This window comes from Equus quagga, chromosome 5, assembly GCF_021613505.1.
Source record: "Equus quagga isolate Etosha38 chromosome 5, UCLA_HA_Equagga_1.0, whole genome shotgun sequence".
In the NCBI taxonomy this organism is placed as follows: Eukaryota; Metazoa; Chordata; class Mammalia; order Perissodactyla; family Equidae; genus Equus; species Equus quagga.
Genome location: NC_060271.1, coordinates 64,395,822 through 64,466,581, shown reverse-complemented (window position 1 = coordinate 64,466,581; position 70,760 = coordinate 64,395,822). Strand labels below are relative to the sequence as shown.

Sequence of the window (70,760 nt, the reverse complement as noted above, 5' to 3'; positions counted from 1 at the left end):
AAGAATCTCACATAACAGCATCCAACTGTCCCCATTTTACTAGAGGGAAAGTTGAGGAATGGAGTGGGTGAAGCCTGCCCATGTCCACTCAGCTTGTTGAGAGCACCGATCTGGAACATGACTGAATGTGGTGTCTGTGAATAAGAGGCATAATTCAGGCTTGTTTGTGGTGTATTAATTTGGGGTGAGAGTTAGAGTTTGAACACACAGTAACACGGGGGCTTACTAGGCACAGGGGGAAGGAAAGGGTCCATCTTGCCCTCTGGGCCCTGCCCCTCCCAGCTGTGGCCCTAGGACCATCATGCCTGTAGGTGGCGGCTCCCAACCTAGGCTCTCCCCTCCCACTTTCTTGAGGTTGCCCTCATATGTACCCTCCAGTGACCAGGCCTCCCCAGCTTCTAACTTGGCCCCAAAGAACCAACAGGGATGAGGATGTTGCACCTAAAGTTTCTGGGGGCAGGCCACAATGCTAGAGACTTCAGGGCAAAGTGACCCAGTGCCCACACACTGGCTTTCCTGGCCACCACTCACCTTGTAATTTAGTATTTGATTCTTGCAAGTATCCAGCAACTAGTTGGTTATTCCTCATGTAGAAGGTCTTCTGGTTAACATCCCAGATTCTGAAAAGAAGAAAGGACCCAGCTGTAATGAACAGCCGCTGTGTGCCTGGACCTGTGCTTAGCCCCTTCCTGTGTCCCCGAGAGTTTGGTAAATCTTTGTCCAACTTTCTGTCAGAAGCATGGTATTGTAACACACCCAAGACAATGTATAGGGAAACTGAGTTCTATGCTGTTTAAGAGACAGGCCCAACCCCTCACCTCACCTTGCACCTCATCTTCTGATTCCCAGGATAGGCACCTTCTACCTCAGCCAAGTATGCTCTAGAGTAGTACCATCCAATAGAACACTCTGGGGTGCAGAAATGTTCGATATCTGCACTGTTCAATATGGCGGCCAACAGCCACATATGGCCATTGAGCTCTTGGAATGTGGTGTGACTGAGGACCTGAATTTTTAATTTTATTCTATTTCTATTAATTTAAACGTAAATTTAAAGAGTTATCTGAGACAAGTGGCCACCACAGCACAGTGTTAGAAGTTTCAAGGGACAGAGCACTTTGCAGCTAACTCCCTCCAAGCCTTAGACCGTGAAGGTCCATGCCCAGAGCCATCCATCGTCACCCAGTGGGCTGCTCTGGGTCTAGCAGAGGCAGCTGTTCCTGGACACAAGTCAGCTTTCTCTCCAGCTCACCTAGGGACCTGTTTCCGGCTCCCAGTCATTTCTTCTTGGTGAAGGGACCCTGCGGCTGAGAGCAGGGCCTGCAGCTGTGAGGCATAGCAAACAGGGCCGCTGCTAGGACAGGGACCCTCCTCTCCTGCTGCCCACCAGTGTGACCTTAGACCTGTACCTCCTCTCCTCACCTGGGAAGTGTGGGGAACAACCCCCACCTCATCAGGTGGCTTTGAGGAGCCCATGAGCTCGGTGAGGGGTGGTCAGGCAAACTGTAAAGTTTTTTGCACATGTGAGCATTTGACCTTTTGTGATTATTCTTAGTTCCTGGACGAGTCTCTGTCTGAAAGGATTAAATATCCCCTTCTAGAGGCTTCCAGGGGCATCTCCTGGAGCTCCCAGCCAATAGGAGGAGGCAGACGCAAACCTCCTGAAGCAGATGGTTCCCATGTCTGGGAACGGGAGGAACTTGCCCAGGATGCACACACACACACACACACACACACACACACACACGCACACACACGGAATCCTGACCTGCAGCCTCAGGCCAGAGAAACTCAGGAGTTTGAGGGTGAGGTCACCGCAACATGACTTCAGTCCTGGAATATCCCAGGACAAGAGGGCACATGTAGACAGCCCTCCGTTTCCATCAGCATCACAGCCTGTCATTTTTACAAAGGTAATGATGACATCTCACAAAGCTCCTGACCCAATTTTTAAAAGTTTCAAAGGTTTTTGGGTACTTTGCACTTCACAAAATGCTGTCACACTGTTACCTGTGCATTTGATCTTCATGGCAGCCCTGGAAGGCAGCCAGGGAGTTATCATTAACCCCATGTTGCAGATGGGGAAACTGAGGCCCCAGGGCAGAGGGATCCTCCAACATGTCAACTCAGACAGGCATTGCCAACAACCAGTCTGGAACTTTGTGCTGTGCCTTGCCCATGGTGCCCCTCTCTGCCTCTGTGCCCAGCACAATGCCGGGCCCAGATCCCAGCATTGTTCCTTGACACATGCCTGTCACTCACTGAGTTGCCAGAGTCTCCGGGACAGTGAGGCAGGCCTCCAGCCAAGCTTTGCACATCTGGGATATTTTGAAACACAAGCCCTGAAGACCACCCATGTGGCAGCCCTTTTCTTGAATAATGGACATCCTTTTCCAGCCCAAACCCAGTTTCCAGGCCCTGAGAGGGCAGGCAGCCCTGAATGGCTGTCATGCCTCCATTTTCCCACCTTACCTGAAGGCTTGCATCTTGCAGGGTCTCTTCCCCGAAGGGTGGCAGGCTGTCTCTGAGTAGAACAAGAAAAGGAGGAGAGAGATTAGGTGTCTGACAGAACGCCTGCGGATTTCCATCCTGTGGCCACAACAAGGCAACGGGAGAGTGCCATTTCGGGCTCGGAGGAGCTGCTTATAAAGAAAATAGTTGCTCACCCAAGCCAGGCTGTTGCTGCCCTGCCCTGCTCTGAGAAACGGAAATGCCCTCACATTTCCAAAAAGAGAAACCCTTGCTGTTGTCACTTTCAACCCTGCTGAGTGTCGCAATGTGGTGTCGTAACCGATTCCCTCCCCTTTTCCCCTGTGAAATTTCCCCAAATCGAGATTTCTATTTCCCCTTCACCGAGTTCCTCGGAAGAACACAATGAAAATCAATCTCACTTATCTGCGTGACAGGTATTCTGAGCCTGTTTGCTGACTTTTAAAAAACAGACTTGAGTAGAAATATCCCCCTTTCCTAACAAGCCAAGTAGTAGGGCTCCCAGCACACGGGACAGTTTCCTGTCACTTTGTGTCCTTTGAAGGAGGGACATTCTTGTTGGACTCTGGACAGGGACTGGCAAATATTCTAGAAAGGACCAGATAGTAAATATTTTAGGATTTGTGGGCCATATGGTCTCTGTCGTAATTACTCAACTCAGCTGTCGTAGCTTAAAAGCAGTCACAGACAATCTGTAAACGAACACAATAATTGCGTTCCGATACAATTTTATTTACAAAAACAGGTGGTGACTGGATTTGGCCTGAAGTTTGCTGACTCCTGCTCTAGAATAAACTTCCTGAGAGGTGCTTTGAAACCACCTCCGTTCCTGTTATCCACGTCTTTGAAGTTATTGTCTAGAGAAAATGGGGTGAACTCAGCCCTGGGGCAGAAATGGATCCAAGTTCCACCTCTGCCACTTGCCGTTTGCCACCCATGTGACTTGAACAAGTCACTTCACTTATGTGGGCCTCAGCCTGTGACTCTTCATGCTCAGAATGAGGTTGATGATGGCTTCCTCACAGGGGCATGGAAGGAAGGAAGGAAGAAATCAAGGAAGGAAGGAAGGTAGGAAGGAAAGAGAAAGTTCTGGCCTATAGTGGGCATTAATAACCATGGACTTCCTTCCTTACTGTGTTCTAGACAGTTAAGGAAAATGTAAGCATACTCCTATTTATGGATAGAAAAAAAGGTGAAGAGGGTTTCTGCACGATCTACGTGGTAGGAGTACGTAATGTTAGCACAGAAGCATAGATTGTAGTGTTTGAGAACTGGAGCTCAACATCGTCTTATCCCACTCGATCATCATTTTGAAGAAGACCCAGAAAAATCCAGAGAGGAGAAGGGAACTGCTCAAGGTCGCACAGCTCATTAACGGCAAAGGAAGGGTCAGAAAGCCAGGTCTTCTGATTCCCACGGCAGTAGATCTTGATGAGTTTGACTTTATTTTCAACCAACGGATCAGAGTCTCTGTCCAAATGAGGGTAAAACCCTTCAGAGAGGAAGGCTACACTGCATATCTGAAAGTTGCTAATAGAGTAGATCTTAAAAGCTCTCATCACAAGAGAAACAAATTTTTTCACTACATATGGTGATGGGTGAATCCATGATATTCTAGAACTGAAACTAATATAATGTTATATGTCAATTATACCTCAATAAAACAAATTTATTTTTAAAAGAGAAAGGTGACATTGAATTTCTCAAATCTTTAAAGAGCTCCTCTTTCAGAGCAAATGGAACATTTCTGCAAAAATTGTGTCACCTCCCTGGGTGATGACTGTGAGGGAGAAAATGGCAGTTACATATACTTGCTCTCTTCTCAGAAGCTGTGTGACCTTGAGGGAGTCATTCATCTTTGAAACACATGCGAGAAATAATGTTTACCTTGGAGGGCCAGGGGGCGTTTTGTTTGTTTTTGTGAAGGCTGGCTGAAAGAGGAGATGTGTAAGAACTTGCTTGATTATTTGCCACTTGGAGTACTTGCTGAACTGGGGTTTATAATTTCTGGAACATTTATGAATCATTAGGTGCCTAACTTGGCCATCACACCTGCTGAAAGGGAAGGCAGCTAGCACCCCACTGGGATAAGTTCTCTCCTATTTGTCTTCCTTATGCTGCTCCTAAAGCCCTCCTCAACTGTTAAACCAGCATCCTTCAAAAAATCGAAGATTGAAGAACAGAAGTGACTTGCCAAGGTGAGACTGAGGGGCTCCATCCTGCCTGCTGGCCCTCCGACAGCATTCCAAGTCAAGGTCCCACCCACATTGCAGCCCCTGGGTAAATGTTCCTCTGTCCCCACCCCAAATTCAAAGAGACAGATTTCTCCTTGGGAGCAGAAGCCCTGGGTTCCCCACCTTTTCCAGGTCTGTGCCCTTTTCCCTCTGTGTCCAATAAGTGGCCCAGCAGACCTTTCCGGGTATAGGGAAGGGAGTCCCTGGGGCCGGGCTATGAAGTCAGGATGACCTCTGGCTGCATCTTCTCATATCATTTATGAGCTGGGCCACCCAGGCCATGTGCCGAAGCTCTCTTGGTCTCGGTTTCATTATCCTTTAGATGGGGCTAATAATAGAAGCCTTGTCATGGGTTGCTATAAGGATTGAGATATTGCACATGATGTACTTAGCCCTGACCCTGGCACGGAGGAAATACTCAAACAATAGATAGCTATTGCGTATGCTTCTTCACCCCAGGGAGAGCGGGAGAGGTCAGTCTCAGTGCCCCTAACCCAGTCAACCCTGCCCTGCACTCGGGCCTCCCATCCAGATCCCGTCCCAAGGCTGCTTCACTCCAGAGGTGGAGGCCTCACTCCCTCTGGGTTTGGGGAGGAAGTTACAGGGGAGGAGAAGCTTCCTTTCTCTCCTCACGCTTCTGGCCACACATTCTTGGTTTTGTCTTATCAAAACATTTGGTGTCTCTATGATTTCTGCCCACAGAAAACCTCTGACTAAGCTTATTCTCAGTTCTAGGTGCTCAGCCGCTCCCTCCACTTCCTAAATTAAGTTGAATGGCTGCACTATGTAGTGGACCCTGCCTTCCCTGTCAGCACCTTGTGCTTCCCCTCCGAGCTTCGGGCATCACAATTGTATCTTATGCCTTCTACATGCTGAGCCCTGCCCTCCTAGACACTGGTGACAACAGAAACTTAATGGGAAAGAGGAAAACCAGGCTGTCCCTGTCCCAGGAGTGATGCTAGACAGGCTCTATGGAGATAGCGTGGTGAGCGTTAGTTGTTGATGCCTGTAAAGTGTTCAGCACAGCTCTGGCCACACGGAGAGTGTTCAATAAACGTTCGCTCTTTCTCAATTTCAGTTCATTGCATTTCTCACTCCTAGGATTTCCATTTGTTTCCTTATTTGTACAGTTTCTAGTTCTCTGCCAAAACTGTCAATCTTGTCTTTTAAATCCTTGAACATATCCGCGGTTCTTGTCTAGCATAAACTGATTACTTTTTATTGACTGCTGGACACTGTATAGCAAAAACTGTAGAGATCATTTGAGGCTCTGGGTGATGATGTATTTATCCAGAGAAGATTCACTTTTGCTTCTGTTGGGCAGTGAGGCCAGGGGCACTTAGGTCCTGGGTGACCTTCACACAAACGGGGCTTGAGATGATTCAGAATTGGGCTTCCGTAACTGCAGCTGCTCCATTTCTGTTCACTCCTGATCCTCCAGGGGCCCAGCCCAAATGCGTGTTTATTGGGGCCCCTCCTCCTCAGTGAGAGATAATGTAGAAATTTCATCCTCTCCCACCCCCAAGCCCCAGGAGTCCGTCCAAAGCTCAGCTCAACCTTTGAAACCAGCAAACGCTCCCAGAGGTAAAGGGCCCCGGTGCTGGGCTCCACCTCTCTGGGCCCCTGCAGCTCCTCAAGGCCTTGGTCATTCTTTGATGCCTTCAGATTTTTTATAAATACATTTCGCATGGCTTTTCTAGTTATCAACACAGGATGGTTGGTCCTAAACAACCTAGGCCAGAGGTGGAACCTAATGTTATTTATTTTTAAGCATTATTATTCAGGATGGCTGGAGTTTGAGCAGCCTTTGGGGTAAAAGCAGGAGAAGTGACTGAAAAGTTGGGCGGGAGCCAGAGGAGGAAAGGCCTTTAATGCCACACCAAGGAAGAGGGAATTTATCATAAATAAAATTGAATCAGAGAGTGACATTGTCAGATTTGTTTTATTAAGATCATCCTGGGGACAGGGGACAGATGGATTAGACTTGGATCGTAGTTTGGGGTGAATGAACCTGAAAGCAGGGCAGTGGTGTGCTGGTAAAAGTTGACAGCTGGGTCTCCAAAAAAGGTTCTGATTTGTAGCATTTGCTGATTTCTCTCGTGTAAGTACTCCCGCCATGGATGGTTGCAAGCCACCAACATGGCATCACTGAATGCAGAGCTGGGAAGAGATGCACACAGTTGGATCTTGCTGGCTCCAGCAGCCCACGGAGGCAGGGAGAGTTGGCTGCTCTCCAGTCTTTCTGGATAGAAATCATCCCCACACTTCCCAACTCCAATCTCCCTCCTCCTCAACCCACATGGCTACCCCAACAGGTCCCATGCCCCTTGCAGAAAACAGTCCCTCTGATAAGTCCAGTTTATCGGGAAACTTCAAAGAATGATGGTGCAAACATTTTCAGCTGTGTCCTTGGAGCTGCATTTGCGTCACCCAAGCCCTACAGTCGTGCACTGCATAACGACGTTTGAGTCAATGATTGACCACATACACAGCAGTCTTCCCATAAGATCAGTACCATATAGCCTAGGTGTGTAGTAGGCTATAGCATCTGGGTTTGTGTAACTACACTCTATGATATTCGCACAACGACAAAATCGCCTAATGACGCATTTCTCAGAATATATCCCCGTCATTAAACAACACTTGACTATATTATCTTAGTGAAAATTTACAAAGTTTAGACAAGAATATTACCTATATTGTGCAGTGTGTGCTGTAACACTCAGGCATTCAAGAGTTTGCTGAAGAATCTAAATATGAGATTAAGGCATTAAAACTTAAGATACACACTTGTCTACCCAAAGCCAGCCACTTAAATTTTTACAAATACACTCATGCATTGCTTAACAATAGGACTATGTTCTAAGAAATGCATCATTAGGTGATTTTGTCATTGTGTGAACATCACTGAATGCACTTACACAAACCTAGATGGTATAGGCTAGTACTCACCTAGACTATATGGTACTAATCTTATGGGACCACCATCGTATATGTGGCCTGTCATTGACAGGAACATTGCTATGAGGCACATGATTGTAATACAAAGGCTCTGGTCACTCTTTCTAAGAGATGGGTAAATATATTAGTATAAGGAAGATGAAGAAAGACAAGGATGTCTTCTCTTTGTCAGTCTCCACCTACCCAGCCCTGCCAAGTAGCCAAGTCAATTTTAACCAAATCGTATCACTTATTAGAAGCTCCCAACAGTAGCAGGTCAGGTTTAGAGACAGGTGTTCTCCTGGGCATCTCTGCCCACCAAGCTGCAGCCATCAGTGACCACCTGGCTGGTGAAGGTCGGGAGATGGTGTATGGAGCCACTTGTCATCGATGGCTGCCTTACAAGAAGCTCGTTCTCCTCCCAGACCTAAATGGTAAACACTGTGAATTCCTTCTGAAGTTCAGAGTCTTCCAAGATGCTTTTTGCTCCAACAGTTTTTGGGTTTGATATGGATCTGCACTGAAAACCATTATTTATCTAGCTATCTTGTGTTTTCAGAGGTACAAGTTTGTTCTTGCCTTCTGGCTTTGATGATTAACTTTTCAAGGCAGCTTCTCTGCAGGCAGGAGGAGGGGGAGCGGGACAGAAGCTTGGGGGAGGGACAACTGTGTTTCTTACCTGCAGTGTTTCAGGCTCTGTGTTCTGCTCTTTCATACGGATCCTGTTTAGTCTTCATTGTGGCTATGCAAGGTGGGTCTATTTACATTCACTTTCAAGATGGGTATATATTTATATCCACTTTGTAGAATAAGAAGTTGAGGCTTAGAAAGTTATATCACTTAACCCAGATCCTGGCCGAACCAGGATTTGAACCCAGTCCTTGGATTCCTTCCCACACTGCAGTCCTGCCAGGAAGGCGGCTGACCTTTTCTCTCTCTGCTTCATCGCAAACTGAACAGAAGCAAGAATTGTATTTGTTCGGATGGCATTTCTTTTGGTTTGAGCTCACATCTCACAGAACAGCAATTTATTCCGTAATTGCTTGGAAATTTTAGGAGTTTTTTTTGGTAGGAAAAAAAGGATGATTCTCAAACCTTACATAGGTCAAAGAGAAAGCTCTGTACATGGTTACAGTCCAGGGTGGCCAATTTCCCTGGTTTTTCTAGGACTGTCCTAGTTTTAGTACTGAAAGCTCTGCATCCTGGGAAACCCCTCTGTCCCTGGAAAACAGATGTTTGGTCGCCCTATAATATGAACTCCTAAAAGGTACTGGCACCATCTGGTGGCTGGTGCTGCAAATTGTAGGCACAATTAATGATCCATCACTGTACCTTGCCAGATTAGCCTGTTTTTAGTAGCAGAGATGTGGTCCATTTTATTAGATAAATAGACAGCTAGAGAAAGCACACAAGAGTTTCCAAAAATCTTAGTAAGTCTTCCACTCAAGAAAAGGGACTGTAGCAGATACAATATTGAGCAATCATTCTCATTGTGATCAACTTAATTTTTAATTGAGCCATTCATATTTAATTTCCTCCAACTATGTAAACAAGATATGGTCAACATTTGGTAGCTTAAAATTGTTTTTAAACTTAGGTTGTAAAGAGGATTTACCCTTTGATTGTGATTGTCTTCACCTTCTCTTCCTTCTCCTCCGTCTTCTTCACATGCATACGTTAGCTGTAAGGTCAGCGGTACAGAGAGGAAGCAGAGGTCCAGTGAGGTAAATGACTTGTTCAAGGTAATGCAGAATACACACACGATGGTCCTTCTTTTTCCTTGCTCCTCTGTCCTCACTTTCCCATCTCCTCAGTCAAATCATGATTTCTCTGTTCTCTCTTCTCAGAGCCACATTATGTTCTCTGCTTGGCAACAGTGGTACCATCCATGCTCATGACCTTAGATGGGGAATGTGGTTCCTCCTCCCAGGAAACATGGTGTCTTCACCGGGCTTACATGCACTTGTCTCCTCAATTCAATCCAATTCAACGTGATATACTTTATTTAGCACCTACTATGTGCCAGTTTAAAAGATTTTGAATGAACCATTTTTATGCCTAGTGATTTCTTCACATTATATCTGGTTCTGGGAGTTGCATCCGCCTTTACACATTTGAAAGACCATAAGACCATGGGCTAACATTTTAACACATCCCACTGGAGACCACTACACCCACTGGGGGAAGGAGGAGGATTTGCTGCCCTTGGTATAATTGTTTGTGGTTTACAAAGCACTTCTCCCTCCATGAACTCATTCAGTCTCTGTGCCCCTACAGCATAATGCAATGGTTTGGAGACAGACTGCAGTCAAGCCCAGCTCTTCCCCTTATACTGGCCGTCTGGCCTTAGGCAAATTACTTAACCTCTCTATGTCCCAATTTCCTCTTCTGAAAATGTGAACAGTAATAGTCCTTCCTCACATGGTTGTTGTGAGGATTAAATGAGATAAACCATGGAAGGAGCTCAGCAGAGCATCTAGCTTGTAGTAAGCCCTATGGAAGTGTTAGCTAATACTATGTCCATGAAACCCCAAGAGTCTGCCAGCCTCCTCTTGATGTTGAGGAAAGCGAGACTCAGAAAGGAGAAATCGTTTACCCATCAGAGGTCAACTTAAATTAGAGACCAGGTCTTCAGACCACCAATCTTAAGATCTTTTCTCTGCCCCACACATATCTTAACCACAGGTTGCAAACTGGTAGAGCACAGAGTGAATCTTTATTTGCTCACTTTATTGTTTTATTTAATCAAAATACTACGCATAGCAAAATCCGAATATCTGACTCTTCTTAGAAAATGAGAAGCTCTGGCCACCTGGGCCTGCATTCTCATGTGACGACCACCTGCTGGAACTGACTAGTGACAGCCCCTAATTCTCCATAGTCCCTACCCGACCCTATTACCCCTCAGATCTTGTGGCTGAGTGCCAGATTCTATTAGTATTTCTCACTGAGCTCACCCTGTTCTCTCTCTCATTTTATGGAAGTGTTTCTCCAATTTTAATGTCTCTATCAATGGTGGAAAATGGCCAATAGACTCCAAGGGCTCCATGAGTTTTCTCACAGTAGGCTTGCTTCTTTGTTCATCTGGTGGCCCAGCAACCCTGGGCCTGCAGCCCCCGCCTCAGAGCATCTGCATGGTCTCCCATAGAGGCTGTTGGCTCCACAGTGGCCAGGTATCCCAAATAGGTCTGGAGCTCCACGCCCTTGACAGTTCCCTGGAAGCTTGCTCTTTAGAGGCTAAGAGCATTTGGCAAACATCTGTGCTAGACATTTTCCTTTCTATTTTTCAGGTGAAAAAAGTAAGAATAGAAGAAGCTTACCTAAAGCCATGGGGAGGGCCTGTAGGATCCGAGGTCTCGTGAGGTCTTCCAGCCTCTGGCTCCACACTGAGCCACTGCACGGAAATGAGGAACACCCAGGCAGTACCTGTGCCACCAGCACCTCCCAGGACAGAGCTGCTCCTTCCTTGCCGACTACGTGAGGGGAGTAAGAGGAGGAGCTGCAGCCTGCCTTCCCACATACCGATGCAGGGCTGGCCACCTGAGGAGGTGAGCAGGCCCAGCTTCCAGAAGGGTGACTCAGGCTAACAGAAGCCAACTAGTTCTTCTCTGCATAAAACTGGAGGTGACACATAGGTAACAGCTGGATTAGTGGGGCTGGACCTTTGTGCCCACTCAACCCCAACTGCCACTGGTTCTAGCATGCATGCATTCATTCATCCAAACAATATGGATCAACTTAATCCTGTGAGCCAGGCACTCTTCCAGACATTGGGGAAAAGCCAGAGAAGGCCCCTGATGTCCTAACAGAGGAAGAAAGACAAGAAACCAGTACATTAATAAACTAACTTCCTATGGTCTTAAGTGCTATAGGGGAGGTCAAAAGCATGATGTTTTTGAGGGACCCGGGAGGTGGGTGTGTGTTTTAGGGAAAGTGGTCAGGGAAGGCCTCTCTGAGAAGGTGACACTTGAACTGAGACCTGAGTGATGTCAAGGAAGGGAAAGAGTCTTCCAGGTGGAGAAATCAGCAGAGCAAAGGCCTTTGGGTGGGGGCATTCGTGGTTTGTTTGAGAATCACGTGGAGGCCAATACTGGTGGAGTATGGTTTAAGGAGCAACAGGGTGTCCATTCCCTCTTTGGGTTACCTTCAGACTCCGCACCCCAGCTGCTGGTGTGACGCTGTCCACCAGGCCAGATACCCTCTCCCCTGCTTCTCTGGAAGACCCTATGTTCTAAACCTTCTCTTTGCCATTTAGAAACTGCTCTCTAGCTTCATGCACCTGGAACCTGCCATCAGGGAGCAGACAACTCAGGAATCCTTAAAATCATCTGGGTTGATGCCTGGGAGCAGCAGCAAAGGCTCCCTCAGCAGCCTGAAATTCTTGGATTTTGTCCCCAGGTCTGCAGCTAACCAGTTGTGTGACTGGCCATGTCACTTCTGCTTTCCGGTCCCCACTCTGATGCCTGCCCCACCTTAGATTAGGGGCAGGCTGGAAGAAGGAATGACTGTAGACTAGAAAATGCTTTCCACTTGTGTGCATTGAAACAGAGCCTTGCTCTAGGCAATGCCTTAGGGCACGGGGAAGGGCCGGGGGAGGGGACAGGCCTGCCTATTGTTGCCTCTGATCCTGCCACCTTTAAGCCTGTGTCTTCTCTCCAGAAAAGACTGGCCACACTCTTTTACAGAAAGGCTCCACATTCATAAACATCTCCAGAGGGTCTTCACTGTCCCTCACTCTGTCTCTGGGTTCTGGGCTTGTTCCTAGGGTACCTTTGATCAACCTACAGAGCCTGAAGTCAGGCTCGGAGGTGCAGGGCGCCCTGTCCTGGGCACTCCTGACCACAGGGACTTCCCATGGCGCCTTCACTTCCTGCTGTCTTCAACTCTGGCTCATCAGCTAGAGTGCTAAGGCCTCTGAACCTGGGCTGGGAATTTCTGAAGCAGCTTTTGTAGAGAAACGCCTGTTTGCTAACAAATCAGGAAGTAAATTTTGTAAACCTGGAAAGTTGGGCCTTGGGGCAGCTGGGGAACCTGCCCGTGGAGCCGGTCTTGTCATCATGGTGGAGCCCATCTTGTCATCATGGTGTGTGTATCTCTTATTACATCAGGAGGACCACGCCATGAGGCAGGCTCTGGTGCCTTGAGATTCAGATCCTGGCCTCACGAAGCACATCTGTATGACCTCAGGGAACATCTGTAAAATGAGGGTAAGACCTTTGCCCACCTTGTGGGGTGGTTGTGAGGGTTGAGCTAACAAACGTGAGATGCTTAGAACACAGGAGGCATTATTGAAGTATTAGCTATTAGTCTCACAGAGTACGGATCTGATTTCTTCCCTGGAGAGCCAGAGGCCTTGCCTAGTCTGGGGTCAGTAAGGAGACGGTAAAGTAGGCTGCCAGGCAGGACCAGGGCGTGGCATGTTGATCAGTGCACAAGGCTGGGGGTTCCCTGGCTAGCCCTGACTCTGGGCACATCCAGGGTAGAGGGACCATCTGTGGGATTCTCTAACTGCCAAGGGCCTGGCCCACTCCAGAACTCTCTCTCCAGGCCTGCCACCACTCCTCCAAAGCTGCAAAGCTCTGAGGGATCAGTGGCCTGCCCTAGGGCACGCACAGCACTGAGAAGCCAGAGATGGGAAAGACTGGCAGCTGTGGGAAGAGCTGGCATTTGAGAACTTGGGAATACCTGGAGGCAGGGGACCCTTGGCAGTGAAGAGGGGGTTGCTTCTGAAGAACTCTGAGGTTCTCCACCCCAATAACAATGACTGACTGCTCAGTCCAGCACTGACCTGCCTAGTGCCAGCCCACCACACAGGGAAGAAGGGGCAGGGGGCTGGATAGAAGAGAGGTGGGGTCAGGAGGTGACAAGGGGAGAAGGCATCAGGAGCAGAGGAACAAGATATGGAGGCTCGGTGTTATTAGAACCTGGGTCGGGGATTGAGAAAGCTGCAGGCGAGGTGCCCTGGCAGGAGAGACGCCAAGATCCCAAAGGGAAGTCCTACTGTAGAAACAGAGGTCTGGGCCACTAGCTGGGGTCCATGGCAGGGCCTCTGTCCGCTGTGGGAAGTCTAAGAGCATGGGTGAGTCCCGTCACTGAGGCCAGGTGGAGAGGTGCCCAGGGCACACCCAGCTTCCCGTTGATTTAGGCATGTGAGGCCGCAGCAATGAAGCTGAGTTTTGAAAACAGATGGCATCAGTTTTACAATTCTGATGATTGTAAACCCTTGAGCTGTTTCCCACGGTCTTAGATAAACCCTAAAATGTTTTCAGGGTCCATAGGAATCTACACAACCTGGCTCCAGGCCCAGCTTGTAAAAGAAACCCCCCTCCCCCTTGTTCTCTGAACTCCAGCCACACAGGCCTTCTTTTGATTCCTCAAATTCACTTCCTCCTCCTGCCTCAGGACCTTGACATAGGCTTGTCCTGTGCATGCAGTACCCTTCCTTTCCCCGCTCCACTGACTAGTCAGCCATCCTCACCCTTAAGACCTCAGCACAGGCACTTCATCTGTGTGATCCTCTGTGTAACATCTGCCTCCCTGGCAGCTCGCAGCAAGGACTGTGTCTCTTTGCTTCGCCCCTGTATCCCTGACTCACAGCAGAGGACCTGCCACATCGAGAAATGAAGAAAGGAATGGAAGGGAAGCCACCACTCAGGGACACAGTATGTCTCTCTCTCTCTTTGACACACACAGATCACGCTCATCATCTCTATAGATGAACAAGACTCCCTAGCATGACATTTGTAAGTGGTCACACATTGAAATATATAGAGGTTCACATCACTCAAGGTCAAGATATACAGACTTTGCTCAACCCATGATCCACTCTCCTGGGAACTACCCCCGTCACCACCACCACTTCTCACAGGGCCAGTCGCTTATAAATGTACCTGACTTTGTCTCCAGGACATGGCTGGTTGGACCTGTTGTGGACCGTTGCTTCAAATGAATCTGCTACCAGGAATAAGGAACCAGAATGCAGACAGGCCAGGCCGTGTGTAAACGCCCTCCAACCGAAGACTTTAAAATCCATAAGCTTTAGAGTGGCCACTTTCTACAGACGCCCAGAGAAGCAGAGAAAGCCATTCTACAGGGAAGGAAGAATGAAGTAGACAGACAGAGGCCGAAATGAGAAGGCAATGGCCTTTGACTGACAGACAGTTATGGCTGCCTTAATTTCTCATAATCTTCCCATTCCCAGTTAGAGTCTCTCACGAGATCCAGCTGCGTTTCCTGTCACTGGGTCCTGTCTCACAAACTCCGCATTACAGCCAAAACTAGCTCCAACATGTCTGTCTCCTGCAACCAAAACCTTAAATCAAATAACCCTATAAGAGCCAACAACCAACACATAAGGGAACTGAGGAGTCAATCAAAATGAAAATACAGAAGGGAGAGACTCTGGTAAGGCACAGGTTGACACATGGAAAGAATCATCTCCCACATGTGTGTAGTGTCTTCCAGTTCACAAGGCTCTGGGATGTGATTCCATCAGTTCAGTGCTGCTCATCTGAGGTTTGTCTGCCCAGCACCCTGCCTCATGCTGGTGAGCCATGCCTCCATTTCTCACTCCAACCATCTTACCCCATCCTCAGCCACAGTGCTTTGGGCACAGGACCCAAGTCAGGACAATCCGCATCCTGCTGATATTGTTCAAGCTGATTCTGAAGAAAGAGGAAAAGTTCCCCTTGCTTTGGCAGCAGCCAAGGGGCAGAGCTGAAGGCTAGTTCAAAGTGGGACTTGGTCCCCTGCACAACATTCAATAGTCATAACAAAACCTTGCATACATCTGCTCCCTGAATATGTACTCCCCACCCACTGCTGCCAGGTGCTACGTCAGACCCTGAGGGTACAGAGGTGAGCAAGGTGGGCGCGTCCTTGTCCTCAAGGGACTCACAATCTTTATACCTCCAGAAAACTACAGCACAGGGTGATATGTGCGTGGATAAAGGAAGCACAGTTTTCGTGGGAGCGCAGAGCAGGGTCACCCCACTCAGGCTTGGAGGTATGGTCAGGGGAGGAAGACGGGACAGGTAGAAGAGAAGGAAGGGAGGCCCCAAATGAGAGAAAGCATGGCTGGGGTTCAGGCAATTATAGGTCATCAGACCTGAAGCTCAGCGTTCAAGGGGAAAAGCAATGAGAGGAGCCTACAGGGTAAGAGGAGAGCCCTGGCCTCCAGACACTTATCCGTTTACCCTATCAAGGCCTCTGGACTTGGGGCAGAATTGAGGGCTCCAAAAATTCCAATGCAGAAGACTTGGGGTGGCAGAGTGGTTGGAAATGGGGGAAAGGCTAGCAACTCTTCAATTTGCGTTTTTCCTCTTATAGTGATTGCTTCTCTGGGGGGAGGGAGTTGAGGAGCTGATGGTAATTATGGGGTCCTATCCCCCCCAAAAAAACTTGAGCTAAAGTGTATCTGTTGGTTGTTTCATGTAATAGGGTGACTGGGCCCTGGGAAGCCCTGCCTCAAATGTTAGTCACCTGAGAACACTTCCTTTTCTGAGACCAGGGGCTTTCATGCGAAAAGTAGAAGCATTCCGGCCACAGGGTCTTGCGGTGCGTCAGAATTCCTGAAGAGACTGAGCTACAAGCCTCTCTGTGCTCGGTAACAGGAACACATGAAATTGACCTGTGGTCTGTTACAATAGATTGCATCATTGGGGGAAGAAGGCTATGCCTAGGAACAGAACAGCCCTGTGTCTGGGGTTGCCCCAGACGTAGAGGCTATCCCAGCTGGCTGGATCCCAGTGCTGGGGGCCAGGGTCATGGACTTAGACCTCAAGAGGGCCTGTCTGTCTTGGTCTGTTGCAATAACACAGGGTTCACACCTAACCCAGACCAGACTCTCTGCTACTTTGGGATAAGCCTGCTTGATTCCATGCAAACTCCCTCCTCTTTGCGCCTTATGCCTGACTGACTGAGGATGGTTTTTATGCACGCACACAGAGCCCAGCATGCCATGGAGATGAGCATGCAGGGCATTGGGGAGTTATCTCAAGATCCACACCTGTATGGTGTGAAGAAAGGACTGAGCAGAAAGAGGAGTTGCTACAATGAAGTCACAACATAGGTCCCATCCACCCCCTAGGCGATCTGGAGTGGGGTGGCCCTGGACAGGAGCCAGGCCTTTCTATCCCCACATCCACTCAGGCCATTGGCTGCAGGCTTCTCTTTGGGAGGAGAGCAGACCTCTACAGCTGTGGGCCATTCTCATGGGCAGGGGAAAGAGATCTGGGCAGTATATCCCAGCATCTACTACAGCAACAATGACTAAAGACGGCTGTCATGCTATCACATTGACTATCTCACTGAATTTTCACAATGGTCTTCAGGATGTATTACTATTATCTTCATTTTACAGATGAGGAAACTGAGGGACAGAGCTGACTCAGAGCCCACTTCACTATCATAATGCCTTCTTTAGGAATAAAGCCCTAATTGTATAGTCTGGAAATCTCAGTTCAGAAAACCTTAACTTCTCACTTAGCCACTGGCTGTCTCCCAGACAGGTCTTTATTCTTCTCTGAGATTCAATTTTCCCAGCTCTGAAATGGGGATCATAATATTTGACCTGCCTTTTATTTTTCTTATAGAATTGTTGCCAAGACCAATTAAAGACAAGACCTCATATGTGGGTGTGCTTTGTGAACTGCTAAACCTCATGCAAATATAAGATGGAACTCTTATTACACATAAAGGACAGCATGTGATCTAAGAGACGGCAGCACAAAACCATCCAAATATCTCTAAGGATGGCCAGGGTCCTAAACCTTTTGGATACTCCAACTGGCAGGGGCCAAATGCAAACACCTCCGTGTGGCAAATGGAGAGACAGAAGTAATGATGGAAGCCTGTAGACCAAACTTAGGCCAAAAATTAGTTCCCAGAATCCATGTCCAACACGGCCTTGGAACGTCTCTGATGCCACAACGGAAAGAAGAGCCGGCCCATCCAAGAGGGTATGGACTTGCCTAGCAGGGTAGGAAGGAGGCAACACTTTGAAGTGCCCACCTTTGCCAGTCTCCATGCCAGGTGCTTTGTATATGTTATGTTTTCATCCCTTTAATAACCATGGGAACCTGACAACCAACAAATCAGAGGTTTGAAGGTGGGGGTAACATGTTAAGGACACGATGTCAGAAAGGGGCAGGGCCTTGGCTTTCTCCAGCTCAGCTGACTGCCTCCTGCAAGGTGGGGGGCTTGCTCTGAAGTCGCACGGGCTGGCCTCTTGAACCTGTTTCTAGCCAGGAGTTCAAACTGTGGGAAAGAGCGAAAGCCTTTGTCTCTTGAAGCAAAGCCTGTTTCTTTAATTCTGGGATTGACCTGAGGCCCTTTCTGGGGTTAATATGCTGGAGGGCCTGATGTGGTTGATCAGAGAAAGTTGCAGGCTGCAGAGGCCAGGATTGCAAGCCTTAGCGCAGAAAGAAACCTCTAGCTGAGGACAAAGGGACACAGAGGAGAGGCCTTCCTATAAGCCCCAGAATGACAGTGGTTTCCTTAAGGAGTTCCAGAGTAGGACCTGGGAACTGAGTGTTGGCAACACTGCCAGGCCAGGAGAAGGTTGTGTGTGTGTGTGTGTACGTGTGTGCGTGCGGTGATTGATCTGGGGTCAGACGTACCACGGAACTTCTTGATTTATTTGCAGCCAGAGAAGACTCCATCCCTCCAGATCTATGTAAACATGTTTCAAGAGTGACTGTGGTCCTTCAGTAAAGGTGCACCACCCCTCATCCTGATGGATGATGCGAAGAAGTCCTCCATGTGAGGTGTGGGCTCAATGAGAAGGGAGCCGAGTCTGGAAGAAACCAAGGCATGGCCCAAGCGTAACCTCTTTTCCTGTGGGGAAGGTTTTCCCATCCATGAAATGGGAATGATGACAGCACTTGATAATGCCAGCCAAGCTTTTAGTAGAGTGACCTGAGCTGATAGCATGGCTCTTCCAAAATTTTCTGTATGTTCGTGTTATTTTTACTCATTTTTTAGAAGTGTCATATGTTTGTGGGGAATGAAATACTTGGTCACCATGTTGTGGCCTTCCTCTTCCTTCCTGTTGGTGCTTTCTGTTCTGATGTTAATAGAGCGGCCTGACTCTCTTCTAATTAGGGCTTGACTATGTTCTTTCATCCTTTTACTGTCGACTTTTCTGTTGAATATTTTAGGCATGTTTCTTAGAAATAGCCCTAAACCAGATCTTAAAATACAATCTGACAATCTGTCTTTCAACCAGGAAGTTTAGTTCATGTTTATTTTTTGTACTCTTTCAGATATGTGGACTTGCTTTTCTACCTTAATTTTTAATTTCCATTTTAGCCCTTTTTCAATGCTTATTTCTCCTTTCTTGCCATATTTTTTGGGGGGCAGAGGTTATTGTTTTTTATTCCAATCTCCCTCCCCTACTGGTTACATCCTCTGTTGCATACTCTGTTTCTGCTCTTTTAGCAGTTACTATTGAAATTTTACCACGAATATTTTCCTTTTCAGACTCTAAAGGTAATAAATATCTAAACTTCCTTCCCCCAAAATACGTGGATCTATCAGCGTTTTTAACTTCAATCATCTCCCTCTTAACCCATGTGTTATTGTTGAGTGGCATTTTAGTTCTCCTTTCTGTAAACCCACATTTAGATTTTTTTGCAGACAGGACAAGTTTTGTTTAGATTTTCCTACATGTTTACTGTTTTACTGGCTCGTCCTTACTTACATCCTAGATCTCTTGAGATAGGCAGAACAATGGTTCCCCAAAGATGTCTACATCCTATTCCCCAGAGCCTGTGAATATGTTATGTTTCCTGGCAAAGGGGGAATTAAGGTTACAGATGGAGCCAAGGCTGCTAATCAGCTGACCTTAAAATGGGGAGATTATGCTGGATTATCTGGGTGGACCCAGTCTCATCAGGAGGGAACTTCAAAGTGGAAGAGGGAGACAAGAAGAGGAGTCAGAGGGAGATGACGCCAGAAGGAATCGACTACCATTGCTGGCTTTGAAGATGGAGGAAGGGGCCACTAGCCAAGGAATGCAGACAGCCTTTAGAAGGTAGAAAAAGCAAGGAAGCAGATTCTTTCCTAGAACCTCCAGCAGCCCTGCTAACACCTCGATTCTAGCCCAGTAAGACTTGTGTAAGAATTCTGATCTACAGCAATGGAAGATAATAATTTCGTGTTGCTCTGAGCCACTTAGGGTTGTGGTAATTTGTTATAGCAGCTAATAAAAAACTAGTATACCTTCTTCCTTGGATTATTTTCTTTCTTTTTAAAATACCCTTTAGATATTGTTTTAATGAAGGCTTATTGGTGGTAAACTCATTTTTTTTTTTTTTGGTTTTTTTTTTTATTATTAATGTTATGATAGATTACAACCTTGTGAGATTTCAGTTGTACATTTTTGTTAGTCATGTTGTGGGTACAACACTTCCCCCTCTGTGCCCTCCCCCCACCCCCCCTTTTCCCTGGTAAACTCATTTTTTATCCGGAAATATCTTTGTGGTGTCCTTTTTCTTGATAGATAGTGTTGATAGGCACACAGCTCTATATTAACAGTACATTTTCTCCCAGCACTTTGAAGAGGAATTCAGCTATCTTCCTGCTTCCATTTTTATTGTCAGCTGTCAATCAACTTGTAAAATAATTTCTTTAACTTCGGTGTTTTACAGATTCTTTGCAATGTATGAGTGTTCAAATTTCTGTCCATCTCTCTGTGTATGAGCTGTGTTTCCCAGGTATATGGATTCATTTATTTAGCAGTTCTGGAATATTCTAAGATATTAACTCTTCAAATATTGTTTTTCTCCTTGCTTTCTATTTCCACCTTAAGGGGCCGTGATTAGATGTGTGTTAGGCCTTCTTATTCTCTCCTCACAGTATCTTAACGTGTCTGTCATATATTGAATTTCCCTGTTCCATTGTTCTGCATTCTGTGTAATTTTTTGGGTCTCTTCTAGTGCAATGATTTTCCTTTAACTATTCATGCAATCTGCTGTTTAAGCTCATCTACTGAATTTTTAGTTCAAAACTTGTATCTACAACTTTTAAAAACTGAATTCTTCCTCAAAAACGGCCAGGTCATTTGTTATTCTTTTCTGTTGCTCACTTTTCATTCATTTTTTTACTTTAAATATTTCAAACATACTTACTTAAAATTCTGAATCTAATAAATCTGAAGCCTTTAGGGGCGTTAATCTGTTATTTTTGTTTCACACTCTGAGGTTTCCACATCACTGAAACCATCTCATACCCAAAGTTGGAGGTCTAAATGATGAGGTCAAATTCCTACCCGGGACTTTGAAGTCTAACCAGCAATAATCTCAAAACTCTCAAAAAAAAAAAAAAAAAAAGGAAAAGGAAAAGAAATAAAGACCACATTGAATTATTTATAACATTAACCTTCTAACACAAAACATAAAAATTTAGTTCTTTGTTGAGACAGGTAAAAATAGGTAATAATTAAATGAACATTTTAGTTAAAGCAATTATTATAGAACAAAGGCTCTTAACCTGAGAGGCCTCAGGAGGTCCATGAACTCATTTAGATTTTATGCAATAGGTCAGGTTCATTTGGGGGATAAAGACTCATGTCTCAAATGGGTGTATAATCTCAAAAAAGGTTAAGAATCATTTCTCTGGAGGAATTTCAAAAATGAAAATAAAGTCTAAGTTATTGTTTTGTATCCTTCTTCACTATCCCTCTGCTGTTCTGATTCCTAGTCCATTCCTTCATTTCTGTAGCTTCCAAGAGAGACCTTTTCTGATTTTCCCATGTGCAATTTTGGCATCATACAAATTGGAAAGAAAAATATTAAAATTACAGTAGACAACTGACCAAAAGAAAAATTGCATAAAGTTGAAATCAGGTGGAAAACAGAAATAGAGAATAGGCTTAACTTCCATCATTAACAAGGAAATCATAGTTAAAATAGATTTACATCCAATGAATTAGCAAAACTTAGGAAAAGCATTGTTGAGGTTGCAGAGAAACTTGATGCCAGTGACAGGCTATCATGTCCACCGTTTCAGAAGGTGATTGTGTGACATGTATGAAAAGCCATAAAAATATTATGAATCTTTGATCCTTTAATTCCATTTCAGAGAATCTTTCAATAGAAAATAATCCAAAGGATAAAACTACATGATTGTTTCAGCATAGATGAAAACAGCAAAATATTAGAAGAAAACTTAATTGTGCAAAAAAAAAAGGAAAATTAATTAACAATGTTACATTTATGGAAAACCATGCAGCTATTTGAAATGTCTGATTTTGAAGACTGGGTTTCAAAACTTGAAAAAGCTTGTAACAAGCTGTTGGTGTCATCTCAGCCAGGTAAGACTCAGAAAAGGGAAGGAGATTTCTGAGGAACACAGTTCTCAGAGGAGAGGATATGGCCTAGGATGCAAATTTCCCTCTATTTTAAAAAAGTTCTGAGCAGATGGCTGTGCCTCATGAACGGATGACCATATCATATGAGTAACAAACTGAGAAGCCTGTGACTACATGTATAGAGTTTACGGTTCCAATCAAATGAATCTCACCAAAAAAGTTACCCTGGCACACACTAAATGAGCAAGTAACACAATGACTACTGAACAGAATGATAAGTAGGCTGAAATGTTCACCTACTTGATTCTTATGAGTGACGATGTATAATCAGCACGGTTTTACAACTTAGTTGGACGTGTTAAGGGTTTTCTTTTCACAGGATCTTCAGTCATCATCGGAGCCAACAGTATCCCTTGATGTCATAAGCTCTTGACTCATCGTCGTGGTAGCCACCTTACTCAACCCTTCCCAAATTTGTCTACCATCTTCATGTCTTTGTGCATTTCTCTCTCTACCTAGAATGCCCTTCTTCTGGCCAGAAACTCATTCACCCCTGAGCTCTAAAGCCACGCCTCTGAGAAGCCTCCCCTATACATTCCTCTATCAGTATTAGAGCTTCTTCTTAGGGCTTCCATGCCCTTCTTCCTATTTTCACATTGCTATGTTGTGTTACGGTAAGTTGCAATTCCATCTGTTTCCCCACTGTGACTGGAAGTTTCTCAAAATCAGAACCATGTTTAATTCATAGCAAAATGTATCAAATACGGGATTTGGAGTTGGATAAACCTGGCTTTAAGTTTTTGTCACACAGTTTACTAGCTCTGTGATCTTGGACAAGTTACTGAGCCTCTCTGAACTTCTGTTTCTTCATCAGTGCAATAGGGGTCAAAGAAAACCTGTTTCATAAGGCTATCAGCACATGCTAAGTGCCCAATAAACGTTAGTTATGCACCCCGGCATGTGAACCACTGGAGGAGACTAAGACCAAAGTCTTTTGGCTCCTAGCTCAGTGCCATATGGGCTGGGGAAGGTGGATGAAGCATAGAATGCCCCAGCTCCTCGAGTCAACAAGAGTCCAACCCTAAGTCGGGAAATCAGCAGTTGCATCTCCTGTTCCCTTGGAGCCCTTAGACATTGGGGAAATCCCTTCACCCACCCACTCCTGCCCCCACAGTGAGGAGGCCCAGTGACAGATCACTGTAGCGGCAAGAGGATTCAGATCCCCTAGTTACTACCCAGCCTCCTTCCCCCTCTCTCTGCTAGGCCAACAGACAGTGAGTCACTGCTGACATCATCTGCGACACCCACTGGTCTTGGAGTAGGTGACCTCATGACATGAAGAAACTTTCCTTCTGAGAAGCATCTCCTCCAGGTTACCAAAAATTCATCTCCCTTCCTACTAAAAATTCCCTCCCTTCTTCTGAACTTTATTTACCCCTAACCTCTCACAGTGATCCCTTAACCCTGACTTTACCTATTGGGAACCTCATCTTCTCTGTTAAATGGGAAGAATCAGGACATCTGTCAGGAACTCCCTTGACTTCCTTCCTCAGAACTACAGTACAACCTTAACACCATGTCATGGTAAGAATCACATAGTCCAGAATCAGATTGGACCCAGATGTGAGTATGATTCTGTCTGTTATCAGTTGAGTAGTTTTAAGCACATCTTTTAAACCCTGGCCACTTACCTGGGCCACTTACCAGTGAAAATCAGGTTAAAAAAAAGATCACCTCTAAGAAGTCATGAGAATTAAGTAAAATAACTTGGCAAAAGAAACAGAAACCTTACAGGTACTCAACAAATTTTGGTTATTATCCACTTCTCTTCCTTTCAAAACATTGTTGCTCCTTCCTTTCTGTCCCTGAATTTCCACCTGTTGGATGGGCATCTCCGCAATAGTAAGCATCCTATGTGTGACATCTAGAATTTTCGAAAGAGAGTCCATCAGCTTCTCACTCCACCCTTCAGATGTTTCTATTTCTGTTGATGACACAACCCTTCTTGAATTAGTTTCCTGTTGCTGCTGTAACAAATTATCACAAAATTAATGCTTGAAAGGCACATTGATTATCTTATAGTTCTGTAGGTTAGAAGTCTGACACAGGTATCACTGGGCGAAAAATCAAGGTGTCAGCAGGACTGTGTTTCTTCTGGAGGCTCCAGAGGAGAATCATTTTCCTTGCCTTTTCCATCTTCTGGAAGCTGCCACATTCCTTGGCCGGTGGCTGCATCTCCTTGACCTCTCCTTCAGTTGTCACATCTCCTTCTCTGACTCACACTCTTGCCTTCTTATGATGAGGATCCTTGTGATTACATTGGATCCATCTGGATAATCCAGGATAATCCACCCATTTTGAGATCATTAACTTAATCTTATCTGCAAAATCCCTTTTCCCATCTAAGATGACATGCTGACAGGTTCTGGGAATTAGGGCGTAGACATCTTTAGGGGACATAATTCTACCTACCACACTTCTCCCAGACTCCCAGGCCTTAAGCCGCAGGAACATCTGTGACTCCTCCATCTCCATCCCCATCCCCACATCCCTTCATAGGCAGTCACCCAGTATAGTCATAGCAAAGAGCTTTCGGGTCACATGTCCACTCTGATCCACTGGTGCAGGCTGCCTGGAGAATGGTGCTGAGAAGGATCGTGAAGCTGTATCTTTGATCCAAAGAAAGAGTGACCTAGTCAGTAGTTGTGTCTGCCACGATCATGGGACAGCAGAACACAGCATGAGGGCTGTGCGTCTCCATCCTAGCTCCTCCTGCATCTGACCTCTCCTTCCCTCATCCACAGGCTTCCCCTCACCTCCAGTTAGAACTTCTTGCCCAAAGTATTGCAATAGCTCCTTAAGAACTGAGATCTTTCCCCTGCTTGTAATCTCTCTGCAGCTGCAATCTGCCTTCTATGCTATTGCCAGATCTTTCAGGGCAGTGGTTTCTACAAGTCGGTCCGTAAACCAGCACCAGTCTTAATAATGGGGCAAATAAAATGAGAAGAGTGAGAGCCCTGTACTTGCTGTTTAAATATGATGGGGTACTGTTCTGTAGACAACTCTTCTTTTTTGAGAAGGGCTGTTCTTTCTTCTGAAATCATATCTTTTTTTGTGGAGAAGGAGAGGTGTAAAAATGGCCTCTCTTTTATGAATTGATGATAGTAGATGTAGCTTGTTATTTTGATTAAAGTCCTTGTCAAAATTACAAGTTGCTTTCCCAAATTAAAAAAATTTACTGACATGAATTATTCAAAAATCTATGAATAGCTGTTTTAAATCACAGCTTTGATCATAGATCACATCAGGCCTTCTGCCCCCATCCCACTCTCAGTCTAAAACCCTTGATGCCTCCCTCCACCAACGAAAGGAAACCATCTTGCTCCTTATGCCAATCTAGGTCCTTCTCAACAGGGTCCCCATAATAGGTCCCCACCTGCTCTTTCACCCCTCCATGCCTTCCCACAGGCCTTCAAGTAGGCCCTTCACTGTCTCTAGAACTCCTCCCCACACACTCCCCTCTTTGGCTTGTTTTGCTCCCTCCATCTGCCAAATCCTCCTTCTTGCACATGGTCACCTGCTGAAGTCCTGGTCACCCTCAAAGCCCACATGGAACGCTGCTTCCCTCCTGAAGCCTCAGTGATCCCCAGCCGTTTCCAGTCCCTTCCTCTTCACAGACTGTTTGGATCTTTGAAGCATCTAAGTTGTGGCTTGTTTGAGCTTGTTAGACACCCTCTGCTAAGGAGGAGGAATGTGTAGTGATTATAAACATGGCTTTCACTCAGGAAGGTCTGCACTGGCATCTTGTCTGCACCACCTACCGAGGCAAGTGACTTGGCCTCTGAGCCTTAGTCTCTTGGTTCGTATGATGGGGTACGAAAGTGCCCCTGTTGTGAGGCTCCCCTAGGTCATGTGCTCAGCATGGCCCCTTCAAGGGTAACCATTAGCCAGCTTCACAGGTACAAAGACCAGGACTCATCCTTTCTGTGTCTCCCACAGGGTCCTGCACTGGGCAGGACATGCTTCTGTCCTGGCGCCACGTCTTGTCATTTGCTGCTTCTCCTGAGACACAACTCAACTCGTACCTGTTGGTGTGAATGTGGATGTGTCTAACGATAAAATAATTTGCAGTTTGCCGGCGTTTAAGAAAAAACAGAATGCTACAGCAGAATGCTCCTTCCTCTGTGAGTGGCCTTTCTCTCTATTCTTTCCTGGTGTTTTTCCCCCTCAATTTGCCTACCCCACCCCCACCCCCTGCAAAAAGTCTCTCTTGATTTCTGCCTGTTTTCTGAGCCAGTTCTCCAGCCTTCTCATCAATTCTGGGAACTACATGATAATTTTTTTGATAAAATTGAATACTGAAACTAATTGAAATTGAAACTAAAATTGAAGTTGAAACTAATTGTTTAAATTAATCTGAGTCCATTTCCATGACTTGTCCCACAGAACGCCAGCTGATAGACACAGATCTGTCAACAATGCCTGGCTCATCACACAAATATTGTCAACACTTCATGTGCCATATATACATTCATTTTCTTAAAGTGTGTGATGGTTATCACTGGTGGTACATGACACAATTTCAGATCTCAGAATATATTTGGGTATTTCAATAGCATAATTATATGTTTAAGATGTAATAGAAACAAATATAACTAGCACATTAAACTTGTGATTTCAAGGATATCAGTGTTCAAGAGGAGGCAAACATGGATAATTCCTATTTTAAAAATGTGTCCATAATGTAGCAGCTTTTTTAGTTTCTAACTACTAATTAACCATGCTTCCCATTGGAGATAAATCCCTCACTGGTCGTGTCTTGGTAGGAAGTAGAGTTCTGTGTTCTGTTCTTGAAAGAACCAAATACTCCTTCCCTGGATGGTGAGGAGGGTGTGGGCACATGAGGAAAGACAGGCCAACTGGATGCTCCCACTGAGGATTTGAATTTGAGGGAGTGCTACAAAGACACAGAAAGCATTGTGTTATCCATGGCAGCAGCAGCAGCAGCTGTTATGGTGATCCCTCACTTTATGGGTGAGCATTTTGATGACACAAAGCACTGGATAAGATCCAGAAGATTGAAGGAGTTTGTCCAGGTCACAGAGCTATTGAGGAGTAGAGTTCATTGTGGGACAAGGCCTTCTGTCCCATCTGCCTCCCTTCCTTCCAGTGCTCTGCCGACTATACTTCCTCCAAGGAGATTATCGGATTTGTCACTGCGAGTCTGCCACTCCATGAACACCAGTCTCACACAAGCTGATTCTAAGTTGGGCTCTAGGCTGCAAGGTGCAAATGCAGAGAAGGAATATGGGCTTTCATAGAGAAGAATGTGAGAGTGTTGGCTCAACTTTCTACCATCACACAAAGCCCAACAAGCCTGCACAGTTGGACAGGGTGGCAGGGGAGCAGAAGGAGTAACCACCTGCATAGAGCTTTGGTTTATCTCTACCATCATGCAAGAGCCAATTCTGGTTGTTACAGCTCAGTAGGCATGGCAAAGGGCAGTGAATATGGTAGCTTGGCTCCTAAGCATCTCTCTTAGCATCCTTCCAGCTTGTTCTTGCAGTGTGTGGAAAGCTGAAAACTGCATTTCTCAGACTCCTTTGCAGCTGGAGTTCCAGAGGTGATTTCAGTTCTGCCAATCAGATACATCCCTGGGAGGCCTGAATTTGGAATGCACTATTTGGGGAGAGCAATCCACTCTCTTACTGTAGATTTTAGCAGGCACAGTATATTTCAGGAGGTAGCTCTCAGGTCTCCAGATTGTGGGTGAGGCCGTGTGTTCCTGGAACCAACAGCCATGGCAGCCACTTCCTGATCCCTGCCTTGGGCTCCAGTGGTGTGAAGCTGGAGCCAGGAGTTGTGACAGCATCTTCCTGATTGTGGCAGAGATGATGGCTCCTCCATCAAGCCAGTTCTGGAGTGTTCCTCTGGGGATTACTCCTGGAGGCCCAGTCCAAGGGCCATTCCTCTAGTCCTCTAGCTGATTCAGTAAGTCCCCAATTCTTTCTGTGAAAACATTTCCTGATGAAATCAGCGACAGTGTTTTCTGTTACCTGCAACTGAACTCTGACAAATAAACCAACGTTTCACCATCTTCCTCATCTCTGAGCCTTCGCAAGTATTCTTGGCTCTCTGTGAAAATCCTCTTGCCCTGACTGCCTGGATAACTCCTACTTTTACCTCAACACTTGGCTCAAACATCACCTCTTCCGTGAAGCCTTTACTGTCTATTTCTGGTTTGGTTTCGTTCCTGCTCCTCTTCATTCCCACACACTCCCTGTCTGTCTCTTTCTTTCTTTTTTCCTCTCTTGCTTCCTCTCATTCATTCTTTCTTTCCTTTTGTTTGCTCATTTATCATACATTTATAAGCACTTGCTACAAGACAGTCACTGGAGATACAAAAATGCCTCTGTCTTTAGGTTGCTTACAGATTAACCAAGGAGGCTCACGATTAAAATGTAGTTTGGAAAGTGCTATGAAGGAAGAGTGATCCAGGGTCTCATAGGAGCAGAGAAAAGGGATACTTAATCTGGCCACCAGGCTACACATTGTTTCCCTGAGGGGTGGAGGCCTTAGTTGAGCTCTGAAGTATGAGTAAAATTAGCCAGGGAAGTGGAAGAGGAATGGTTTTCCAAACAGAAGGAGCAGAATGTGCAAAGATAGAACCTGTGAGAGAGAGTAGCATCCTGGGGGACCTGCAAGAGGTTCACAGTGGCTGTCATATGCTGCTTGTCCAGGCGTATTCCTGTGAGGGCGATTGAGAGATGAGCCAAGGAATCAACAGGGCCCAGAAGATGAGGGATCTTGTCTGTGCTACAAGCATGTGGGAACCATTGAAGAAAAGGCATAGTGGCATCCAGATGTAACAGTGGGGCCCAAGGTTTAGAACAAGGAAGTCAGTGGTAAGGAGGCTGGCCGGAGAGGGCTTCTGTAGGCCACAGATGAGGAGACAAGAGTCTAAACTACGGTGATGACCATCAAGATGAAGAGAAGGCCCTAGAAATATTTTGGAGGTAGATTCAATAGGACTTAGAGACTACTGAATGTGGGAGGTGACTCTTGAATGTGGAGGGACAATAGGGCTCAAGGATATTCTTATTTTCTGGCTTAGATAACTGGGGGGCCAGTAGAACCATTTACTGAGAAAGAAGATAGAAGAAGGAGGAGGAATGAATTGTTCCTGAGGGTAGTGGAGAGAGATGGTTAATTTCATTTGAGTCGTGTTGTGTTTGGGATGCCGATGGGACACCCAGTGGAGGTGTCCAGTTGGTAGCTGGACTTACAAACCCAGAAGTTAGAAGAGGAGACTGTGCTAAAGATAAAGATCTATAAGCGGTGGTGGAAGCCTGAGAGATGCCTGAAAGAGAGTGTAGAGTGAAGGGCAAACCAACACTTCAGCAAGTATTATTTTGTAATGTCATTTTTTAAAAGGATCTGTTCTCCCTGCTGGATTATGAGCTACCACATTTTTATTCTTGAATATCTATTTTCTACAATAGTATCTCAAACATAGAAAGAGCTCAGAAGTTGGAATAAATGAGTCAATAATAAATTAACTTAGTCATTTTAAAAGGGAAGAGCTTTAACTGTAGCTAGAAAAATACGTTTTCCTCATGATCTCAAGAAGATGCCCAGATGAAGAGACAATGAGGAAATACAGGACTGCAGAATTCGCAATAAAGGAAAATCAGACAAGGAGAGTACTGATCTGGGCCTGATTGGCATTTCCAATGCTCTGGTCAATCAGGGCACCAGAGAGGATCATAGGAGCCCTGGGCTGCTGCTCTTGGGGCCACCTGGAATGAGGGAACCTTCCCCAAAGTCCTCAGTTCTCATTACCACTTAGTTACAGCTCTATCTCCTTGGTATTGTTCCTGGTCTTCCTCTAACCTTATTTAGAGATTTATTAAGAAAGTAAATTTCCTATGTCTACTAACCCCTGGTAAAGTAAAACTTCCTTTTCTTTGCCCTAAAAAAGTCTCCTCTAAGCCTCAATGAGTGTCATGTCTGAAGTGCTAGCCACTTCCCCTTGCTCAACTTTGAGAACGCCATTGCTTCCTATGCTACGTGCAAACTGTCTGCCCTGGAGGATGCCCCCAACCCCTGCACAGCCAGCGTCTGCTCTGCTCTGCTCTCCAGTGGTTCAGTGACCTATGGGGTCCATGCGTAGGGGTTGCAAGTGTCTGTCATTGGCCTTGAAGTCAAGCTGGTAGGAGAGGCCATGGACTGACCACAGCCTCCCCAGGAGGCTGTAATGGGAAAGAATTACGGTGAAAACCCTGGCAGTTATTTTGCAAAATCACACAACCTACAGTGATGGTTTGCAAACCTTCATGTGCTTTCCTCCATCTGCTATTCAGCAAAGCTATTTATCCTAGCAAGCATTCATCCGATAAAACCGCTCTGGGCTTACCATTGACACAACTCCCACCACACCCTCCATTCCCTTTGGAGGACATAATTTGTGACATATAAATCCCCACTTCCTCCACACACCCCTTACTCTTCATCTAATAATCCTGTTTTTTTTCCTTCACAAGCTATATTGTTATCTGACATTACGTTGAGTACGTATCTGTTCAGGTGTTTATTCTCTGTCTCTTGCCCCTGGAATGTAAGTTTCTTAATATGTCTTATTTACAGATACATTCCAATGCCCAAAACAGTATCATACACATAGAAGGTGCTCAATAGTTATTTTTCAAATTAATGAATCTACTATCTTTCCATTCTCTTTTCTAAATATTCCCCCAATTCTTGCCTTGGCTGAAACCTGGCTCTCTTCTGGGGACCATGCTTTCCCTACAGCTTTCTCAAGGAGAAAGGACTCATGCTCCCACACCCAGTTATTTCAGGGACAGGAAGTTGGGGCCAATGTTGGGTCACGTCTCCACTGACATCAAATTGTGACATCTGCAATCTTTGTATAAATGATCAACCAACCAAAACAAACAAAATTCCCAGTCCTCTGAAGTTTATATTATCCTTTACCTCTCTTTGTAACTTTCAGCTATGACTTCCTGGTCATTCCCCTCCATTTATTAAATATTTGGCACCTAAAACCAAGTCCTCCTCTTTCTCCTAAATCCCAAGGGTCCTTGGCGTTCATGTGGATGATCAACACCATGATATCTCAGTCGTTGGTCTTTCTCACCTCCAGTGCCTTCCACCTCTACTCTCCCTTTTTAACCCACCCCCAGGGCCATACCCCGTGCCTTGCCATCATTCATTCCCTCTTCACCTCTAAAAAGTTCAAACATCCTGCTCTCTAACCACAACAGACAGACTTTATGACCTGTTTCTCCCTCCCTCCCCTCTCTCTTTCCATCTGTTCATCACTCTCTCCATTTTTCCTGTTACTTATATATTTCAACCACCAGAGAGCTACAATCCTTTGACCTGCTCAGTTTTGCTCTTTCATCTCCTTCTGTCTTCAGTTCCTTACAGCTCCTCATGTGGACCGTTCATTTGTCAGTATTTCCCACTGTTTGGCCTTTCTGCCCTCTCATTGCACTGTTTGGAAAAGCTCTGGATCTGTCCAACATCTGCCCTCTCAGATCCTACACCAAGTCACAGAGCACCTCAGGAGGACGTGGCACATAGGCACCACTGGACATTGATGATAGCCAAAATCAAGTGGCCTTTTGGTTACTTAGCACTCCTTCCATGTTTCTATGCAGTCGTGTGCCACACAGAGACATTTTGGTCAATGATGGACTGCATATACAAGGGTGATCCCACAAGACTAGTACCATATAGCCTAGGTCTGTAGTAGCCTACACCACCTAGGTTGTGTTAAGTACCCTCTATGATGCTTGCGCAATGATGAAATCACCTAACCATGCATTTCCCAGAATATATCCCCCTCGTTAAGAGGTACATGACTGTCCCATCTCCACAGCAAATATTTCTATTTTTTTTAAATTTAAAATTTTTATTTTTATAGCAGTAACATTGGATTATAACATTATATAACTTTCAGGTGTGCATCTTAACATATTTCAAATTCTATGTAGATTACATCATGTTCACTACCCAAAGACTGATTACAATCCATCCCCACACACATGTGCCTAATCACCCCTTTCTCCCTCCTCTCTCCCCGCTTCCCTTCTGGTAACCACCAATCCGATCTCTGTTGCTATGTGTTTGTTTGTGGTTGTTTTTATCTTCTATTTATGAGTGAGGCCATATGGTATTTGACTTTCTCCCTCTGACTTCTTTCACTTAGCATAATGCCCTCAAGGTTCATCTGTATTGTCACAAATGATCGGATTTCATCATTTCTTATGGCTGAGTAGTATTCCATTGTGTATATATACCACATCTTCTTTATCCACTCGTCACTTGATGGGCACCTAGGGTGCTTCCCAGCTTTGGGTGTTCTGAATAAGGCTGCGATGAACATTGGGGGTGCATGTATCTTTATGCATTTCCACAGAAAATATTTCAAATCTTCCCCACTTTCTTCAATCTCCCACATTACCTTCTCTTCCCTCACTTACAGCAAAATAACAGAAGCTAGTAGGAGACATTCTCAACTCTCCATCAGCCCACATTAAAACCTAGTGAGTCTTTCACTATCCTTTCCTTCTTCCTTTTCATCCCACAGAATGAGGAGCCCCACTCTTATCCAAGGCCAGTCCCTACACTTTTGCTTTGGGTACCATCCCATTCAGCTTCCTCAAGTCTCTCACATCGATCAGTTAGTGAGCAGCCTGTGTGCTAGCCCCATGCTGAGGGTTTGATAGGCATTAGCTTACTCAATCCTCCCAGAAAAGGCTAAGCTGTGGAGTTACTATTGGTATACACCACTTTACCGTGCAACTTGCGCAAGGTGGAAGAAAAAACATTCAATGCTCCTAATTCCACTATCATTAAATAAAATCCTATTTAGTCCTTTTTCCATTTCTACTGGTAAAATTAAGCCCAAAGGCCTGCTGTTTGCTTATCATACAAATAATATTGCCTATATTGCTGGTTTTCATAACTAACAAACAACAAGTATCAGCAATCCAGGAGGTGTTCCTCTCCCTCACAGCTTCAGTGGGAGAGATGTGGTTCTGCATCATAAAGTAGGTCAAAGAATCCATTTTGAGAAGCATTAAATTGAGAACAGCCACAAGACCATCACATTTTTCTGTGCATTATGAAGCCCTGTGTGAATATTCATACTATCGCCAAAGTTTCCATTTTTAGTTAAAATACATATGTCCTTGCAAGTAGTATTTCAATAAAGGATCTTATACAACACTGAAGGCTTCAGAAGTTGTTATGTCTTGTAAAAAAAAAAAAAACCCCGAATAAAAGATATCTGTAATTTTAATTTGTTGTTTTAATTGGCAGTGTGTTGCTGTTGTGGTTTGAAAACACATCCACACATTATTTGAGACTTTTCTCATTAAAAGGTGGCGTCTAATTACCCTCCCTCTGAATGCGATCTGACATTAGTGACACACTTCTAATGAAGAGAATGAAGTGACCGTGGTGTTGAATGGCTTCTGAAGCTAGGTCATCAAAATTTATACAGCTTCTGCCTGGCTCTCTCTCTCAAGATACTCACTCTTGGAATCCAGTCACCATGTTGTGGGGAAGCCCAACCTGTGTGGGGAGACCACGCACAAGTGTTTTGGCCAACAACCCACTGAGGTCCCAATGGAGAACCAGCAACAGCCTCCAGACCTGTGAGTGAATGGCATCAGATGGCTCCAGCTCCCACTCTTTGAGCCCACTCAGCTGATGCTGGGTGGATAAGAAAGAAGACATTCCCAGTGAGTCCTGCTCAACTGCAGATTCATAAGCAGAATAAACACTGTCTTCTTCTTTTTTTTAAGCCACTAAGTTTTGGGGTGGTTTATTTCACAATAGTAGATAAATGAAGCAGTTGCCTTGGAAATAATACTGAAAAAGAATTTCCATATCTTTAAATGGTATAGATACTTAAAAGGTTTCTAGTTAAGTCTGAAGAAAGCCATTGGCACTTTCCTTCCAAATGCATCACACAAAGATAAAAGTATATGATTCTGCTACATTTATATTTTAAAGGTAACTTGAGTGTGTCTATTTCATCCAACTTACTCAAATAAGAAACAGCAGAGTAGAAATTTAAACTCAGATAAATTTACTCCAGAGTCATGCACTTACCCACAAACACATACTGCATCCCCACCCTGTTTTTTATCAGCCATCCTTCTCCACTAGCTCCTTCCTATCAGCTTTTACACCTGTTTAAACATGCCCCATCTTGAAAACTTCTTCTCTTAGCCTCGTGTCTCCCTCTAGCTACCACGTCTCTCTCTCCTTTCGCAACCAAATTTATTGAAAAAATAATCTCGATTCACTGTCTCCATGTTCTCACCTTCCACTCACTCCTGGAGACCCTTCATTTTAACTTTTGCTCAACCATCCTCCTGAAAGTACTCTAGGGTCTCTCAGCTCCTAAATCCAACAGACACTTTTCAAACTCTACCAGACTTGATGTACTGTTAGCATTTGACACCGTTGCCTTTCACTTTGAAACCGTCTCTTCTCTAGACTTCCGTATTCTATGTCTCCTGGTCTTCCCTTTACTTCTTAAGGTGTCTCCTTTTAAGCCTCTGAAGACTTAGAATTGAAGGCTCTGCATCCTCTGCCTGATTCTCAAATATTTCTCTGTCCTGGACCATTTTCCCTTTTAAACTAATCTCTCCATTTCATTCACCCCACAAAGTCAATTATCTTCTTTATTCAGAAAACTCCAACTTTTATATCTCCAGTCCAAATTCCTCTCTAAGACTCAAGATCTGCACGGCTAACTACCTACCGAACACCTCTGTCTGGATGCTTACATACACCTCAAAACTCAACATAGTCAAAATCAGTACTTATCGTCTTTCCCCCAAAACTGCCACCTAGTCCTCCGTTATTTCTTATGTCAGTGAATGGAATCACCATCCATTAAAATAATCACCATCCATTAGTAGAAACATTCATCAATAGACGCCAAAACTAGAAATCTGGCTCTCATCTCAACAATTACTCCCACATTCTGCATATAACGAATCACCAAAATCTATCAATTCTACTTTCTTACTATGCCTTAAATCCATTCTCTCTCAGATCCCCTGCAACAATTATTAGATACTCATCTCTCAACTGGATTGGAGCAGAAACATCACTTAAGAGGCTGTGCCAACATCCATTCTCCAGCCAGCAGCCAGAAGCAATTATTTTAGGAGGCAAATTTGACCACGTCATTCTCCTGCTTGAAATCATTCACAGGGACTCCATGTTGCCTGCCTGTTAAAGACCAGGCTTTTAGCATGCCTTAATGAATTTCATAATTTGGCCCTTGTTTTCCTCTGAGCCACGTCTCTTGCCTCACCTCCTTTACTTGTACTCTTTGCTCCAATCACTTGTGGCTCTTTGGGATGATTAGCAAAAGGTTTCCTTTCCTGATTTTATTCTCGTCAGCCAGAAAGTCTTTAGAAATACTGGCGGTTTTAGTCTAAGGCACTTTATTGTCAGCTACCATAACTTTGTCATAACAAATATTCAAGTCTATGATATAAAATTGTGGATGGTGCCCCATAGAGCCATGCAGTGTAAAACCTGCACATCCCCATGAAGTGATCCTAATAGCTTTGTGCTTGTTTATGAGCGTATAAAAATAAAAATGGCAGTCTCTGTCCCTAAGGAGCTCACAGTCTGGTGCCATATCATCAGAACCTTAATTAAGGGGCAAGCATCCACCTACTGCCAGCAGAGTGTTTGGAGTGAGTGGGAATGGGCTCTGTCACACCCATATTATCTTACCAGGATCTCTTCAGAGCAGGAGCTCCCATCCCTTTGGTGAAGTGATTTGACCACACCTAGGAAGTGCCATCTACAAGGTACAACAAAGATGTACCCAAGGACAAGACAGTAAGGGGAGACACCCAACCTCCAGAACAGGAAAGGAGGTAAGATTAACCTTGAACCTTCACCCCAAAACCATGCCCCTGCCCCCACCCTAGCTGACCCTGGGCAAAGCACCTCCTGCCCCTAGTAGAGTCTATTCTAGTGAATTCTCAGAACCAAGCTTCCCTGAATTTCATTCGCTTTGCCTCTCTCGCAGGGTGTATGGGGAAGTAATGACTGATGAGCAGCCTCTCATAATGAGGATAATTTTCCATCATCTTCTATGACTAACAAGCCCGAGCAGAGAATGACATGCTGGGTCACATTTATGGCATATGTTTTTGCATAGGAGAGTTATGTTTTGATTCTCAACTTCCTGTTTTAGTTATTCCCTTTATGTCATGGAAACATACACACACGGAGTGTCATGTAGGCTGACTGGGGTCTAATTTCTGGGGGCTGATCATGGAGGAAGTGAAGGTCAGTATGCCTTGGGGATCCTCAGAGTCTTCCCAGGAATTCAGATTCCTGGGCTGAGCCCCACAATTTTGTGTCAGCAAGTTTGACATGGGGATCAAGAAATCTTCATTTGTAACTAGCCAATCTTGATGTAAGTGGTCAAGAGCATTCAAGAACCTCTGATGCTCTGAGGGCAAATTATTATTTAACACAGTAAACATGCAAATCTATACACCTACAATGTGATCAGCATCCTCGGCGTACTGTGATATGAAGGGGAAATAGTCTTGGATGAGGGTCAGGCTACTCTTTAGAATATCTGTGAAAATGTCCTTCAGTCTTCCTCTCAGTTTGCGTTTGTGGCTTAGAATCCTTCAAAGCAGTTGATTATGCTCTCACTGTGCCCTCAACACTGAGTTCAGGGTTTTGGAGAGCAAGAAAGAAGTATGAGCTTAAAAAGGCGAGGAAGTCAAAACTTACACATACCTCCTGGCACAGAATCGAAACTGGGAGTCAGTAAATACACATGGAAGGGAGGAAAGGAAGGGAAAAAAAGGAAGGAAACATCAGAAGCACAGCATAAGTACCTTTTCATAATAATATTGCCAGGGGCACCAGAGGCTGGTTGCTCTGAGGCAGAAGGTACTTCTCCACTTCAGAACCCATTCCTAGGGCCACAAACCCTTTGTTTTCTCATCTTCCTCCTCCAAACAGCTTGGGTCTGTGTCTCTCAAGCCTTAGTGTCTCTCAGGCCTTAAGTCCTGCCTAAGCTTCTACCAGTCTGCCTCCTGTAGACTAGGTCTCGGGTTGGACATCGCTTCCCTTTGGAAGTCCTTCTAAGGGCTAGCTCTGTTCCTTGGGTTCCCAGTTAGGGTTAAAACCACTAAGCAAGATGAAGAATGTCTGAGAGGGCTTGAGCAAGGTTAGCCTTCCCATCTTCTTCAGAAGCACCACATGCTGGACCCCACTTATTTCTGTATCCCCCGTGCCCAGCACGGCAGTTGAACACTGGGTGCTCAGCAACATTTGATGAGAGAATGAATGAATGAATGAGGAGTTTACTGGCCTACACCCCACGTCAGAGTTTGTGGTGAAGGCTGGGTAATGTGAAGGTCAAGAGTGTACATTCTAGAATTAGTCTGCCTGGGCTTAGCCCCCTCCTCTTCGATTTCCTTTCTTTTCCATTGCCGCAGCGACTCTGGGCACAAATTCTTTTCAGTGCTTCTCCTCGAGAGGTGGTGTCTATTTCTCCACCCACGAGCCCTTGAATTGAGACTGGCCTTGTGACTTGCTTTGACTAATGGGATACAGCAGGAGTGACCATGTGCGTGCTGGAGCCCAGGCCTCACAAGGATTTGCAGTTTTTACCTTTCCCTTTTTGAACAGCTGCCCTAAGATGCCACATAAGGAAGTCCCTCTAGCCTACTGGAAGATGAGAAGACACACGGAGGAGAGCCAAGGCCCCCAGCCAACAGTCAGCATCAACCCCCAGACATGTGGGTGAGACCATCTTGGACCTTCTAGCCCAGGCGACCCCCCACTGAATGTGTGTGAACCCAGGAACCACCAGACAACATGCAGAATCATGGGAAATGATAAATTGTTGTCCTTTTAAGTCGCTAAGTTTTGGATCGGTTACACAGGAATAGGCAACTGAGATATCACGCAAAGAGCGTCAGACATTGGCTGGGAGCCCTGAGGCCCCATCCTCTTCCACAAGCCCTCCTTCTGGAAACTAGGCTCTTTCTCCACTACTCCCACCCACTGGCACAGTCCTTCCTGACAAATCTGGACACGGGTTCTGATGCTGTTCTCCATAGGCCCTGATCTCCAAATTGGACCATTTGGGGAATCCTACTTGAGTTTCCTGGGACTGATCCCCACGCTGACCTGACCAACCAATATTCCCCCAACTTATTTGTGCACTTACTCCTGTATTCACTCAGAAATGTTGCTGAGTGCCTGACACACGTCATGAAAACTTTTGCATGATCGTGATATACAAACGAACAAAACAGTCAAAGACCTCTGCCCCGTGGAACTTACATCCTAGTGGAAGGGGAAGGAAAAAAGTACAATAAATAAAAAATAAATCATAGAGTGTGTTAGAATGTGATATTATTATAGGGAACTTCAGAGCGCTGAGATTCGGGGAGAGGTGCACGTTGCAAATTTAAATGAAGCAATCAGAGTAGCCCTCATTGAGGAAGTGAGACTTCCAGACAGAAAGCTAGTGCAAAGGCCCTGGGGTAACATTGTGCCTGAAGTGTTTCTCTCCGGAGAACAGTGAGGAGCCTGGTGTGCCTCAAGCAGAGTAAACAGAGAGAGGCACGTAGGAGAGTAGATCATAGATAAAAGTATTAGGGTTCCCCAGAGAAACAGAATCAGTAGGATATGTAGAGAGATATATACATAAAAGAGGAGAATTATTATAAGAATTGGCTCACACAGTTATGGAATCCAGGAAGTCCCACAGTCTGCCATCTGGAGGAACAGGAAAGCTGGTGGTGAAATTCACTCCAAGTAAAAAGGCCCGAGAACCAAGGGCCAGAAGTGGGTGGCAACTGCTGGTGTAAGTCTGGAGTCCAAAGGTCCTAGAATCAGGAGCTCTGATGTCCAAGAGCAGAAGACGGATGTCCCAGCTCAAGAAAAGAGAGAAAATTCATTCTTTTTGTCCTATTCAGGCCCACAGTGGATTGGATGAAGCCCACCCACATTGGTGAGGAACATCTTTTTTACTCATTCTGCTGATTCAAATGCTAATCTTTTCCATAAATGCTCTCTCAGACACACCTAGAAATAACGTTTACCAGTTCTCTGCGCATCTCTTAGCGCAGCCAAGTTGACACATAAAATAGACCATCACAATAACCCATTTTCCCCATAAACCTATGAACATTCTTTGGAATAGTGCTCCCTGAAACCAGTCTGGAAAATACTTAACTAGGAGATCTCGGAGCCTGCAGTCCTCTGAGTAGACAGGCTCACGCGACCAGTGCCATTTTTTTGTATCTCGGGTCCCACGGCTGTGGGTCCTCAAAAAATGTCCGTGGGAAATGTTCCAGTGTAGAAGAGCCTGTCCTGAAACTCCGGGCTTCCAGCCTCCTTTGTCACTCTGTTTCTACGACCAGAGCCTGGGCCAAGGGGTCCCAAGGGAGTTGGAGGGGATGAGCACAGGAGAGGGCGATTCAGGGCAGCATCTCTGTCACAGGGAGAAGGGATCCCCAGGCATATGAGTTTCGCTCCTTCACATGTATGCACAAAACCTAAAAGTGAGCATGTGTTTAATATGTCTTCCTTCCAAGGAAGGCTCCAAGCTCCTGGGAGCAGGGGCCACGTCCCTCTCGTCAGGGGTGCTAAGAATCCTGCTGTCAGAAGGAAGAAGCACACAGAGCTTTGTGGAGTCTTCACGTGAACCAGATGTGCACCCGCACGTCGTTGGAGAAGGATGCATCTACCTTGGGTGAGACAGACATGTGGGGCACCGGGGCTGACCCACGTGGATACTAAAGACTGGAGGGATTAATTTGCTTGCTCACGTAGCTCCAGCTCCAAAAGGCAGCGCAGAAGTTGATCTTTGTCGCCACCTGCAGTCTGAAGTTCTTCCTGCCTCAGAAATGGGCTCCCGGGATCCCGAGCCCGGAGTGTTTGGTCTTTGCGCCTTTGAAGGGGCAGAGACCGGAACTAGGTTTGGGGGTAAATAGACTCTTCGTTTTGGTAGAATCACTAGGGAACAACCTTTTTAGTTATGCAAATGTAAAATCCACCTGGGAATGTAGTCAAATAATAACTCAAATGTCAGTGCCTCTGCCCAAGATGTTAACTTTTCTGTTTGATGCTCCTTATCTTTATTTCCGTCACGTTCACTGAGGAAATAGTGGTATGTTTTAGCAGAATGGTATCCAGGAAAGTTTGGTTTCCACTGGAGTTGTCTTCTTCACTTTTACTATTTCCTCCCTAAATCTGGGCTTAGACTTCCCCAGAACTGCCATGTGCTGTGCGGCCTGTGGAGTTCTGTGTGTTTCTGCTTTGAGCATTGTTCGTAGAGGTTAAAATAATGTTTGGGCGTGGGATCATGAGATGAAAATTTGGGTCAAAAGGAAAATGTGACAGATTTTGAATCCTGGTGGGAAAGATTTAGGACACGCGGGTTATAGGAGGCCCTAAACACATCACCCTCCTGCACACAGTTGCTCCAGAGCTTCTCACGAAAAAGACAAGGCCCTTTATGCATCAGTTGCTGCCTATGTCTGGACACACACACAGCACACATGCACACCCAGGCACTCAGGCACACACACAGCTCACACATGCTCACACGTGGACACAGGTTCACGCACACACACATGCATATCACACTCACGTGTGCACACATTCATGCTCATGAGCACACACAAAACATGCATGCATTACCACACACACACAGCACACTCAGGACTTCCTTCAGGCCCATATGTAGCTGTCTCCTCTGCCAGGAACATCCCTAGCTGCCCCCTTGCCTCTCCCTGCGCCTCACCTGTCTGGTCCTCCTGCATACTTCACTTCTTCTAAATCCTCTCGGGACCACCTTGCCTACCACCTACCCTCCCCACCAGCCCAGCTGCCTGAATAAGAGGTCACCGTTGTGTTTTTCAATTACCCATTTAATAGTCTCTGGCCCCAGACCTACCAGTCCACTCTGAGATGCAAATAGTGGTGAATAAGACCAAGTGTGCTGCTCCCAGGAATTTGCATAATAATAGCTCTGATGGACTGGTTGTGGAATGAAGGCTTTGGTGTGGTTGCCTGGGAGGAGGAGGAATTTAAGAGAAGCCTTGGGAGGTGGAAAAGGAATATTCCTGGCACCTCTGAGCTGTACTTATCAGAAGTGACTCCCATTTCTTACTCTTAAATCCCCAGTGCCAGAACATTCCATCATTATTTCTACCAGAGCCCTGGAGAATTTCAATCCATATATCCCTGAGTGCTTTTGCCATGTCTTGTAGACATTCTGTAGAAAGCAGTCAATAAACATTGGCTTTTATTCATAACGTGTGGTCTCCCCACATACACAGTGTGTCTTTAAAGGGTAGGGATCATGTCTTCTAAATCTCTTGTATCCTCCTCCTCTCCCAAGCACTAACATAGAAATGGCATATATTAGATGCTCGAAATATTTTTTACATTTACATTACTTGATCCAACTCACCTTTGCTGCCCCTTCTCTTGTGGGCTGTGCCTAAGAGCCACCCAGGCATAGCCAGGCCTCCTCTCACTTGTGGGCCCTGCTCTAAGTCAGGTCAAGTTGAGTTACTGTGAGCGAAGGAGATGAGCTGGTGTGGGAAGATGAAGCAGGGGTCAGTCCAGCCTGGGAACCAGAGCACCAAAGCTGATCCCAGAGCAGTGCCAAACAGAAGGCGTGTAGGCGAGAGAGGGAGTAAAGAGGAAGCTGAGATGAGCTGAAGCCCTAGTAGCAGCTGAGTTGGTCCAGTGTTGACCTCAGGGACCCAGGTTTAAAATATGGGTCCACTTGAAATGCTTGGATGATTCCTCTAGAGCTCCTGGGTAAAGTCTAACCTCCTTCGCAAGGCATTCACAATAAGGCCCCACCTATCTTCTCATCTTAATTTTCAGCAACTCCTCAGCCACAGGAGCTGGGGCTTGGCCACGTGGATGACTCACCATGCCCCAGATGTGCTGGGGGTGCTCTTCTATCACACCTTTGTGAGTTGTTCTCTCTTTCTATAATGCCCATCCCTACATTCTGCTAGAAAACTCCTCCTTTTTCTTTGAGGCCCAGACGAAATGAACTTTCTTTTGTGAGACCCTGTCCAGGCTTCTTTGTCAGCTCCACCTCCATGCAGCAATGGCATCCATTCACCTTGCTACCATAGCTCTCGTCATACTGTATCTCGAATGTCCAACAAGAACCAGGTGATCATCCACTAACTCGTTCAAGATTTTGCACTTACTCAGCACCTTCTGGTGTCCCAGCAGCTGCTCTGGACGTTGGTGACGCAAAATTGAACAGAACGTGCCCTCAAAACCATAGAGAAGTCTCAACACATAAAGACATAGTTATGACATGAGAGCCAGGTTATAAAGTGATCAGGACACACAGAGCATGGAAGCAGGGAAAGGACCTTAACTTGTTAGAGCCATAAAGCCCAGCATGTCTCTCCTCTGCTTAAACCTCCCTGTAGCTTCCCTTTGCACTTAACAATACATTGAAGCCCTTACTTTGCCTTCAAAGCCCCCGTGATCCAGCCCCCGCTGGTCTTGCTCACCTCCTAACCCTCTCCCTCGCTTTCCAGGCTCCAGGGTCCCTGGCCTTCCATTGGTATTTGAACGCACCAAGCCCCTTTTGTCCCAGGGCTTGTGCATTTGCTCTTCCTCTGCCTGGATCTCTCCTAGTCCCACTCCTTCTGGTCCTTTAGCTTCAGCTCAAAGGTTGTCTCCTCAAAAAAGTCCGAGTCACCTCCCCTGGCCACCCTCTCTAATGTCACCATTGATTATCTACCAACCTCACCCTCTGACCCATAAAATGCACTAACTTGTTGTCTTGTTTATCTGCCTGTTTAGTGTTTCTCTCACTCCCTTTTCAGCTCCAAGGAAGCTTGGTTTTGTCCACCATTCCATGCCCAGCTCCTGGAATAAGAGTGGAATAAAAATTTGTGGAACGACATTGGGGTGAGATGGGCCCAGTTTTATCTTGAGCTCCGACAGGTACAGCCTGTGTGACCTGCAGCAAGTTATTTCACTTCCCTTAGCCCAGCTTCCTCATCTGTTCTGTCAATGGGGGTAAGAATGCTTGCCCTGCAGACTCGTTCTGAAGGGAAAACATGTCTGTTCTTAAGTGCCCTGGGCCATGGTGCATGTTGGGTGGATGCTGAGGAATAGTACAGAAGACGAAGAGCACCGGCCACTCCTCTGAGCTCTGGCACCATGGGCTCTCTGCTGTATCTGGAGCCCAACCACAGATTCTCCATGAAGTGGAGAGAGATTTGGGCTCGAGGGTGAGTGTCAGTTCTAACTGCAAACTCTCAGTCGAGGTCCAGCCCTGTGTCCCAGCTGTAACAAGCCGCCTCAGCACATCAGTTCCACCATAACCTTAAACTCAACACTACAGTACAAAGTCACTACCTCTCCCGCACTGCTCCTCCTTGCTCCTCACACATCTAAACTAGCAGACAACTAACGGTACTGATCAACTGGTTGAATGACTGATTCACTGTGAGGTATCTGATAGGAAAATCGTAAGACTTGAACTAAAACTAAAATCGTAAGGATCCCACAGCATTGTCCATGGACAGAGGAGGAAAGCTGGGTCCTGCCCAGAGCTTCTTGGCTGTTTCTAGAAGTGCTGGAGCAGATGGACTGCAGAAGAAGCTGTGGCCAGCCTTCCAAGAACTCACCAATGTACATATATACCACATCTTCCTTATCCACTCATCAGTTGATGGGCACTTGGGTTGCTTCCACATCTTGGCTATGGTGAATAATTCTACAATGAACATAGGAGTGCATAAATCTCTTTGAATTGTTGACTTCACGTGCTTTGGATAAATACCTGATAGTGGAATTGCTGGATCATATGGGGTTTTTTTTTGTTTTGGTGAGGAAGATTGGCCCCAAGCTAACATCTGTGCCAATCTTCCTCTATTTTGTATGTGGGATGCCACCACAGCATGGCTTGATGAGTGGTGTGTAGGTCCTCATCCAGGATTTCAACTATCCAATCCCAGGCCCCTGAAGCAGAGTGCACAAACTTAACCACTGTGCCACCTGCCAGCCCCAGTATTTCTATTTTTAATTTTTTGAGAAATCTCCATACTGTTTTCCATAGTGGCTGCACCAGTTTGCATTCCCACCAGCAGTGTATGAGGGTTCCATTTTCTCCACATCCTCTCCAACATTTGTTATTTTTTGTCTTGGTAATTATAGCGATTCTGAGGGGTGTGAGGTGATATCTCATTGTAGTTTTGATTTGCATTTCCCTAATAATTAGTGATGCTGAACATCTTTTCATGTGGCTGTTGGTCATCTGTATATCTTCTATGGAAAAATGTCTATTCATATCCTCTGCCCAATTTTTTATCAGGTTGTTTGTTTTTTTGTTGTTGAGTTGTATCACTTCTTTATATATTTTGGAGATTAATCCCTTGTCAGATAAATGATTTGCAAATATTTTCACCCAGTTGGTAGGTTGTCTTTTTGCTTTGGTCATGGTTTCCTTTGCCTTGCAAAGTTTTTTAGTCTGATATAGTGCCATTTGTTTATTTTTCTTTTGTTTCCCTTTCCTGAGTAGACACGGTATTTGCAGAGGCCAGCTACCAAGGCTGATATCAAAGAGTGTACAGCATATATTTTCTTCTATGAGTTTTATTGTCATCCCGTTTGCAACAACATGGATGGACCTTGAGGGTATTGTGTTAAACGAAATAAGCCAGACAGAGAAAGACAAACACCATATGATTTCACTCATATGTGGATGATCAACAAACTCATGGATGAAGAGAACAGATTAGTGGTTACTAGACAGGAAGGAGCTGGGGGGGGGTGGGCAAAAGGGGTAAAGGAACACATGTGTATGGTGATGGATAAAAATTAGACTATTGGTGGTGAGTATGATGCAGTCTATACAGAAACTGATAGATAAGAATGTACACCTGAAATTAGACAATGTTATAAACCAAAAAAAAAAAAACAAATCTAACACAAAAAGCCAATGATATTCTCAATACGTATGTGCCTTCAACAGCATTCTCAAATAAAATGAGTTTTGGATTTAAGAAAAACAAACAAACAAAAGCAAAAGCAAAATGAACAAACAGAACAGGTTTCCGAGCCCCTGTGGTGGTCCTCCTGTTTTTTGCTTTGGTTTGGGAGTTTTTTGTTTTCCTTCATTTCGGTCCTGCATGGAATCCATGCCCCTTTCCTCTAAGAATAAATGGAACCTCGCCCCACTGGCATTCCAGTGGTTAGGGGGGACACGCAGGCCCAGCCCCAGTTCCTGAGTGGACTGGCAACCCTGGACCAAGCCGACAGCGTATTCTATCACCCCACCCCACCTCATAATTAGTTCAGGGCTGGGCACATAACCCAATCCAGAGCAAGGACAGTCAGGCCTCGAGGTTTTATGGATTTGATGGAAAGAAGTAAACTTGCTATTGCTTAAGGCCAGTGATTCTCAACCAGGGGCAATTCTGCCCCACGGGGGACATCTGGCAATGTCTGGATGCATGTTTGCTTGTTACGACTAGAAGATGAGGGATGCCACTGGCACCTAGTGGGCAGAGGCCAGGGTCGTGCTGCACCTCCTACAATGCACGGGACAGTCTCCACCGCAAAAAATTAACTGGCCCAAAGTGTCAGTAGTGCCAAAGCTGAGAAATCTTGCTTTTTGACTTAAACTTCTGAAGAGATAAGCCTAGAATTGCTGGTGCCATCACACATACTTGCACGCCAGAGGAGGTGGAACACAGACAAGGAGGGAGAGAATGGAAAATAGAGGGTAAGAATAATAGTTCTGATATGCCTAGGGACCTGGATGAGCTATGCCTGAAGCCAATGAACTGGGACGCTTGTGCCAATAAATCTCCTTTTTTCATTAAAAGAAAGAAGAAGAAAAACTCACCAAGTTACCCATGCCCTTTGCGTTCAACATTGCACACATTAAACATTGGGTTAAACGTTGCACACCAAGGCCTCCTAAGGCCCTATGTTAGTCTCCCACTGCTGTTGTAACAAATTACCACCAACTTAGTGGCTTCAAACAATAACAATTTATTACATTACAATTCTGGAGGTCAGATGTCTGAAGCGGATGGCACTGGACTAAAGGTGTCAGCAGGGCCATGTTTCTTCCGGAAGCCCTAGGGGAGAATCCATTCCCTTGCCTTTTCTAGCTTCTAGGAACTGCCTGCATTCATTGGCTGATAGCCCCCTTCCTCCATCTTCAAAATTAGCAGCATAGCATCTTCCAATCTCTCTTGTCTGTCACCCTCTTGCCTCCTTCTTAGGAGGACCCTTATGATTACATTGGCCCCACTGGGACCATCCAGGATGGTCTCCCCATCTCAAGATCCTTAACGTAATCACATTTGCAAAGTCCCTTTTGCCTTGTAAGGTAACGTATTTAAAAATTCTGGGGATGAGGAGGAGGACATCTTTAGAGGGCCATTATTCTGCCCACCACAGACCCCGAGCAGGATGAGCTTGGTTTGGGGGCACCAGCCTGGAACTCAGTCCTGCCTCCCTACCTACTCTGTTCAAAGTAGAACTCAGTGCAGGGTGAGGGTTCACTCTCCTTGGTGAGTCGTACTGGCTGCTGGGGCTCAGCTGGGCCACAGAGAAACCAGCCAGGCCAGGCAGCAGCCTCGAGCCTGAAGGCAGAGCCCACGCTTCTCTGGAAGAAGGTGAAATGTGTGGCCTCTTCACCGCCCTTGTACAGGTCCTCGATGTTCACATCCTGTTGGGGCAAGGCAGCCGGCTGCAGGATGAGGCTGCTGATTGAGATGTCAGCCCTGGAGGCCTCTGGCTTGGCCAATGAGGGACTTGACAGGGAGGGTCTTTACCCAGGGGATGGCCTTCTGTAAGGTCTTAGCACCGGGTTACAGTAGGAGATGGTGGGAACCTGAAGGAGAGGGACGTGTGGACCTGGCCGGGAATCCACAGATGGGCACAGAGATGCCAGAGCATCTTGGAAGCCAGGCCAGTTCTCCAGGTTGTCCTAGAATGGGGTGCTATCTCTCACCTCCAGCTGCAGGGAAGGCCCATCTCCCGTCTCCACACATGCCAGGCAGCGACTGCCTCCCTGGATCCCCAGAAAAATGGGGACCTTGGTGCGATCCAGGCCTCTGTTGGGAAGTATGCAGATCTTCTCTGGGAGGGAAGAGAGAAGAGAGCCAGGGGATTAGGAGACCCCAGATCACAAGCGTGTGGGTGAGCTAAGGCTCAGGCAGGAAGGAACTGGCCAGGGTACACCCGGCTTGGCACCTGCATGCAGGCTGCTGGGTGAGCTGGAACTCCTGTAGAGGTGATGACCCCCTCCCTAGGTGAAATCCTCAGCTGCTCCCTGCATCTTCTCACTGCCACTGGAGGTAGGAGGAAGGCGAAAGGAGAAGGGAGAGCCTGTGGTAGATGGAGCATGGGCAATCCCAGGGAATGGAGGCCCCGGATGCTCACCTGCACAACAGTTGTCCAAATCAGGATCCCCCACCAGGAGCTGGCCAGCTTTCAAGTACAGAGACTTCTGATCTGCATCCTTAATTCTGGAACAGGATGGCAGTGCTGATGGCCCACTCCCTTCAGGACCACTGAGCCCCCAAGCTTCCCACCCCCATGCTCTGAATTATCACACTGAACATTTGGGGGTTCTTCTCCCTTCTCCAGGTGAGAAGGGGGGCACTGCTCCACACTAGTGCAGATAAAGACCAGGTCAGCCTTAAGGCAAGGGAAGGCCCCCTGGGGCTCTTGATTTTCAGAGGCTGCACCTCCTCCCTTTGCCAGGCTTGGCTCCTGTCAGGTGGGGAGGGGAGCCAGGGCCTTCTCACTGAGGGGTAGAGTTTGCCTGACTATGCCACCCTTTTCCATAACTTCCTGAGAAATTTCCTGATGAGGCTCAGATATGTCTGGGATACGGCGAGCCTTATCTCAGATTTTCTGGCTCTGCCCCATTTTTCATAAATATTTATTCTCTGCAGTAAAGGGATTAGTTAAGTGTATAATGAAGTGTGATTTGTCTTTCAGATATTTTAAAGACTTTTTACAGAAGAAAATTCACAAATCAGAAAAAAAAATCCTATGTGATGGTGAGTATGCCAACATGGCCACCCTCTCTGGGTGAGGTGTACTCTGGGGTGGGTCCACGTTATGGGCGCCAAATAGAGGAGGTCAGCAGAGAGCTGGAGCAGGGCCTGATTACAGTCATTTGAGGTTGGCTGTGATTCTAATGATCAGCCTGGGAGGGGAAATACGTGCCAAGGAAGCTGGGGAGAAACCTTGGTGAGCGTGTGCAACATCAAGGTCAAGCAAGTTATTAGCTCAGTCGTCTGGCTGGTTTCAAAGACATTCGTCAGCAGCTCTCAGGGCCTGGGCAAAACCTTCCAGGGAAAAACCTCTGGGCCAATGCCACCACCTCCAAAAGATTTTTCTCTCTCAATAACAGCTAATTATAATACCCTTAGCTAATAATTGCATGTGTTTAAAACAGGTTCACTTGTACAATAAAAATAAAGATCTGAAAAGAGCCTGGGCTTGCCTGCTGGCATTCTCCCTCCAGCCTGCACAACCAGGACTTGTAGATAACTTGTCTGCCAGCAACAGTCTGTTGGAAACCAGAACCCAAGCTAGATTCCCCAAAGGGTTGACTTCTATTTTGTCATTTGTGTGTTTTGTGCACACGTCTCGCCTTCCCAGCCAAGCAGTAACTTCTTGGAGCCCTCCTCGGGCCCCCCATGTCTATGGCAGGACAAGCTCATGGAGGAGCTGAGGAAATGCATGCCAGAGGTCAATCCTATTTTATCTCATTCTTAAAGGGCTTGAGGTCGTTTACAACAAAAATTACAGACAACGAAGTGGTGAGCTAGAGCTAAAGACCCAAACGTGGAATGAGGTAAAATGCAAGGAAAGGTTGGAAGCTCAGACTGGGAGGAAAGGCCACAGAGGCCAGTCTCTGTCATTGAGATTCAAAATTGTCTCTGAGCTTTTAGAGAGAGGAAGATGGAGCAGCACAGAGACTGTGGAATCTGAGTCCTGGCTCTGTGTGACATAACCTCTCTGAACCTAGGTTTCCAGAGCTGTCAAAGGGGCTTAGCAATGCTCCTCTTGTAGATTTCTCAGGATGGAGGCGAGGCAGTAGAAGGACCGGCATCTTGCAGATGCTCAGGAAAGAGAGCTATTGTTGTGATGATGATTAAGCTTAATTGTGGGGCACTTGAGATTCTAGGGTAAGAGGGGGCCTCATCCCTCTGACTCAGCCTTCTTTCCCTCTTCCCCTGTCATCCCCAGACCCACGATTAGGTAAGGGAGGACTCCAGGAAGACTTACATGTAGTATCGTGCCATGGGGAGGGAGCACATTCCTGCAATCAGGGGTGACTGGTTCTTGCTGAAAGTAGAGAAGTGCTGTCAGAGAAACACAGCCGTGGAGCCGGGGAACAGACACCCTGAGAGCCCTGAGTCACCTAGTCACAGGGTGGATAGTTCCCACTAGCCTGCTTCTGCATAACAGGCCTGCCAGAATCCACCAAGGTCTCCCCCAGCCCAGCAAGCTCCAGGCAGCTCTAGATGATCTTCACGTGGGGCCGCATGGGAACAAGTTGGGCAGGCAGGGGTGTGAGCCTGTGACACGTGCACTGATGCTAGCCCTGGGAGACCGGAGAACAGGAGGACTTCCCACGGCTGAAACTGGTGTGGGATGTACTCTAGCCTCACAGTGTGAGAATGAGCCTAGCTCAAACCCTGTCCTACTTCCTGGCCTGTCCATCGCATCACCATGCTCCTGCCCTCCCCTTCCTAGCAGTGGGTTAGGCCCAGAGCTGAGGGAAGAGCAGGTCACCCCACAGAGTTAGAAAGCATCGTTCCGAGGGACTGGATCACTATGCCAAGATTGTGAAAGAGAGACCATCCCAACTCCCCTATTCTACTCCAGATGGGAAACAAGCTTGAGATAGAGACTCTTGTGTTTTTGAGGGTGAGTGATCTAAACTGAAGCCAGTATCCCCATATACCCCAGAGCACAAAGCTTCCCACAGCTCCCCTCCTTCTGGTTGGATTATCCTGCCCTAGATCTTTTCCCTAACAAGACCACCTTCAGAAAGGCCAATATGGAGTCTATCATGGAAAGAAACACAGAGCTAATCAGGTCATGAGGACAGTAGAGGTTGAAAAATAGCCCAGAAAAGTACAATGCAAGGATGGCTAAGGCTGAGTTTACCGAGTAGATCTGATTCCCACCAAGTAAGAAGAGAAAAGTGAATGAAAAAGAGAAGAAGGCAGAAAATAAGAGGGGATGGGTAAAAGGAAGATGGGAAGAAAGGAGCAGGGCTCAGAGATGGGGAGAGGAACACTGAGGGACATTTTGGGAAGCCGGTAAGGAGGAACAGGTTGATGCTACAGCAGGACTTCCAGCCACCGCAGCAGCACTGAGCTCCATGGCCTGGGTGTTAGAGGATTATAGCCGAGGGGGCTTTTAGCACTCGGTGACCTTGGACAAGTCATTTCCTATCCCTGGGCTTTGCAGTGGGAGTCTAAGAGTCGGTGAGATTGAAGGATAACAGGCCACCGACAGGAGCGCAAATTCTGGATGGGTGTTGGCGACGTGAATTAAAGTCTTCCAGCATTCTATGTACTTTGTAATTTTACCTGTTGCCCTTATTCTAAGGAAGAATAATGGATTGCCCAAATGGTTAGTTATAAAGATATTCACTGCATCATTTTTTATAATAGCTGGAAGTGGGAAATAATCTAAATGCCCAATAATAGGTGATTGGTTAAAAAATAATGGCAGACTTAGTAAATAAGAAAGTATGTGTACATTAAAGATGCTATTGTAGAAGAACATTCTATGATATAAAAATATTCAAAATACATTAAGTGAAGAGTGCAGGTTATAGATAGTGTGTACATTATGATTCCCTTTAATTCCACACAGTGAGAGACACACATGCATAGAAACAAAGATTGCCAATATTGCTATGGCATTGTTATTCAACTATGGCTGACAGATTACACTGACTTTTATTTTATTTTTTTAACAAGTCAACATTTTTTCTATATGAACATGAATTTCCTTTGTAGTATAGAGTAAGTTTTAGTTTTTTTAAAAATGAATTGTTCAGTCAAAGTCATTGGCTCCCAAGCGCGCCTGCCTATCGAATCACCTGGAGGACTCTTGATAAGTACTATTTTCTGGGCTGAAGGTTCTGATTTGGCAGGGCTTCAAGCGATTCCAGTGATCAGCTAGGCTTGGGAACTGCTACGCTAGCTCAGTTTTTCTTATTCTCTAATGAACATGCCCATCACCTGCAGCTCTTGTGAAAATACAGATTCTAATTCCCTAGGTTGGTGAGAATTGAGATTCTGCATTTCAAACCCACAACCAAGTGATGTTAATGCTGCTGGTCCCTGGCCACACTTTGAGTAGCAAAGGACCAGCTTATCCCTCAGCCCACAGAGTCCGACAGAAGCCTGGCCTCAGTGCAAGCCTACTTGATGCCGTGCTCTCTCTCCGTCAAACAATTGGGGCTCCTTCGGTTGTAGCACCAGAACTACAGGCAGCCTGGTAGCTGTGCCAAGATCTGGCCAGGGCAGACTGATTGGAGGGACCCTGTGGACAGGCAGGCTGATGACTTGCACTCTTGGTCAGGGTCCATTCAAAGAGCCAGCAGAAATTGAGTGCTGGTCCAGTACAGCAGGATTCTCTGGGGCCCGTGAAGACTCCTGTCCTGATGCAACCCCAAATCCCAATATCTCTCCTAAAGACACCCATGTCAGGGACCCCCTGCCTGAGGTCTGACTAGATCATGAGGGAGTGAGTAGGAGTGAGAAGCCAGCTTCTAGTCCATGATAGAGCCTGGGGTTCTGGTGCTGAGCATCTGCCATGGTCCCTCCCAATGCACCATACATTCCATACCCAAAGCTTTCCCTTCCCTCTTGTCCCCAGGTGACCTTTCACTGGACTTTGGCCTATACTCCTCCTTGGACACCATCTCTGGCTGCCTCAGACCTCTTCAATGCACCTGTCCTGGATCAAACACCACCAAGTAGCCCTGGGCTTTCTCCACGTTCCTTTGCACATCACACCCCCTACTGCCTCCTGGTTCTCCTACACATTATCTATAGGGAATCTGCTCTCTCCAAGCCTGGAATTAACTTCTGTGGAGCTAAATTGAAAGACTCTCTTGATTCCTCTGATATTTGGCTGCCCCTACTTCAGAACACTTGACATTGATCAACTTCCTTCACACCTATCCATTTTCCCCTTCTTAGGTCCATTGCAGATTCTCCCTTCCTTATGGGGGCATCCCTGAGGCTGGAAATCACAAGTCAAAGTCCTAAGAACTTCTCTCTCTTATGTTGCAATTCATCCATTTCTGCCGCTGCAGTGATCTTTTTGGTCTAATGCCTCCCAAGTCCAGACTGAACATCCTACTTTCTCTCCAGCAGTCTACAATACATCCTTCTTTGGACATCCTGCCCTCACACTCAACCAGATATACCCAAGGTCAAATTAATCTTCTCTTCCTTGCCCATTCATCCCTCCCAACTTCATTTCTCTCACTGCCATAATATTCCTCTAGTCAGTGAGATTTAAAACCTGAGTCATTGACAGTCTCTCCCATTTCTCCTGACTTTATGTTTGATTTATCAACAAGTTCTAATAGATAATTCTTTAAAATATAAGTTTTCATAATAGACATTAGACCTGTGCCCGTATTCCTGGTTTTTCTACCTTCAATCCAGCCCAACCTACGGATGTGCCTGGACTCACGTGCTACATACTGCTTTCGCCGCACCCCTGCCCACCTCTAGAATCTACAGTGGCTGCCCATTTCACCACCATCTGGCCCCGATTTACTTGATGAGTGTGTTTCACTTGGTTCTTGCACGTAGGACATAGAAACATACCCCGCAGGTTTGAATGGCAAGGCTGCATTCCAGACCCAGCTCTGCTACCAGCTTATCTTGCCATCTTGGAAAGTCCCCTTTTGTCCCTGGGCATCCAATTTGTTATCACTGGAATGAGAGGCTGGGCAAGGTTAGTATTTTTCAAAGCTAAGTTTCACAATGAAATTTTCCATAGAAACCTAATGAAAGTAAAATGGATAAAAGGGACCTACTTTTGTTGAATGAGGAAGTGATGAAGACACTAGAACCCTGCTAGCATCTTCCTTGACCACTGACGCAGGTACTGGGACATATCTAAAAAACCCCCAAGTCTCACCAAACACTGTTGAATACCACTGGCCTGGATGATTTCTTTGAAATTACTTTCCAAAATCTATGATGCTAAATATTTAAAAATCTTAACTTGACTTAACTTGTACCTTCTCTTCAAATTCTTCTATGTGCCCCTAGACTTATTTAGCATCCCACAGTGTTCTGTGGAGGGGATACCTTGTTATCTAGAGAGCTTGCTAGGAGGAGTTAAGGGAGGGGGCATATCAGAGATATTAACAGAAGGGAGAAGAAAACAGAGAAAGAGAGAGAGAATATGGCCTGTCCGCCACTGACCTGCAGATCCTGGGTGCCTGGAACCTGTGACTGATTTCTCCAGGGCATGTACACTGAGTTTATACTGTCCCATCAGGGTGGGTCAGGCCTGCAGCAATCTTTATAATTGGCTCCAGAATGGGAAAGAAGAGCCTAGGGATTTCACAATGTCTTCAGCACAGTATGGATAATAAGAAGGTGGGGGCATTAATGAGTGTTTGTTGGACGGGGAGAGAGTCACTCATAAAGCCTTGGCAGAAGCTGGACTCGGGGCCCCTGCTCATAGCTACTGTCATTGACATTGTTATTGGTGGCTTTGGCCGCCAGATAAACAGTGCTGGGGTCAGACGTCTTCATATCACCATCCCTTTGGTGGCCCATGGGGCTCCATTCTAGGCTTAGAGAGGTGGAAGAGGCAAGAGTGAGTGTGTCTGAGGGGCCTAAGGACAGATCAACCTCTGATGCCTGAAGCCAGGCTGCAGCCAGTGAGGCAAAGTGAGAGCAGGGCTGTCAGCACTGTGAGTGTGGCCCTGTTTGGAAAGATGAAAGGGAAGTCTCTGCTTTACAACACCTTCTATTAGCTGGTATCAGCTTGACAAGACAGAGTGTCTAAGGAAACCCGTCTACGGAGGACGTTGACCTTAGATCCATCCCGGGACTGGGCAGGTGCCATGTGCCCTGGACCACTAGGGCACACGACACAGTGTCAGCAGGGCAGGAGTAAAGAACACTCAGGCCTCTCATTGACATTACTCAACTCAGTCCATCCATCTCCCCATCCATCCGTCCATCCATCCGTCCATCCATCCACTCACATGGGGCAGAGAAGCTTGGGCATAGTGTTCTCTAGGGACCAAGAGCCTTATTGTAATTCTCCCTCTTAGGTCATTTGCAAATTTCCACAAAGGACTTGGCGAGGAAGTGGGAGAGGTCAGTCCAAAACTCAGTTGCCTGAAAAGTGAGAAATAAGAAAAGGTGGGCAGGGACGAGACCAGATTTCTGTTTTCTAAGGCCATTAGTCATTCTTCATCCCCTCTCCCAATCTCTTATCCCACCAAAGAAAGAACCAAAGCATGGCGTATTATGCCAGGCAATCAACGAGTGTTTACCGAGCATTTACATGCTATGTGACAAAGACATCCAAAACATGGTCCCTGTTGTTAAGTAGCTTTACAGTCCAGCTGGGGAGCTAAGTTACAAACAATTGAAAAGACAATCAAGAAGACCAGACTCTCGAATCGGAAGGCCAAGGGCATACTGGAGACAAGAGAGGCAGAGAATCTCCGAGAGTAAAAAGATAAATTCCTCAAATTGAAAGGGCCTTAGACATGACATTGTAGTCTCCCTTCAGACGGAGAAATTCATGCTATTGCATCCCTGAGAAGTAGGTTAATCAGGCTTTGCTTCAACACTTCCAGAATCGAGGGCCTCTCAACCACTTGAAGAAACCCTAACAGTGTATGTGCTCTTTATGGGTAAAATTTGGGGGTCACACAGGAAGAACAGCCTCTGCACAATTTCCATTCATCCGTGCTTGTGCTTCCTGGAATTACACAGAACAAGTATATTCTACTAGGCATGCCTTTGAGTGCTTGAAGGGGGCTCTCTGTGTATTGCTTCTTCCAGGTAAAGACCCTCAGCTCCTTAGCCTCTGCCTTTATGACTTGATCTTGGGACCGTTTCTCCTCTTCAGGACAAACTATTAGTCCTCAATACCTGCAATGGGCACCAACTCAACCTGATGCAGGCATGCACCTCTGTAAATCCAGGCCTAGGTTGGGAGCTTATATTGAAATTGCAGAAATCTAAAGCCACAAGATCTGTTCACTTGAACAGTCATGATGCCAGGGTCCCCCAGCCCATCCATTCCTAAAGGTAGCATTTCACGTTCCTCCTTTTCCAATTGACTCATGTCAGCTCATCCCTGCTAAAGCCCTTTTAAATTCTATCATCCAACAAATGATGAAGTAATCATTTCAGGCTGGAGAAAGCTTCAGGAATGAGGAGGGAGTTCAGCTACTCCCTGAAGGATGGGCCCATTTAGATGGGTGGAGAAGAGAGAAAGAATATTCCAGGTGGAGAAATAGTTTCCACATTCTACACTCACTGCACTCCAATTGTTTGCCAAACATTATTCAAGGTGCTTGGAAACAAACGGATATAGCCTTGACCTCGACGTCATTTTAGGGGCCGCAGACACCAAGTCAATTACAATGAGGGGAAGTTAGCATAGAGGTGTGCACAAAGCATTGTCACAGAAGATGACCAGGGATCTCAACTCAGCAAAGGCTTCTCGGAGGAGGTGACAATATGAGACTACGGCTGGGCCTGTGGGCAAAGAGAGAGTGCGAACTGGGTCTGCAGAAGCACAGCCCGGTACCTGGAGCCTATGTTCTTGGCAGCCCTGGGCTGCCGGCTGCCCAAGGACATCAGGAGCCACTGAGGTCCATGGAGGCAGACCCTTCGGGCCTGGCCGTCCCCTTGCTGGTCCCTCAGCAGAATCTGAACCTGCCAGGCTGGTCTGACTGGTGAGATGCAGTGGGAATTCCTGGGACTCAGACTTGGGCCCTCCTCTGGCTTCTGCTCTCACCCCCCAGGGTTTCCCTAGGGACACTGGAGTCACGGTCCCTGGCAAGTACGACTGGAAGTGCAAAGGTAGTCAAGGAAGGTCTAAACCTTGCAGTAACAGAGAATATTCAACAGATTTAGAATGACCAGCTTTTAAATAAAATATTCGGGGAAATAAAAGGGCTGATGTTCATTTTGAGAAGGAAAATGAAAATATTGGAGAAAATTGCAATTATAATAAAATAAATACATTCATTTCTCTTTCCCTGTATATTATTTACCTGTTGCCATCTAAAAAGTGACTTCAAAACTTAGCAACTTACAGCACCAAACATTTATTATCTGACAAGTTCCCGAGGGTTGGGAATCTGGAGCAGCTCAGCTTGGTGGTCCCCACGCCAGAGTCTCGCCTCAGGTTGCAGTCCAGCTCCGGGCCAGAGCTGCACCCTCTGAAGGCCCGACTGGGGCTGGTGGAGCTGCATCCAAGATCACTCACGTGGCAGTTGGCAGGAGGCTTCATTTTTCACCTCACAGCTCTCTCTATTGGGCTGTTCACAACACAGCAACACAGCAGGTGGCTTGCCCCAGAGCAAGTGAGCAAAGAAACTGAGAGAGACCAAGGTAGAAGCTGCAGTGTCTTTTATAACCTGATCCCAGGAGTGCCATAACATTACTGCTGGAATATTGGTCATAGGGACAACTCTGGCACAATGTGGTTCAGGCTGTGAATACCAAGAGACGGGATCATCGGCAGCTCTATTAATTTCCCAGGGCTGCCGTAACCAATTACCACAAACTTGGTGGTTTCAAACAACAGAAATTTGTTCTCTCATAGCTCAGGAGACTTGAAGACCATACTCCCTCCAAAGGCTCTGGGGAGTTCTTCCTTGCCTCTTTCTAGCTTCTGTGGTTGCCTCAGTTGTTGGCATTCCTTGCCTCATTGCAGCACAACTCCAGTCTCTGCCTCCATCTTCACATGGCCCTCTTCCCTGGGTCTCCTCTGTGTCTCTGTCTGTCCTCACCTCTTCTTACAAGGATATCAGACATATTGGATTTAGAGTCACCCTAATGCAGCTTGAGCTCTTAATTAACTGCATCTGCAAAGACTATATCTCCAAATAAGGCCACAGTCTGAGGTTCCTGGAAGGACATGAATTTGGGTGGAACACTATTCAACCTCCAAAGGAGCCCCTTTGGAGCCTGGATCCCATATCTTGGAATCTCAGGGGGCTGTGACCACTTCAGGATTTTTCTTTTTGTAAATTCCTTCCCTAGGAGATTCCGGCCACATTAACCCATCACGTCCTCCTCCTTCCCAGCTTCGCTGAGATCCGTGTTCTGATTCTACCCACCAAAGCAGCAGAGCTCGATTCAATTTGCATTTCACTCAGGGGAAGTGGAAGCTGAGAATGATCAGAAATAATATCTGCTCTGTTTACCTCGAGATTAATTTTTCTTATTATTATACAAGTAATCCATCTTCATTGTAAAACAATTAGAAAATACAGACAAATAAAAAGAACAAAAAGGAAAATCACCTATAACACCACCACCCTGACATTGCTAAAATTGAAGTAAAATCTCTTTCAGACTTTTTTCTATGCAGAAATATAGAAATAAGTATTTTTTAAAATTAAAATGGAATGACAAGATACGCTACTTTGTATCTTGCTCTTCTTACTTAATATGTCACGAGCATCTTTTCATGTGAATAGACACCAGTATCTTGGATTTTAATTGACCTTGGGTTTCAAAAGGTGTGACATGCCCTGCCCATCTTTGGTCTTCTGAGCTGCAGCCTTGTCCTCGGATAACAACATCCTCCCCTGCCTGTGGCTAGAGCATGAGGGTAGAGATGGAAAGGCAGCATATGATGGCAGCCAAATTAAAGGGAAGAGGGAGGGGGCTGGACCTTGGGTCCCTGACTCTACGACGACCCTCCCTCTCCCGCACAGTGGTGAATGATAGGACCTCCTCTGGGCAGCTGGTGGCCCTGATAGGCTCAACTGGGTATGGGCTGGCCTGTGGGGCTCAGAGCATGTGATAAGTTACCACCAAGGATGAAGGATCTCCCTATTCTGATCCCTTAGGAATCTTTTTATGTGACTCCCAGTTTATCTCACGTGGTTTTTGTAAGGTTCCACAACAGAAGCAGCACCCAACAAGGAGGGAAACTGTGGGCTGAGCCCCAAGTCTCAGAAGAATTTACCCAAACTGGGAACCAGGTGAAGGAAGGGCGGCTGTGTGCCTAACCAATGAGAGGTGGGGGCCCTGAGAGCAGGGGAGGGTGATTGCCATGGGTCTCATCCTCCACTCCCCTGCCCCTGCCAGAGCTGGCCCTGCCCACCGAGTTCTCAGGGACATGTTGTCCTAGTCACACTGCTGGAAGTAGAAGTCTGTGATGGGGTCATCCCCACTGGCATCCTCGGGGAGCTGAGTGAGTCTAAGAGGCTGGTCTGCTTCGGGAACGGTGCAGAGGAACCAGCCCGGGTAGGCAGCCGATTCGAAGCTGGAGGTGAGTCCAGTGTCGCGCCGGTAGAAGGTGAAACTCTTATATTCTTTGGCACCAAGGTAGAGCTCCATGATGTTCACTGGCTGCGAGCAGAGGGGCATGGTGGTGAGGGGCAGAAGTGGGGGCAGTGAGGAGGCTGGGCTGAGGGCACGTGGAGGCAGAGCTTCCATCAACAAAACCCTGCAAGGACATCCCGAGGGGTTGCAGGTTGCAAGGTCTCAGTGAGTTCAACGTCTGTTGGTTTAGTTGCCAGATGGTGAGGATGCCCAAAAGGACTCACCTCTAGTTTCAGAGTCGGTTCCTGCTCCGTCCCACACGACAGGCACTGGCTCCCTCCCTGGACGCCCAGGATGACTGGAGAGAGCTTGGCATCCAGAAACCGATTGGGTACAACGCTGATCTCCTCGCCTACAGGAGGGAGGCCAGATGCAGGGGCCTTGGTGGCCTTTCCCTCCCTCTCCCTAAGTCCTGGACTTTGGGGAGCAGGACCTATGTGAGATGTCCTGTCCCCAGGCTGGGCAGAAGGGAAGCCTCTTGGTGATTGTCATGAAGGGAAAGGTGGTCACACTGGTGCCAGTTGGTTCAGTGGATGTCAAGACACATAAGCACATTGTACCACCTCCCACTCCCAGGGGCAAACCTTCAGGGCTTTTTCTAACTCCCTAGGGAGTTGGAACTTCTTTAATGCCCCTCAACTCTCCAGCCTCTTTTCTGAAGCTTGTCTAGATAAGCCTCCCATTAGAGTTATTTGAACATCTTTCTACTCCCCTTGAGATTCCTGAAAGCAGGAGGAGGTCTCATTCCTCTCTGTACCACACCCCTACCACACCACACACACACACACACGCACATGTGCACACGTGCATGCACAATGCACTCACACATGTGCACACACGCACATTTGCACTCACTTGCATACATGCATGCACGTGTGCATACACACGTCCTCACAGAGGGATCTGCCTGGCCCTAGCGCCTGATAAGGGTATCCTAGGTGGGCAGATGTGTGCTGTTTTAGAGAGAAGGACCTGTTTGGTTGCGAGGAGGCAGAATGGGTAAGCACGAGGCCAGATGGTGCCACCTCCTCTCTGGGTCGGACCACTCTGAGTGACTGAGGATCCCGAAGGCGGAGGACTCAAGGTAAGGGAATAGAAACCGGGTCCCAAATGGGAATAAAGGCACAGAGAGCCTGCTTTAGTTCTCTCCTCAGCACTGGCTCCCAGGAAGAGGAATGTTTGAGCCAAGCTCACCCAGGAGGGAATGACAAAGCATTCATCTAGGAAAACAATCCCACCTCTGCACAGAGGTTCCGGGGGCACTGGGGTCCTCCCTTTGATGAAAGGTGTAGTATTTAATTTGTCCTTGCTCAGAGCCTGGTTTTATGATGCCCCATTTACAGTTTCAGGCCCAGGGTCTGTAGGCCTGTGCCATTTGCATGACTGTTCAGGTCCCCTCCTCTCAGACAGCGTAGAGACCTAGGGAAGTAGGGTTTGCCACCAACCTTTCATGACCTTCCCTGTATGCAGCCCTCCGGCTAGAAGCTGGTTATCATGCAGATAAAGCACCTTCAATGCCGCATCCTTCATTCTGAAACATCAGCAGGGGATGACAGTCGGGGGAAGGGTGGGCACTCCCGGTTGCCTGGGATCTAGAGTCCACCATCTCAGGCTTTGTCTCCGTCTTCTCCCACTGCGCCCAACGTAACTGCAAACCTTCTCCCCCAGTCCTGCTGGACTCATGCCCCGCCAATGGGACATTCCACGGCCTCCCATCTGAGTCTGGGATTTGCTCCTTCACCCTACTCAATCTTTTCTACACCAACCAATCTCCTCCATGTGTTATGTTGGAAAAGAAACTGGACTGTGAGTCAGGGTCCTGGGTTCTCGTCCATCTCAGCTACCGTTACTGGTTACTGTTGAGTCACAACAGACAAATCCCCTGCCCTCTCTGAGCCTGAGTCTCCCCATTGCTAAACTAAGACAATGAATTCAGTATCACTTAGGCTTTGCCCAGATTAAAATCTGATTCTTCAATTATTATTGAAGATATCAAGATGCATTTACTTCCACTTGGCCATATATTCCCTACCAAGTGAGGAATTTCTTTAAATTTAAAATTCTTTAATTTAACTTTTCAAATGTATTTTGCATCTATGGTCTCAGTTGATTTTCTGACATCCTGTGAAAATGGTGAAAGATGTATCCTAAAGTGGGTTTCTCCAGATGTCAGATGGAAAAAAGCACGCTGTGTACAAATTGATCCAATGTCGGCTAAACACAGCTAAATCTCTACTTCAATATGCTGAACTGCACTATGCTTCTCTCTTAAGGAGACATAGACAGCAGTGTTTCCCACATTTACTTAATCAAGGAGCGCCACTGTATACAGCAATGCATAGGATTGGGGTTCCACAGAACCCACATTGGGAAAAGCTCTACTAGACTCTGAGTTCAGTGAGAGTTAGGACCAGTCTCACTCACTGTTGCAAAGTCCAGAGCATAGCAGAATGCCAGGCTCAGTACAGGCCAGTGGACAGACAGACTCATTGACTGAACAGTTCTGTGGTGGTTTAGTCCCAAAGGGCAGCAAGGAGGAACAGAGTGGCCGGACTGACACCACTTCACTGCAGTGGGTGGCAACAGCAGGGCTCGAGGCTCCTGACTTCCACTCTCATTTGAATAGAGGAGGCTGCGGCTCTACACGGAGTGACTCACTCGGCCCCCCTCCCCTCAGGGAACGCCCATGAGGAAGCCTGCCCCATCTGAAGAAGGCTGCAAGAACTTTTCTCAGGGCAGTGAGGAGCTCTTCTCAACTTCCCAGCTGCCCACCCACCTGGGAGAGCCCCAGCTTGGGGCAATCACTGCCCCTGCCTCCCTGGAAAGGCTGGGCAACAGGTCTACCTGGAACCACTTCTCCCCGGTGACACGGCCGAATCAGACGTTCGGATACTCACCGGAAGCACAGCGCTCCACTCAGAACCATCTTGCTCTTCACAGTGTGTAGACTCCTATTTTAGAAAAACAGAAAATCTTAGGTGGAGACTGAGCTGGTGGGAGCTGGGTGGCAAGCAGCCTCCTGACTGCCTCCCTCCCCTTCTGCCCCCCTCCCCCACCCCTGGCGTGGGAACAGCCCCCACAGATCAGGGGATTCTAGGTCTGGGGTCAGGATAGAATCGCAGTCCTGCAGGGGAGGATGAAGCCCAGCTCCCCAAAGGCCACCTCAGCTCCTCCTTTCTCCTGGCGGAGCCGTGGTGTCTGCCTGCTCCTGCAAGGATGCCTTTTATTAAAGCACAAGGGAGGGGCTCCTGAAACTGCCACAACCTGTGGAGGAACAGGGTTTCCCAGAGAGATTTCACACCACCCTGAGCCTCCAGAAACACCTGCTGCTCATTATCCCTCCCGGGGAAGGAAGGTTCTGGACACCGTCTTCTTCCGGCAGTTCTGAGGAACTTCCTAGGGGCTTTCCAGTTCCTCGAGAGCACTCAGCTCCTCCAGGTCCTTCCAGATCCAAAGGCATCAGGGCAGACAGCAGCTCAAAGAAAGCAGATTTTAGAACAACTCTCTTTCCTTCCTTATTTCCTTCCTGCCTGCCTTTGCCAGGCCTATGGAAGATGCTGGAGGGAGGGCTCTCCTGCTTAAGGGATGTTTAGTCTCTATATTCATTGTCGAAAAACTTGAAAATCCAGATTGGCAATAAAGAAAAACGTGAATACTTGTCTTCTGCGAGTGCGCCATCAGAAAACCAATGAAAACACTTTTTCGTCTGCACATGCATACATGTCACTGTTGACAGCTTTTCACACAACTGCATCATAGAACCCACACTCTTTTCAACCTGCTTGTTTCATAGCAAAGTAGCAGCATATCTTTCCATACCAGATATGAATAATGACATCATAACATTGAATAGCCATTGACAAATAAAAATGGCAAGCAATAGGATATATTGGAGTATATGAGGAAGCCATTTGGTATAAACCTAATTCGGCCTGACTTTTTTTTCCAAAAGGGCCTGACTGTGGCCATTGAGCATGCATTGTATATCTGCTTAGACATTTTGAGATAAAGGTGCAACTTCCCTCCCCCTCCCAACATTGGCATCTCCTTAAAGATTAAGCATCTTTCTTTAGGGTGGGAACTGATTGCAGCGCTCATCTGTGACCACCCAGCTCGAGGCAACAGACCTGCCAGCCTGCGGGGTTCACCGAGACAGCAGGCCTATCGGCTGTTTCCATCAATCACTGTGCTGACAGAGCAGCCTCGTGACTATTGTAAAAGGGACATTTCAATCATATGTGAAACATACTTTTTGAGGGTATATAACCATCCTGTATACCCCCACTTCTTTGGAGTGCTCTGTTCCTTTGTGGAAAGACTCTCCCGGGTTATAATCCTCAGATTTAAGCTCAGAATAAACTCACCCAAATTTTCATTTATAGATTGGTTATGGATTATTTTCATCAACACCATATAGTATTTCATTGTATAGATGCAACATCATTTATTTATAGGAATCAATTATTATTAGTCCTTTATATTATTATTATTTACTATTGAAAATCTTGTGATCATGATCTTTATGATCGTGATCATGAAGATGTCTTTGTATCAACTTCTTTGCTCATGTGTCTGATTATTTCCTCAGGAAATAGAATCTAGCTCCTGCCGTCTGTGAATGATCTTTCTTCAGTACCTCACTGGTAAAATAATACGTGATTGTGTAGCAGTTCCTGCAGTATAATAGCTCCACACACTCTCTGTGATGGATCTGAGTTAAAGGTAAGGGTCAGTGAATAATAACAAACAATTTAATTATCTCTTGAGTACTGTTAAAAACCTTGTATTGTTAAGGCATAAATTTTAAAGAATTGTGTTCAGGCTTACGGGCTAAAAAGTCCTTAAAGCGTTCAAGAAGAAATAAAATACCAACTTGTTCAAAGGAAATAACCCACCACTCACCTAATGCCACTAATGTGATAAATACCTTTAGAAAAATAAAAAATGTAGAAGCCACCTTATGCAAATTTATTAAATTGACCATAAATTAAGCAAATAGAAATGATGCTGAATTAGTTGCAAAAAAGAGCAAAACAAAAAAGAAACTCCGGAAGGAGCTGGCCCACAGGCAAAGTGGTTTTAAGCTAAAAAGGCTTTCACTTGCAAAGTGTTTACAGAGAAGTAGAGACTGTTTCACCTAAAAGGGTAAAATGCCATCTGCCCAGGCTGCCTTCTCCGATTCCCCAGACCCCAGGTAATTGCACTCATGTGCCTACAGGACACTGCTGTGGGGCTTCATAAAGCTCTTCCCTCATTGCGACAAATGAAGAATGATGCCCGTACATGGCCACCTCCTGCTGAGGAGCCAGGGAAAGTCTCTGCCAGCTTTGCCCACTCTGCAATGTGCTTTAAAGGGGATGGACGCAGAATGAATGGATGGAGCGACGCATGAATGAGCTAAGAAGGTGAAGGTGAGAAAAATAAAACAAACCCCTGTTACAAAAGTTCTTGTCTTGAAAATAAGACAAAATGATGACTGCATGTGCTTTCAATGTCATATTGGAGCATCACCAAACAGGCCCCACCAACAATTACTCAGTTCTCGAGGGAATGTATACTTTTGTTTGACTTAATTACTATGGATTACATACCAGACTCTGTGAACTAAGAGAAGGTTGATAAATTGCAAATTATTTCTGCTTGATAGAAAAGATAGCCCTAAAGGATGCAGTTTTATTGGCTTACAATTCACTAAACAACTTTTTAAAAATCTAAGTTAGCCAACCTATTCCACCATTTCCTTTCTGACTGATTATATGATCTTCTGTTCCTTGACTTATCTTTTGGACCAGTTTTATAATCCTGCTGGTCCCTTCATTTATTAACAATGATAAATCTTTGACACATGCTTGCTATGTGTTTGTATGAGTCATGTTTTGGACTTCTTGAAAATTAGACTGGTGTCACCCAAGACAATGTTATTTTGCCCCAAACTCGCATGCCATGTGTGGTCGTTTTAAAATATGTACACAAGTTTTCTGATACTTTATCCTTTAAGAAGTGGAGCTTAATTCTCCTTCCTTTGGGAGTGGGCTGGACTTAGTGACTTACTTTTAAAGAAAAAGCTACATGGTGGAAGTGATAGTGCCACTTCTGAGGCTAGATCATAAAAGCCATGGTGGCTTCCTCCTTGGTCTTTGTTCACTCCCCCTGGGGAAGCCAGCTGCCATGTCATAAGGACACTCAAGAAGTCTGTGGAGAGGCCCATGGGGTAAGGAACTGAGACCTCCTGCCAACAGCTATGTGAGTGAACAATCTTAGAAACAGACCCTCCAGCCCCATTCAAGCCTTCAGATGATGCAGCGCTGGCTGACCTCTTGATTGCAACTTCACTAGAAACCCCAAGCCAGACCACCTCACTAATGCCACTCTTCTGATTCCTGATTCTGAGAACTTGTGTGAAATAATAAATGTCTGTTGTTTTAAGCTGCTAAGCTTGGGAAAAATTTGATGCACAGCAATAGGTAACTAATACACCTTGTCATCACCACTGGCAGTTTCTACTCCTGTTGGTTTTTTCATTCTCCACAGTCTTCAGTGGGTACACTTCCTTCTTAGGAAACATCTCAATTCTTCATGCACTTTATATGACAAAGTAGGTGCCCCAGAAGCTGTCCCAGTCTGCAGAGAGGTCATGTTCCCCATGGTGACTTCTCACCACCCTGTGAGAGTGGCAGTGCCCTGGAGGTGGGAGTGGCTCCTCTGCCTGCTGTAGAGATGGGAACTCAAACAGAACAAGTGTACACACCTGTGTCAGTATGTAAGCACACATTCACAGTTTATTACAGTAAAACAGTAATTTTTTATTAGGAAAATAAATTTAACAATGATGAAAATAACCGGTATTCATTTGATGTTCCTATGCCCCTAGAACTACATTTAGTGGTTTGCCTAAATTTTCTCATTTTGTGCTCATTACTGCCCTACATGGTAAATACTATTATTATCTCTGTTTTATGGAGGTGGAAACCACACATGGAAAGATTAATTATGTTGCCTGATATTGGACCAGTAATTAGTATTAGAGTCAGAACCAAACCCAGGAAACCTGAGTCTAAAGCTATTGACCCTAAGATACAACATGGTGTCAGAGCAGTCTTTTTACAATCTGAGTCAGATTGTTGTCACAATTCTGTTCCCCACATGTCTGAGAGTAAAAGGCAAGTCTTCACCATGCTTCCAAGGCCCCACAAAATCAGGCTTTCATTAACTTAACCTCATTCTTTCACCACACCATGCAGTACACTCAAGCCACACAGACCTCTTGCTCTTTCTTAAATAAACCAGTCATACTCCTTCCTCAAGGGCTTTCCACTGGCTGTTCTCTCTGCCTGGAAAGCTCTTCTCCAAGATATCAGCATGGCTCACTCCCTTACCTCCTTAAAGTCTTTGCTAAAATGTCCCCTTCTCAGTGAGACCTACACTCACCATCCTGTGCTTCTCTCCTGCTCCCACATTCCCCTTACCATGCTCCATTTCTTTCCACAGCACTCACCATTTTTAACTGTATTATATAATTCAGCTGTTATTATGTGTATTATTTATCGGCTTTCCCACCCAATCCTGCTGGAAGATAAGCTCATACAAAGGCAGGTGTTGTCTATGTTTTTCATTGGTGTATTTCAAGCACTTAAAATGGTGCCTGGTGTACAATATGCCTTCAGTAAATAATGTTGCAACACCATTGAATGAACTGTATACTATACCACATCGAAAGGCCAGAGAATTCTCAAATAAAGTTTTATTGGAACATAGCCATGCTCATTTGTTTACACAGTCTATGGACGCTTCTGCACTACTGTGGCAGAGTTGAATATTTGTACTGAAACTGTTGATAAAGCCTTAGATATTTAGTACAAGGCCCTTTATAGATAAAGTTTGCTAAACTCTGGTCTAAACCATCTCGATTCAAGTCCTAAATCTGTCACTTAGTAGCATGTGTCTTTAGTCACGTTATTTAACCTTTTTGTGTTTTGGAGTTCTCATCTGTAAAATGGGGATAAAAGTAGTACTTACTCAGAAGTGGTTGTTTAGATGAAATGAGTTAATATATGTGAAGTGTTTAGAACAGTGCCTGGTGCATAATCGGTGTTTAAATGTCAACTCTATCATCACCATCATCATTAGCTAGGTGGCCTTGGGAAATTTGCCTCATCTCTCTGATTTGATGATTCATCTCACCTCGTTATTGTTTCTTACTAAAGAGGAGAGTAAAATCCACCTCACTGGGTTTTCATGAGGACTGGATGAGGCTGTAAAGTGTGGGGTCCCCAGAGACACCTGCTTCCTGCCCCCTCTGTGTTTCCTACCTGTCCTGCTCTCCTCCCCGGGCATGTAAAGAGACCTGACAACATGGCAGAGGCCAAGTTTCCATTGACCTAAGTCTGAGGCTGGTTCAAGACCAAACACTTCCTTGCATGAGACCCAGAGAGGGAGAACGCCCCAGCTCAGTCTGGCTGAATGACTACAGAATATGCTGTGGGACTTCCAAGTTATTTACAAGATAGATGACATTTACTGCACATTCACTGTGTCCGTACAGCCTTTGCCCATCAGTCCTGTAAGGTAAGAGCTGTTCTTATTCCCATTTAACTGACAAGACAAAACGAGGCTTAGAGAGATTAAGTTACTCACCCAAGGTCACAAACTAATAAGAGATGTACCTGGTATTGATACTCTTATAGCTCAATTCCATATAAACTCACCCCCATTCCCCACTGTAAACAAATAAACCATGTAATGCTTATAGATTCAAGCAATAGAGGAATAGAGGGCAGAGCTGGAGGCCAGGGGGATCTCCCTGCCAGGAGTCTGGTTGCAGGAAGGACCAAAGGACTTCTTGAGAAGAAGAGAGGCTTTGGGAAAGATGGTAGAAACCAACAGAGTTGGTCCAGAGACAAAGGGCTCCACGAAGGCGGAGTGTGGCATGCATCTGGGTGGAAGGAATTCCTCACTCCCTGGGGTGACTTTTGGTGGCTTAGAACATCCCGGAAGGCCCTGCCTGTAGGAGAGATGCTGAGGATGCACAGACACACAACCTTCAGGGGGCCATGAGCAGAAGGGACCTCCTACTATGGCCCTGGACTCCCACCTCCACCCCAGCCACATCTTATGGTCTTTGTGGGGAATGTAAGGTGTGGCTTGGCTCATAGCACATTTAAGAAACGCTAGAATCCCCGAGAAATCACAGACAGGTTTGTGGGTTAGGGCACTGTAGCTGGGTGCTGAGCCAGAAACGTGTTGCTTTGTTGTCCTTGCTTAGTCTCATGACATCTTCTGGGGTGGGGGGGGAGGGGGCTTAGGAGGAGCCAGTTCGACAAGGTAGGATGGGAAGGCAGTGTGTGGGCAACCCACAGGCGGGGTGAAGCTCTGGGGCGCGTCATACCCATAGGCAGTTTCTCTTGATTGAGTCACCAAGGGCGGGGGCCAGAGCCACTGGCAACCTCCTTACCTCAAATCCAGGTGGGACTCTCCTGAGCAGGTCCAGGCGCTTCCCTGGTCGGTACCTCTCAGGCCCTCAGAATCTGAGGACTCTCCTCCCACGGATTATGTGGTTTGGCCACTACTGGACCTCTTACCCCAGAACAGTTAGGATATCAGTCAGATTCTGGAGCTGGGTATGAAATTAGAAATAGACCAAATAAAGAACGGAAAAGCCAAAAGATCAGTAAGAGTGCTGGTCTGGCTCCATTCTTCCTGCTCCTTTGGTGTCCCCTCCTTCTGCTTGGCCAGAGTGCAGGCTCTGTGTGCATGGCTACGACCTTACCAGAGAGGGTGCTCTTGGCCAGCCTGGATCTGGCAGCCCACACCTGGGTGCATCGCTTCCAAACATCCACAGGACCAATCCATGCAGTCGTTCCTTCCGTTTTTGTATCTCTTTTCACAAAGGATTTGGAACAGCTCACCCAGGCAGTGAGCGTCCACAACAGAACTAGACAGGATAAGGTGAGCTACTTTGGGGGTCCCCCAGAGGAGGCCCCAAGCTTTCCTTGGTTCTGTCAGTGTCACTTGGAACTGAGGGGGTGGAATCATCCCCTTTCATGAACTCCGTAAGAACAGACTATTTCTTTTTTTAAAATTAATATCAATTTTTTTTTGCTGTTTTTGGTAACCTTTATTATACAGCTGTTTGCACAGTTGTCATTTCTAATTTTTTAATATTTTTAAGTTGTGGTAAAATACACATAACATAAAATTTACCATCTGAAACATTTTTAAGTGCATAGTTTGTTGCCATTAACATTCATATTGTTGTGCAGCCATCACCATCATCTATCTCCAGAACTTTTTCATCTTGCAAAAGTGAAATTCTGTACCCACTAAACACTAACTCCCCGTTTCTCCTTCTCCCAGCCCCTGGAAACCACCATTCTACTTTCTGCTCTGAATTTGACTGCTCCAAGTACCTCATGTAAGTGGAATCATATAGTACTTGTCCTTTGTGACTGGTTTATTTCACTTAACACTGTCCTCATCCGTGTTGGAGCATGTGTGAAAATTTCCTTATCTTTAGAGACTGAATAATATTGCATTGTATGGCTATACTACACCTTGCTTGTCCATTTACCCATTGTGGATACTTGGGTTGCTTCCATCTTTTGGTCTTTGTGAATAATGCTCCTATAAACATGAGTGTTCAAATATCTGTTCCAGCCCCTGCTTTCAATTCTTTTGGGTCTATACCCAGAAGTAAATTGCTGGATCATATAGTAATTCTATTTTTAATTTTTTGAGGTACTACCATGTTTTTTTAATTGAGATATAATTGACATATAACACCGTGTAAGATTAAGGTGTACAATGTGTTGATTTAATACGTTTATAAATTGCAATATGATTATCACCAAAAAGTTAGCTACCACCTCTATTATGTCACATAAGTATCACTTCTTTTTTGTGGTGAGAACACGTAAGATCTAGTCTCTTAGGAACTTTGAAGTTTATAATACAGTATGGTTGGCTATAATCACTCTACTGTGAGTTAGATCTCCAGAACTGATTTATCTACTAGTTGCAAGTTTCTACCCTTAAACAATACCTCCCCAATTCCTCTACCCCAGCCTCTGGTAGCCACCATTCTACTCTCTACTTTTACGAGTTCGGTATTTTTAGATTCCATATATTAACTATATCGTACAGTATTTGTCTTTCTCAGTCTGGCTTATCCCACTTAACATGATACCTTCAAGGTCCATCCATGTCTCAAATGGCAGGATTGCCTTCTTTCTCATGACTGAAAAATATTCCATTGTATATATATACCACATCTTCGTTATCTATGCATCTGTTGACAGACACTTAGACACTATTGTGAGTAATGCTGCAATGAACATGGATATGCAGATATCTCTTCGAGATACTGATTTCAACTACTTTGAATATATACTCAGGAGTGGGATTGCTAGATAATATGGTAGTTCAATTTTTAATTTTTTGAGAAACCTCGCTATTGTTTTCCATAATAGAGGTACCATTTACATTCCCGCCAACAGTGTATAAGAATTCCCTTTTCTCCACATCCTCATCAACACTTATTATCTCTTGTCTTTTTAATAGAAGGCATCCTAATATGTGTGAGGTGATGTGTCATTGTAATTTTCATTTGCATTTCCCTAATGATTAGTAATGTTGAGCATCTTTTCGTGTGCTTATTGGGCATTTATGTATGTTCTTTGGAAAAATATCTATTCAAGTCCTTTGACCATTTTTTAATTGCGTTGTTTGTTTTGTTGTTGTTGAATTGTAGGAGTTCTTTACATATTCTGGATATTAACTTTTTTATCAGCTATATGAATCCCAGTGAGTGGGTTGTCTTTTCATCCTTTCATTCAAAAGAAATTTGATAGTGTCCTTTGATGTAAAGAAGTTTTTTATTCTGATGTAGTTCCACTTATCTATTTTTTCTTTTCTTGTCTTTTGGTGCTCATATCCAAGAACTCATTGCCAAATCCAATGTCGTGAAATTTTCTCCTTCTAAGAGTTTTATTTTATTTTATTTTCCTTTTTAAGATTGGCACCTGGGCTATCATCTATTGCCAGTCTTCTTCTTTTTCTTCTCCCCAAAGACTCCCAGTACATAGTTGTATATTCTAGTCGTAGGTCTCTCTGCTGTGC

The 70,760-nt window shown here is 45.8% G+C and overlaps 3 protein-coding genes and 1 long non-coding RNA gene across 8 annotated transcripts in view; 1 reads left to right on the top strand and 3 right to left on the bottom strand.

Annotated features, from left to right (window-relative positions):
- IL1RN (interleukin 1 receptor antagonist) overlaps positions 1-11,067 on the bottom strand; it is a 14,214-nt gene extending 3,147 nt beyond the window's left edge. Inside the window, exons 1-4 of one of the 4 annotated variants that reach the window (XM_046663149.1) lie at positions 10,985-11,056; positions 9,280-9,345; positions 2,473-2,524; positions 532-620 (exon numbers count right to left, since the gene is read on the bottom strand). In XM_046663149.1, coding sequence (XP_046519105.1) covers positions 532-620; positions 2,473-2,486 — 103 coding nt within the window. In that variant the 5' untranslated portion in view covers positions 2,487-2,524; positions 9,280-9,345; positions 10,985-11,056. Of the gene's footprint in view, positions 1-531; positions 621-2,472; positions 2,639-2,666; positions 2,686-9,279; positions 9,346-10,984 lie in introns of those variants that run through there. The other 3 variants (XM_046663146.1, XM_046663147.1, XM_046663145.1) reach the window with 3 other exon arrangements.
- On the top strand, positions 4,400-19,917 carry LOC124240266 (uncharacterized). The gene is made up of 4 exons (XR_006888820.1): positions 4,400-4,688; positions 10,955-11,212; positions 14,571-15,521; positions 17,258-19,917. It is a non-coding gene; the product is annotated as an uncharacterized LOC124240266 (long non-coding RNA).
- A 26,143-nt stretch (positions 19,918-46,060) lies between these two features.
- On the bottom strand, positions 46,061-53,618 carry IL1F10 (interleukin 1 family member 10). 2 transcript variants are annotated; one of them, XM_046663505.1, is made up of 6 exons: positions 53,532-53,616; positions 52,926-53,033; positions 49,345-49,404; positions 47,482-47,567; positions 47,051-47,178; positions 46,061-46,765 (listed from the first exon to the last, which is right to left on the bottom strand). In XM_046663505.1, the coding sequence occupies exons 3-6, from the start codon at positions 49,374-49,376 to the stop codon at positions 46,553-46,555; spliced, it is 459 nt and encodes a 152-aa protein (XP_046519461.1). In that variant the 5' UTR covers positions 49,377-49,404; positions 52,926-53,033; positions 53,532-53,616; the 3' UTR covers positions 46,061-46,552. The 2 variants fall into 2 exon arrangements, with proteins under 2 accessions (XP_046519461.1, XP_046519460.1); XM_046663504.1 differs by lacking the exon at positions 52,926-53,033 and having other exon boundaries at positions 53,532-53,618.
- Positions 53,619-56,397: 2,779 nt separating this feature from the next.
- On the bottom strand, positions 56,398-61,658 carry IL36RN (interleukin 36 receptor antagonist). Its single transcript, XM_046662651.1, has 4 exons — positions 61,544-61,658; positions 60,092-60,177; positions 58,871-58,998; positions 56,398-58,673 (listed from the first exon to the last, which is right to left on the bottom strand). The coding sequence occupies exons 1-4, from the start codon at positions 61,570-61,572 to the stop codon at positions 58,449-58,451; spliced, it is 468 nt and encodes a 155-aa protein (XP_046518607.1). The 5' UTR covers positions 61,573-61,658; the 3' UTR covers positions 56,398-58,448.
- Positions 61,659-70,760: the final 9,102 nt, after the last annotated feature.

Excerpts from the sequence above, each read along its gene's own strand:
- IL1F10 (XM_046663504.1), bottom strand. The coding sequence starts at position 49,376 with ATGTGCTCCCTCCCCATGGCACGATACTACAT. Across the intron at positions 47,568-49,344 it reads CCCATGGCACGATACTACAT|AATTAAGGATGCAGATCAGA; the intron begins GTAAGTCTTCCT and ends ATCCTGTTCCAG. Across the intron at positions 47,179-47,481 it reads TTTGGACAACTGTTGTGCAG|AGAAGATCTGCATACTTCCC; the intron begins GTGAGCATCCGG and ends CTTCCCTCCCAG.
- IL36RN (XM_046662651.1), bottom strand. The coding sequence starts at position 61,572 with ATGGTTCTGAGTGGAGCGCTGTGCTTCCG. Across the intron at positions 60,178-61,543 it reads AGTGGAGCGCTGTGCTTCCG|AATGAAGGATGCGGCATTGA; the intron begins GTGAGTATCCGA and ends CTGATGTTTCAG. Across the intron at positions 58,999-60,091 it reads TACAGGGAAGGTCATGAAAG|GCGAGGAGATCAGCGTTGTA; the intron begins GTTGGTGGCAAA and ends TCCCTCCTGTAG.